At 49.1% G+C, this 71,733-nt stretch overlaps 1 protein-coding gene across 1 annotated transcript; it reads left to right on the top strand.

Annotated features, from left to right (window-relative positions):
- Positions 1 to 15,028: 15,028 nt before the first annotated feature.
- Positions 15,029 to 61,870, top strand: GAB3 (GRB2 associated binding protein 3). The gene is made up of 10 exons (XM_038747702.1): positions 15,029 to 15,097; positions 21,275 to 21,578; positions 40,414 to 40,630; positions 44,012 to 44,517; positions 49,885 to 49,940; positions 51,375 to 51,630; positions 52,534 to 52,615; positions 54,685 to 54,787; positions 56,863 to 56,976; positions 57,989 to 61,870. Exons 1-10 carry the CDS (start codon positions 15,029 to 15,031, stop codon positions 58,103 to 58,105), a joined length of 1,824 nt encoding a protein of 607 aa, XP_038603630.1. The 3' UTR covers positions 58,106 to 61,870.
- Positions 61,871 to 71,733: the final 9,863 nt, after the last annotated feature.

Below are 71,733 nucleotides of genomic sequence, written 5' to 3'. Positions count from 1 at the left end.
AGAACAAAACCAAACATACTAACAAAATAAAATAAATAGAATAGATATGTACAAGTAAGATAAATCATCATCATCATCATCAATCGTATTTATTGAGCGCTTACTATGTGCAGAGCACTGTACTAAGCGCTTGGGAAGTACAAATTGGCAACATATAGAGACAGTCCCTACCCAACAGTGGGCTCATAGTCTAGAAGGGGGAGACAGAGAACAAAACCAAGCATACTAACAAAATAAAATAAATAGAATAGATATGTACAAGTAAGATAAATAAATAAATAAATAAATAGAGTAATAAATCATCATCATCATCATCATCAATCGTATTTATTGAGTGCTTACTATGTGCAGAGCACTGTACTAAGCGCTTTTGAAGTACAAATTGGCAACATATAGAGACAGTCCCTACCCAACAGTGGGCTCACAGTCTAAAAGGGGGAGACAGAGAACAAAACCAAACATACTAACAAAATAAAATAAATAGAATAGATATGTACAAATAAAATAAATAAATAAATAGAGTAATAAATATGTACAAACATATATACATATATGCAGGTGCTGTGGGGAAGGGAAGGAGGTAAGATGGGGGGATGGAGAGAGGGAGAGGAAGGAAGGGGCTCAGTCTGGAAAGGCTTAACAAACGCCGTACTTATTATTACTATTATAAATTGTATGTGTCTGTTTATTGTTCTAACATACTCTCCCAAGCGCTTAGTACGGGGCTCTGAAGACAGTAAGCGCTCACTACTACTCCCCAGCGCTTCGCTGACACTGATGTGAGCTTGTTGTGGGCAGAGAATGTCACTTTTTATTGTTGTATTGTACTTTCCCAAGCGCTTAGTACAGTGCTCTGCACACAGTAAGCACTCAGTGCATATAATTGATTGATTGAATGAATGTTTTAAGTGAATAAAGGGACCAATTCCCCGCCCACAACAAGCTTCTGTTTCAGTCTCAGCAAGGTTAGAGTCCCTAGGTGTGGCAGGGCTGAGTGGGGGGCGGGGAAGGGAGCTGGAGAGAAGAACTGTGGAGTTCAAGACTTCCAGGAAGATCCAGAACAAAAGTCCCCAAATGTCGTAGGACTCAAACTCAGGACCCTCCCTGCGCAAACACGGCAGCGGGGGAGTATCTGCCTCCGGTCAGTTCGGCCAAAACACTCAAATGAGAAGCAGCGGGGTCCAGTAGAAAGAGCACGGACCTGGGTTCTAATCTGCTGTGTGACTTTGGGCAAGTCACGCCAACTGTCAGCTGTGTGACTTTGGGCAAGTCACTTAACTTCTCTTTGCCTCAGTTACCTCATCTGTAAAATGGGGATTAAGACTGTGAGCCCCATGTGGGACAACCTGATCACCTAGTGTCCACCCCAGCGCTTAAGACTTTTAGACTGTGAGCCCACTCTTTTAGACTGTGAGCCCACTGTTGGGTAGGGACTGTCTCTATAGGTTGCCAACTTGTACTTCCCAAGCGCTTAGTACAGTGCTCTGCACACAGTAAGTGCTCAATAAATACAATTGATTGATTAAAACAGTGCTTCACGCATAGTAAGTGCTTAACAAATACCATTATTATTATTATTATTATTATTATTATTATTATTGTTCACTTCTCTGGGGCTCAGTTACCTCATCTGTAAAATGGGGCTTAAGATTGTGCGCTCCATGTGGGACAGGGACTGTGTTCAACTTGATTAGCTCATACCCTAGTGCTTATAACAGTGCATGGCATATAATAAGTGCTTAACAAATACCATTAAAATATTTAATTGACACATTAAAACACATCAGCAGGTTTAAAACCTGCCTACAAGAGAATTTCGACTTCCTCTTTCATAGGCATTTATGGGAAATGCCCTAGAGTTCCTCTTTAAATATTCCCCCCGAAAATAAAACCCCTTTCGATTTTGCGACCCACTGTCCCAGCAGCAAAATCCTTTCTGGGATTTTTTTTTTTAAATGGTGTTTGTTAAACGTACTCTGTGCCAGGCACTGACCTAAGCACTGGGGTAGATACAAGCTAATCAGTTTGGACACAGTCCCTGTCCCATTTAGGGCTCACAGACTTAATCCCCATTTTCAGATGAGGGAACTAAGGCATAGAGAAGTGAAGTGACTTGCCCGAGGTCACACAGCAGACACGTGGAGGAGTCAATATATTAGAACAGTGCTTTGCACATAGTAAGCGCTTAATAAATGCCATTATTATTATTATTATTATTATTATTATTATTATTATTATTATTATAACCCGGTCCTCCTGACTTCCAACACAGCCTGGTACAGGAGCACAAGCCTGGGAGCCAGAAGGACCTGGGTTCTAATTCTGGCTCCACTGCTGTGTGACCTTGGACAAGGCGTTTAATTTCCCTGGGCCTCATCTTTAAAATGGGAATTAAGACTTTGAGCCCCATGTGGAACAGAGACTGTGTCCAACCTGATTTGCTTGTTTCCACCACAATGCTTAGTACAGTGCCTGGCACCTAGTAACTACTCAACAAATGTCATGGTTATTATTATTATTATTATTATTATTATTATTATCATTGTTGTTGTAATTATTATTAATAGTAATAGTATAGTATAGTATAGTATAATAGTATAATATATAGTATAATAGTATAATATAATAGTATAATATAATAGTAAAATATTATATATTATATTATAATATAATATATAATATATAATACTATATATAATAATATATAATATAATGGCATATAATAGTATAATATTATATATTACTATACATTATATAGTATAATATAATAATATATAATAGTAATATAATATAATAGTATAATAGTATAATATATAGTATAATAGTAATTATTAATTAATAATTAATAGTAATTATTATTATTATTATAGTAGAAGTAGCAGTAGCATGGACCTGGGAATCAGAGCATGAAGTTGGCTAGTTCCATCGTGCTGGGGGCTCCCAGCATCCCTCTGCTGCAGGCTAGCAAAACTCCTAAAACTCAACTTTGCATCCCACCGCAGGAGCAATGTGTAAATAGCATTCTGTGCTCGAATCTTTGTAGTTGGTCGTATTTATTGAACTCTCACTGTGTGAAGAGCACTATACTAAGCGCTCATGAGAGTACAATATAACAGACAAAGTCCTTGCCCACAACGAACTCATAGTCTAAAGATGAGACTACAGTCTAGAGATTACAGATATGTACAGAAGTGCTGTGGGGCTGGGAGGGGGGAATGAAGAAAGGGAGCAAGTCAGGGCGACACAGAAGGAAGTGGGAGAAGAAAAACGAAGGGCTCAGTCAGGGAAGGCCTCTTGGAGGAGACGTGCCTTCAGTAAGGCTTTGAAGGGGTAAGAGTCACTGTCTGATTTGAAGCGGGAGGGCGTTCCAGGCCAGAAGCAGGATGTGGGTGAGGGTTTCCCTGCCCACAAGGAGCTTAGAGTTTAGAGGGGGAGACAGACATTAATAGTGACTAGTGAGTGCCTCCAAAGGGCTTGATTCCACGTGATTGCCCAACCAAATCTCCCGTGTCTACAGAGTACTTTCCTTGTGATGGCCTGGCTATTCAGAGCGTATCTAATCATCTGACTTAAAGGGCACAGTAACACTGTGAGTAGTAGGGCAGCTTGTAGCTGGTCCTGTCCCCTCTCGCAATCGTTCAGTCGGTCAGTTGTATCTAACGAGCATTTCCTCCATGCAGAGCATTGCACTAACCACTGGGAAGAATACAGTACTGTCAGTATTTTTATTTATTCATCATCATCATCAATCGTATTTATTGAGCGCTTACTATGTGCAGAACACTGTACTAAGCTCTTGGGAAGTACAAATTGGCAACATATAGAGACAATCCCTACCCAACAGTGGGCTCACAGTCTAAAATTTATTGTATGTGTTAATCCCCTAGTATGTGTCAATCCCTGTTCTAAGCATTGGGGTAGATGCCCGTTTACCAGGTTGGACACAGTAGGCGTGATCTCTGTCTTTCAGGGCTTTAGAATGTCGTGAGGGAGACAGGCAGTAAAATAAATTACAGGTGGGGGAAGTTATGGAGTGTAAATTACGTCAGTGTTACAGGGGTGGGGGGTACCCAAGGGTTCTGAGGGAGGAGAAAAGGCTTATGTGGGTTTAGGGGGAAATCTAGGAGGGGGAAATGACAGATTCATCAGGGAAGGTTTTGAGGATGGGGAGAGCTGTGGTCTGGCTATGTATGAATGGGAAGGCAATTCCAGATAAAAGGGAGGGCATGAACAGAAGGATTATTATGATTATTATAATATCATAATAATGATATTATCTGCTCCTCTGCCGCTAATCTCCTCACCGTACCTCGTTCTCTCCTGTCCCGCCATCGACCCCCGGCCCATATCATCCCCCGGGCCTGGAATGCCCTCCCTCTGCCCATCCGCCAAGCTAGCTCTCTTCCTCCCTTCAAGGCCCTACTGAGAGCTCACCTCCTCCAGGAGGCCTTCCCAGACTGAGCCCCTTCCTTCCTCTCCCCCTCGTCCCCCTCTCCATCCCCCCATCTTACCTCCTTCCCTTCCCCACAGCACCTGTATATATGTATATATGCTTGTACATATTTCTTACTCTATTTATTTATTTATTTATTTAACTTGTACATATCTATTCTATTTATTTTATTTTGTTAGTATGTTTGGCTTTGTTCTCAGTCTCCCCCTTTTAGACTGTGAGCCCACTGTTGGGTAGGGACTGTCTCTATATGTTGCCAACTTGTACTTCCCAAGCACTTAGTACAGTGATCTGCACACAGTAAGCGCTCAATAAATACGATTGATGATGATGATGATGATTATTAATCAGGTCAGACATCGTCCCTGTCCCACATGGGGCTCGCAGTCTCGGTAGGAGGGAAAGCAGATATTTAATCTCCATTTTACAGTTGAGGAAACTGAGGCACAGAGAAGTCAAGCGACTTGCCCAGGGTCACACAGAGCCAGGATTAGAAGTCAGGTCCTCTGACTCCCAGGCCTGTGCTCTCTCCCAGGTCAGGCTATCTTCACAACGTCTCTAGAATCCGCCCTTTGTTCTCCAGAAGCAGCGTGGCTCAGTGGAAAGAGCCCGGGCTTTGGAGTCAGAGTTCATGGGTTCACATCCCGGCCCTGCCAGTTATCAGCTGTGTGACTTTGGGCAAGTCACTTAAATTCTGTGGGCCTCAGTTACCTCATCTGAAAAACGGGGGTTAAGACTGTGAGCCCCACCTGGGATAACCTTGTAACCTCCCCAGCGCTTAGAACAGTGCTTTGCACATAGTGAGCGCTTAATAAATGCCATTATTATTATTATTATCCAGACCGCTACCCCCCTGATCCAAACCACTCGTTTTCCTCCGTGAATACTTCATCAGCTTCTTCACTGACCCGTCCGCTTCGTGTTCCTCCCCTCACCGGTCCTTCTCTCTGCTGCCTGGATCATTTTTCTAAAAAGCCGTTCAGTCCATGTCTCCCCATTCCTCATAAACCTCCAATAGGGGCCCCTCCACTGGAACAGAAACTCCTCACCATTGGCTTTAAGGCAGTCAGTCCCCTTGCCCCCACCCACCTCAACCTCATTAGTCTCCTGCTCCAACCCAGCCCGCACACTTGGCTCCTTTAACGCCATCCTACTCACTGGACCTCCGTCTCCTCCTCCTCTCACTGCTAACCTCTTCCAACGCCCTCCCCTTTGCTATCCAACAGACAACTGCTCTCCTTACCTTCAAAGCCTTACTAAAAAAAAATCTCCAGGAGGCCATTCTAAGCTCTCACTTCCCCCTCACTTCCCCCATTCACCCCACCCTTCTGGGTCGCTTTGATATTCACCCCCACCCCACAGCATTTCCGTCCGTCCATCCGTGTCAAGAAATTCGCACGTTTCCCCATTTGCAAGTTATTTTAATGTCTATCTGTCTCCCCCCTTAGACTGTAAGCTCCATGTGGGCAGGGGTTGGGTCTACCAGCTATAATAATTATACTCTTCCAAGTGTTGAGTATAGCTTCTAGACTGTGAGCCCGCTGTTGGGTAGGGACCATCTCTATATGTTGCCAACTTGTACTTCCCAAGTGCTTAGTACAGTGCTCTGCACACAGTAAGCGCTCAATAAATATGATTGAATGAATGAATGAATAGCGTTCTGCACACAGTAAGTGCTCAATAAATACGATTGAATGAATGAATGAATAGCGTTCTGCACACAGTAAGTGCTCAATAAATACCGTGTAGTGATTGACTCAAATTAGGGCTTTCTGATTCCTGGTCCACAGCCCTTGCCACTCAGGCGAATAATAGGCCAGAAGCTATTATTGTGGGCAGGGAATGTGTGGTAATTCTGTTGTATAATAATAATAATAAAATAATTATAATTATGGTATTTGTTAAGTGCTTATTATGTGCCAAGCACTGTTCTAAGCACTGGGGTAGATTATCAGGTTGGCCATAGTGCCTATCCCACATGGGGCTCACGGTCTCAATCCCCATTTTCCAGATGAGGCAGCTGAGGCCCAGAGAAGTGAGGTGATTGTCCAAGGTCACACAGCACACAAGTGGCAAAGCAGGAATTAGAACCCATGACCTCAGACTCCCAGGCCTGTGCTCTATCCATTATGCCATGCTGCCTGTACTCTCCTAAATGCTTTGTCCAGGGCTCTGCACATAGCAAGCGCTCGATAAGTACCATTGATTGATTGATTGATTAATATCGGGAAGCAGCATGGGCCAGAAACTTTAAGACATTAATTGTGCCCAGTTGCAGCATATTGGAGTTCCCCAGCATGAGGCAGCAGCATGGCTCAGTGGAAAGAGCACGAGCTTTGGAGTCAGAGGCCGTGGGTTCAAATCCTGGCTCCGCCACTTGTCAGCTGTGTGACTTTGGGCAAGTCACTTCACTTCTCTGGGCCTCAGTTCCCTTATCTGTAAAATGGGGATGAAGGCTGTGAGCCCCTCGTGGGACAACCTGATTGCCTTGTATCTACCCCAGCGCTTAGAACAGTGCTTTGCACGTAGTAAGCACTTAATAAATGCCATCATTATTATTATTATTATGAGGCAACAACTCCTACCCAGAGACACACAGCAGCAGTGTTCACTGTGAGCTCTGGGCCTGCGGGCATTCTGAGACAGGCAGCGCTTTCCGCCATGGCACGGCCATCGTCGGCCCCTTCGATGCCCCCTTAAGCGACCCCCTCACCTTTCTTCTGGTTGGGGCGGCACTCTCCCTTTCCCTCTGTGCTTTCGGTTCAGGAGATCTGGGACAGGGATGACCCCGGAGGCATGGGAAGGAATTTGGAAGTCAAATGCAAGTCCGCTTCAGGGGTACAGTCCACTAGAGCTGAGGAAATCGGCAGAGAGTTAAGGCATATTCATTCAATCATATTTATTGAGCTCTTCCTGTGTGCAGAGCACTGTACTAAGTGCCTGGGAAGTACAAGTTGTCAATATATAGAGACGGTCCCTACCCAACAGATTGACTCCAATTTTCCCCATGACCCTCCAGGTGATTTCATTCTGAGATTCAATTTCAGTTTAACTGAATTGATTGACTGAATTATTATTTAACTGAATTATTTATTGAGTGCTTACCGTATGCAGAGTACTGTGCTAAGCACTTGGGAGAGTACAGTACAACAATAAACGGAGACATTCCCCACCCACAAGGAGCGTACAGTCTAGAGGGGGAGACACATTATCATCATCATCATCATCATCAATCGTATTTATTGAGCGCTTACTGTGTGCAGAGCACTGTACTAAGCGCTTGGGAAGTACAAATTGGCAACATATAGAGACAGTCCCTACCCAACAGTGGGCTCACAGTCTAGAAGGGGTAGACAGAGAACAAAACCAAACATACTAACAAAATAAAATAAATAGAATAGATATGTACAAGTAAAATAAATAAAAAATAAAAATAGAGTAATAAATATGTACAGACATAGATACATATATATATATAGGTGCTGTGGGGAAGGGAAGGAGGTAAGATGGGGGACAGTAATAGAAATAAATACATTAGATATGTACATAAGTGCTGTGGGGCTTGGTGGGGGTGGATGAATAGAGGGAGCATGTCAGGGTGATGCAGAAGGGAGTGGAAGAAGAGGAAAGGAAGCAGCGTGGCTAAGTGGAAAGAGCCTGGGCTTGGGAGCCAGAGGTCATGAGTTCTAATCCCAGCTCTGCCACTTGTCAGTGGGCAAGTCACTTAACTTCTCTGTGCCTCAATTACCTCATCTGTAAAATGGGGATTAAGACTGTGAGCCCCATAACCTGATCACCTAGTGTCCACCCCAGCGCTTAGAACAGTGCTTTGCACATAGTAAGCGCTTAACAAATGCCATTATTATTATTATTATTATTATTATTATTATTATTATTATGGGCCTTCAATAAGACTTTGAAGGGGGAGAGAGTCATAGTCTATCAGATTTGATGAGGGAGGGTATTCCAGGCCAGAGTTAAGATGTGGGCAAGAGTTCGGCGGCTGAAAGGTGGAGATTGGATGAGCTTTTGAGAGTCTATATAGATATAGCCTGGGCCTTGGAGTCAGAAGGATCAGGGTTCTAATCCCGGCCCTGCTACTTGTGTGACCTTGGGCAAGCTTCATCTATGCCTCTGCTTCTCTATGCCTCGTCTGTAAAATGGGGGAAAAGAGTGTGAACCCCATGAGGGACAGAGACTGTGTCCAATCTGACAGTCTTGTATCTACCTCAGTCCTTAGTACAGTGCCCGGCACGTAGTAAGCACATAACAAATGGCACAAAAAGAAAAATCTTCCTTAGCTGTAGCAGTCCTTGAAAACCAGATTTCACAGAGTTCCACGGCACCCATCCTCCTTATCTTTCATGCAACAGCAGTACCTTCCTACCAGTGGAGCTGGTGTGGCAAATGGCATACCAGTCAATCAGTCAGTGATTCTGATTGCTTAGTGTGTGTGCAGAGCACTGTACTAAGCACTTGGGAGAGTGTAATACAATACAGTTGCTAGAAGCAATCGATCATATTTATTGAGCGCTTACCATCTGCACAGCACTGTACTAAGTGCTTGGGAGGGCAGTAATAATAATGATGATGATGATGGTACTTGTAAAGCGCTTACTGTGTGTCAAGCACTATTCTAAGCACTGGGGTAGATACAAGCTAATCAGGTTGGACACAATCCCTGTCCCACGTGGGGCTCACAGTACAAAAGATCAGAGTTGTTAGATGCGTTTCTTGCCCACGACAAGCTTCCAGCCTAGGGGAATCATTCCTTCGTAAAGGTGAACTAGTCTGGTTTTGAGTTAGCCTTAGGAAAGAAAACACTTGACCAAATATTTGTGGGTGTGTGTGTAGAGAAGCAGTGTGGCTCAAGGGAAAGAGCATGGGCTTGGGAGCCAGAGGTCATGAGTTCTAATCCCTGCTCTGCCACTTGTCAGCTGTGTGACCTTGGGCAAGCTATTTAACTTCTCTGGGCCTCAGTTCCCTCATCTGTAAAGTGGGGAGGAAGACTGTGAGCCCCACGTGGGACAACCTGATTACCTTGTATCTACCCCAGCGCTTAGAACAGTGCCTGGCACACAGTAAGCGCTTAACAAATACCAACATTATTATTATTATTATTATTGGGTGGGAGGGGGGCCAGGACAAGCTTCTGTCCATGTTAATGTGTGTACACCAAATGTAGAGCTTTTGCAGGCTTCTCTCCCAGTAGTTCTGATTGAGCGGAACACTGCTCCTAGCCACCTTTCCTTCATTCGTTCAATCGTATTTATTGAGCACTTACTGTGTGCAGAGCACTGTACTAAGCACTTGGGAAGTACAAGTTGGCAACATATAGAGACGGTCCCCACCCAACAGCGGGCCCACAGAGCTACTGTAAGTCTGACCTCGGGCCTGGAGAAAAGATGCACTGTGAGCAGCATCAGCTTGTCCCAGGGCCTTGTGCACGGTATAAGGGTGAAATTATGGTAATGCTCCAACCCATTCCGCCTCTTTTGCATATCATTTCATCGTCTCGGCTTTCTGATGACCCAACTCTTGGCCTAGGCAGCTTCCTTTCCGTGTTATCTCGGCACACCTTCTGGCTGCTCACAGGCCTGGCGTGTTCCTGCTGGGGCAACGCGCCAGCCCCAGTTCCCTCTCGTTGCGTTCCCTGATTGTCCGCTTTTCTGGGCCTCCGTCCCAGACCCTCCTCCCGTTCCCCCTCCCTACCCCATCCAGTTTAGTAATACCTCAGAAGGATCTTCACACCTTGCCCCCACGCTGGAAGACGATCTTCATCGTCCCCAGCCAAAAAGGAGCCAGGAATCCCGGGGAACTCATGAGGAAAAAAGCGTAACATCTGCAGAGGCAGGAGTCCAGTTTGGTTGTATTCATGAGGAAAAGGAGAAGCCGCGTGGCCCAGTGGAAAGCGCTCAGGCTCGGGAGTCAGAGAACCTCGATTCTGATTCTGATCCGGCCACCTGTCTGCTCTGCCACCTTGGGGAAGTCACTTAACTTCTCTGTGTCAGTTCCCTCAACTGTAAAATGGGCATAAAATACCTGTTCCCCCTTCTGTCTAGACCTCAAGCCCCATTTGGGACAGGGACTGTGTCCAACCTTGTGTCTACCCCAGCGCTTAGAACAGTGCTTGCCGCATCGTAAGCACTTAACAAATATAATAATAGTAATGCTGATAATGAGAAGAATAATATAGAGAGAAAGGGCCAGACTCTGAGGAACCCAAGTGAGTTGTCGGTGACCTGGTTTGTGTGCAGAGGTCATCGCCTCTTATAGCAGCATCCTCATACCTCGAGGGAATGAAATTGGCAGGAATTCATGTCCCTGGAGGTTCCCAAATGACTGCGTCCGTGGGAAAGCCGGGTGTGAGGATAGGACCTATTAATTCATTCATTCATATTGAACGTTTACTGTGTGCAGAGCACTTTACTAAGTGCCTGGCAGAGTACAATACAACAATAAAAAGACACATTCCCTGCCCACGAACTTACAGTCCAGAGTGTCAGTAGTGCCTACTGAGGGCTACTCTGCGCTAAGCAGGTGTGTGGAAATGGGCCCAGAAATTTTGCTCTCATATTAATAATAATAATGACCATGGTATTTGTTAAGAGCTTACTATGTGCCAGGCACTGTTCTAAGCGCTGCGGTAGATACAAGCTAGTCATGTTGGACACTCATCCCTTTGGAACCAGACTGAAGGCTCCTTGAGGGTGAGGGTAGTGATTATTCTGTAGTCCTCTCCCAAGTGTTCAGCGCAGTGCTCTGCACAGAGTAAACACTAAATAATACTACTACTAATAATATAATAATGGTATTTGTTAAGTGCTTACAATGTGCCAAGCACTATTGTAAGCACTGGGGTTGTTGTTGTGTTGTTGTCTTATGCTGTCGAGTCGCCTTTGATCTGTAGCGATGCCATGGACGCATCTCTCCCAAAACTCCCCACCTCCACCTGCAATCGTTCTGGTAATGTATCCATAGAGTTTTCTTGGTAAAAATCTGGAAGCAGTGTACCCTTGCCTCCCTCCGCTCAGTAAACCTGAATCTCCGCCCTTGACTCTCTCCCATGCCTCTGCTGCCCGGCACAGGGGAGTTTTGACTTGTATTCATTCAGTCTTATTTATTGAGGACTTACTGTGTGCTCAATATTGTATTAAGCGCTTGGAAAGTACAGTTCGGCAACAGAGACAATCCCTATCCAACAACAGGCTCACAGTCTAGAAGGGGGAGACAGACAACAAAACAAGTAGATAGACATCAATGTAGCAGATTGCCTGCCGCTGGTTAGCCACTGGCCAAGCTAGGAATGGAGTGGACAGGCCTGCGTTTGACTCTCCCTCCCGTAGCTGAGACTGGTAGAGGACTGGAAACTCTCCAGGTGAGCACTGGGTTAGGTACAAGTTAATCATCACCATCATCAATCGTATTTATTGAGCGCTTACTATGTGCCGAGCACTGTACTAAGCACTTGGGAAGTACAAATTGGCAACATATAGAGACAGTCCCTACCCAACAGTGGGCTCACAGTCTAAAAGATTGGACAGATTGGACACAGTGCCTGTCCCACATGGGGCTAACGCACTGAATCCCCAGTTTACAGGTGAGGTAACTGAGGCCCAGAGAAGTGAAGTGACTTTCCCAAGGCCACACAGCAGACACATGGGAGAGCCAGGATTAGGACCCAGGACCCCATCTTACCTCCTTCCCTTCCCCACAGCACCTGTATATATGTATATATGGTTGTACATATTTATTACTCTATTTATTTATTTATTTTACTTGTACATTTCTATCCTATTTATTTTATTTTGTTGGTGTGTTTGGTTCTGTTCTCTGTCTCCCCCTTTTAGACTGTGAGCCCACTGTTGGGTAGGGACTGTCTCTATGTGTTGCCAATTTGTACTTCCCAAGCGCTTAGTACAGTGCTCTGCACATAGTAAGCGCTCAATAAATATGATTGATTGATTGATTGATTGATTTCTAACTCTCAGACCCATGCTCTGTCCACTAAGCCACGCTGCTCCGCCACTCAACAAGTACCACGGATTAGTTGGTTGATGCTTCAGCTTTCTGGGGACAAGGTTGTTCCTCAGAAGTTCCAGGGGTCGGGAGCAGATTAGGGGGTGGACACCATGCCAGGGTGGAGCAGACATTGCCATGTCGATCTTGTACTTCCAACTTCTTGTATTGTACTTCTTGTATTGCCAACTTGTACTTCCCAAGCACTTAGTACAGTGCTCTGCACACAGTAAGCGCTCAATAAACTCGATTGATGATGATCGCATGCTCTGTCGGCAAGAACCAATCGGAGGATGTGGCTCATTACTACATCATTAAACAACTCTTTCAACTAGGTGGAGGTAGGTCAAATAGAGGTGTCCAGGGTCAACCGTAATCCAGTCAAACACCTCTTATGCTCCTCTTAGAGAAGCAGCGTGGCTCGGTGGAAAGAGCCCGGGCTTGGGAGTCAGAGGTCATGGGTTCTAATCCCGGCTCTGCCACTTGTCAGCTGTGTGACTTTGGGCAAGTCACTTCACTTCTCTGGGCCTCAGTCCCCTCATCTGTAAAATAGGGATTAAGACTGTGAGCCCCCCATGGGACAAGCTGATGACCTTGTATCCTCCCCCCAGTGCATAGAACAGTGCTTGGCACATAGCAAGCGCTTAACAAATGCCATCATCATTATCATTATTATTATTATTATGCAAACCCCCCCACCCCAGCCTTACTCCCTCAGAATGAGTCCCAGATATTCCTAAACCCTGGAATACCACCGCTCAGGGAAAGGATGTTTTTCAGTCCCTCAGGTGAGCGTCAAGAACCTCCCACAGTTGCCCATCCACGGAAACTCCTCCTTAGAGCCGACGCCACCTCGCCCCCTCCTACTTCACCTCTCTTCCCTCCTGCTACAACCCAGCCCCTCACACTGTGAGACTGAGGGGAAAAGGTGAATAAAGGGAGCAGTTCAGAGCGATGCAGAAAGGAGTGGGTAGGGACTGCCTCTATATGTTGCCAATTTGTACTTCCCAAGCGCTTAGTACAGTGCACAGCACACAGTAAGCGCTCAATAAATACGATTGATTGAGTGGGAGAAGAGGAAATGAGGGCTTAGTCAGGGAAGGCCTCTTGGAGGAGATGGGCCTGTCCTTGTCACGCTCTGCTCTTCAAAGGGGAGCCACTCTGGTAGAGCCTCAGGTGGTGTTGGAAAGGAATAATAATGGTGGTATTTGTTAAGTGCTTACTATGTGCCAAGCACTGTTCTAAGCGCTGGGATAGATGCAAGGTTATCAGGTTGTCCCACATGGGGCTCACAGTCTTAATCCCCATTTTACAGATGAGGGAACTGAGGCCCAGAGAAGTTTAGTGACTTGCCCAAGGTCACACAGCAGACAAGCGGCGGAGTCAGGATTAGAACCCACAACCTCTGACTCCCAAGCCGGCGCTCTTGCCACTGAGCCACGCTGAAGAGGAGAAGCCTGAGGGCCTGGCTAATCTGCAGCCCGGATTATCCAGTCAATCAAACGATCGGTCGGTTGTATTTATTGAGCGCTTACTGTGTGCAAGGTTAAGTGCTTGGGAGAGTACAGTGTGGAACCGAGATGGTGGGCACATTCCTTGCCTTCGACGAGCTTGCGGTCTAGAGGAAGAGGTCCTGAGTGGTTGTGAGCTGGCTGCGTGAGCTTCTCCCCAGGCCGATTAGTATGGACTAGAGTGATGCGGCTTTGGTCTTTTAGACCACAGTCTTTTAGACTGTGAGCCCACTGTTGGGTAGGGACTGTCTCTATGTGTTGCCAATTTGTACTTCCCAAGCGCTTAGTACAGTGCTCTGCACACAGTAAGCGCTCAATAAATACGATTGATTGATTGATTGATTTGGTCCCCAGAGGAGTAGACTGGCATTTGGGATAATTTGCCAAAGAGGGGTGGTTTGGTCTCGCCATAACCCAACCCTTTAGAGGAAGCAGTAGTGGATAGAGCACAGGCCTGGGAATCAGAAGGACCTGGTTCTCATTCTTGCTCTCTCACATCTCTGCTGTGTGACCTTGGGCGAGTCACTTCCTTTCTCTGGGCCTCCGTTACCTCATCTGTAAAATGGGGATAAGAGTGTGCGCCCCATGTGGGATAGGGACTGTGTCCAACCTCATTCACTTGTATCATCCCCAGCTCTTCGAAGAGCGTTTGGCACATATTAAGCACGTAATAAGTACCATTATCATATCATACTGCAATTATTATTAGTAGTAATAATTTTTAGACTTTTAGACTGTGAGCCCACTGTTGGGTAGGGACTGTCTCTATATGTTGCCAACTTGTACTTCCTAAGCGCTTAGTACAGTGCTCTGCACACAGTAAGCGCTCAATAAATACGATTGATTGATTGATTGATTGTTGCACACAATAAGCGCTCAATAAATACGATTGATTGATTGATTGTAGTTTGATTATCATCCAAAAGTGCTGCCCAAGTGGCCAGAGCCCAGGGAGGAGGTTGCCCAGCCTGGTGGAGATCAGGGGTCTAGTGCTGCTGGCAGTCACACAGGAAGATAAACTCCGAAATGCAAGAATTGTCAAGGGATGATCGTTTATGGCCGGAAAGAGCCGTTCGGGTACATCTACGGACTCGCCTCTGTTGTCGTTTTGAAGGTCGGGGCTGGGAGCGGCGAGAAAGAACCACGGCCCCATATTGTTTTGCTTCATTTCAGGTCTTTCTATTTGCTTTTCAGAGTCCGAAAGGAAAGTGTAATCCCGGGAGGGGATGGAGAAGAGAGAGGGGGATTAGGGGAATGTTGGTTTTGGCCTCAGCTGGGCCTCTAGGAAGACTTGCGCACCGGAGAGACCGAGTCCTTGGGTAGACTTAATCCTCGGAGTTTACTTTGCTTTCAGCTCAACGTAGCTACTTTAATTAATCAAACCAGAGTTCACTTCTTCATGAATAATTCAGTGTCATGTCAAGCTGAACTTCTGAGCCCCAGAGGCTTCAGAAACCACCCTTAGATAACAGAAATAAAGATTTTAATGGCACTTGGGATGGAGATGTGAGAGCGGTGGGGGTGATGGGAGGGAGGGAGTGGATTTAACCCTTGAAAGAAAGGTTTCAGACCAAGTTGAATAGAGTTCAGCTGGCTTCTTTGAGTTCTGATCCCTGCACGACTACTTGCCAGCCATGTGACCACAGGCAAGTCATTCAACATTTCTGTGCCTCAGTTTCCTCATCTGTAAAATGGAGATCCACTACCCGTTCTCCCCCCTGCTTAGCCTGGAAGCCCCCCTGCGTGGTAGGGATGGGGTCCAATCTGATTATTTTGTATTGATTCATTCGTTCAGTTGTATTTATTGAGCACTTACTGTGTACAGAGCACTGCACTAAGCTCTTGGGAAAGTGCAATATAACAATAAATAGTGACCTTCCCTGCCCACAACGAGCTCTCAGTCTTGAGGAGGTGGAGGGTTGTATCTACCCTTACCTTAGAACAGCGCTTAGCACGACACATGGCATAAGCACTTCACAAATACCACATTTATCATTATCATTACTGTATTAGTGAAGCACTCACTGTTGCTATTACCGTTGCATTTGTTAAGCGCTTAATATGGATCAATCATTCTATGTTCTATTATGCATTAACCCTCCTGATTTGTGACGCCTTTGTAAACAAAGCCTAGATTTAAGAGTTGGTGGTCTCTGGGTGGTGGAGAGGGGGCTTGGGTGGTGGGGAAGGGATGACTTTCTTGGACAAAGCCCTGCTCATCCCCCAGAAAGGAAAGCCAGGCCTCCCAAGATCAACAGGTCTGCTGCAGTGAAAAGCAAGAGAAAATGAAAAGCAGGTCTGCTGCAGTGAAAAGCATGAGAAAGAAAAGCCACAATCTTAGTATTTTTATGTAGTCGGGTGGTATCTGCCCCACAGAAGGTTGAATGATTGATCGCCTGCTCTTGAAATCATGGCTTCTTCTCTCAGTGGAAAGTGTGACTCTCCGTCCCGTCCTCTGGCTCTCTAGCTTTCTCCTCCTGTATCTTATGTTTGCTTTTGATTTCTGGGAAGGGACCACAGTCAGAGAGAGTGGCAAGGTCTGCAGAGAAGCGCAGAGGAGGAGAGGAAGATGACTCGCAGGAGTCTCCCTGTCTATTGCACTTCCTCCTCTTACCCCTCAGCATACAGTTCACCATGAGGACAGTGACCGATGCGGGCGGCGTTCATTTCAGCTGCTCTCCCTTTTCTCTTCCCAGCCCAATCCAAATTAATTACACCGGCTTTGGATCCTAAAAGGAAAAAAAAAAACCAAACTGAGATTCCGGTATGGAAAGGAGCTGAGGTCTGCGTGAATCAGCAGCGTGGCTTAAAGGATAGAAGACGGGCCTAGGAGTCACAGGAGCTGGGTTCTGTTCTCGGCTCTGCCGCTTTTCTGCTGTGTGACCCTGGACAAGTCGCTTCACTTCTCTGGGCCTCAGTTCTGTTCGCCTTCCCACTTAGACTTCGTGCCCCTGTGGGACAGAGTCTGTGTCCAGCCTGATTGACTTGTATCCACCCCAGCACTTAAACGGTGTTTGACACATGAATAATAATAATCATTATTATGATATTTATTAAGCGCTTACTATGTTCCAGGCACTGTAGTAAGCACTGGGGTGGACACAAGCAAATCGGGTTGGGCATGGTCCCCGCCCCACATGGGTCTCACAGTCTCAATCCCCACTTTACAGATGAGGTAACTGAGGCCCAGAGAAGTGAAGTGGCTTGCCCAAGGTCACCCAGCAGACAAGTGGCAGAGCTGGGATTAGAACCCATGACCTCATCACTCCCAGGCCCATGCTCTATCCATTATGCTTCTCTATTGTAAGCATTTAACAAGTACAGTTTTTTAAAATCTGTAAAATAATACATTCTCCCTCCCTCTTATTCATTCAGCCATATTTACAGAGTGCTTACTGCATGCAGAGCACTGTACTAAGCGCTTGGGAGAGTATAATGCAACAATAAACACACATTCCCTGCCCACAACGAGCTTACAGTCTTAGACTGTATGGGACAGGGACTGTGTTTGATGTGATCATCTTAGTGTATTCCACAGTGCTTGGCATGTAACACTCACTTGCTCAATGTCCACATGAAGGAATGAATCACTAATTGGGGCAGAAAGAGGACACCCATTCCCTGACCTTGAAGGGTTTACAGTCCAGTTGGATGGCCATGGTGAGAAGCAGCTTGGCCTAGTGGATAGAGCACGGGCCTGGGCGTCAGAAGGACCTGAGTTCTAATCCTGGCTCCGCCGCTGTGTGCTGTGTGACCTTGGGCGAGGGATTAGAACCAGGGTCCTCCGGCTCCCAGGCCCGGGCTTTTTCTACTGGGCCACGCTGCTTACTGGGTTCAAACCCTCTACGGCAGCCTCCCTGGGAGAGCTAAACAGAGAAGCGCTTAGTACAGTGCTGTGCACACAGTAAGCGCTCAATAAATACGATTGATGATGATCCTCTCTGTTTCTTGCCCCTTTTCATCCGGGTTGCTTGTTTTCAGTAGTAATTGGTGTCCGGATACAGATCCTTTCTTCTCCCGGTGCCCTAGCAGACCTGAGAAAATCCACTTCAGGAGTTTGGCCCACCCACCTCCGCGGGACAGCTTTGTCGTTCATCTTTAGGGATGGCTTTTATTTTGGATTCCTCCACACGGTAGTTTGATATAAAAAAAAAAAAAGGCTCCAAGATATTTTGGCCCTATTTCTTTGGGCGATAATGAGTATTGGAACATTCTGTATTGCATCCTTTGTTTTGGATTTCCCCTCTCCTCCCCCTTACCCCCCCACCAAAGCTGGTAATGCAAACTTCAAGAATTAATTACACATTCCCCAAGAATGCAGCATTTGTTTAGAAAAGTGACGTGCTTTTTTTTTTTTCATCTTCTATGTTGGGTTATGAAAGTTCAAGGTCTCTCCTTTCACACAAAGCCAGAAACCTCTCACCTGTCCTACTATAGGGGCCGGGCATTTAAGGAAGCTCCCAGGCCCGTGAGTAGTTTGGGTACATGTTGACTCCTTTGGTTTTTGTTGAAGCTAAAGGGTGACTTTAAAGGGGATACCTTGACAAGGGCAACTCCGTATTACTAACTCTCATCATTCCCAGGAAAACATCAACATGATGAAAGCAAAATGTCTTTTCTTCTCTGGCCCTGAAATAAATGTTTTCTAGGGAGAACTACCTGGCTTTTTTTTTTTTTTCAGATGCCATCTACACTACCAAGGGTTTGTAAACTAACAGTGCTTGGCACATAATAAGCGCTTAACAAATACTGTTTAAAAAAAGAAAAAAGCCAGTAGGCCTACAAGTATTTATGGGGTGCCCACAGGGGAAAATCACTCCTGAACTACGTTTCTGAGAAATCTGCCACAAAACAGCCAGAACCCCTGTCCTCCAAGAGTCAAATAGACAAGAATATGTGCCAAATATGTGCCAAGCACTGTTCTAAACATTGGGGTAGATAAAAGTTAATCGGGTTGGACCCAGTCCCTGTTCCATGGGGAGCTCACACTCTGAATCCCCATTTTACAGATGTGGTAACTGAGGCCCAGAGGAGTGAAGTTATTTATAATGATAGTATTTGTTAAAGCGCTTACTATGTGCAAAGCACTGTTCTAAGTGCTGAGGAGGTTACAAGGTGATTAGGTTGTCCCACGGGGGGCTCACAGTTTTTAATCCCCATTTTACAGATGAGGTAACTGAGGCACCGAGAAGTTGTGACTTGCCCAAAGTCACACAGCTGACAGTTGGCGGAGCCGGCATTTGAACCCATGACCTCTGACTCCCAAGCCCATGATCAATCAATCAATCAATCAATCGTATTTATTGAGCGCTTACTGTGTGCAGAGCACTGTCCTAAGCGCTTGGGAAGTACAAGTTGGCAACAGAGACAGTCCCTACCCAACAGTGGGCTCACAGTCTAGAAGGGGGAGACAAGAACAAAACCAAACATATTAACAAAATAATGAGCCACTGAGCCATGCTTCTTCTCCGTATAGCTATCTATCTATCTTTGTATCTATATATGAATGGATAAATATGTAATTATATATATATATGTATAATATATTTATATATAATTATAGCTGTATATTTATAGCTATCCATGCGCTCAAAACTCTCCTTGGTACATAGACATTTAGCAAATACCATAATTATTGTTATCATTAGTATTATTAACTCACCCCACACCAAATACACAACTCTATTCTCAGAGGAAGCTCAGTAAATCATTGACGGGTTCAGTTCTTCCCAACTAATTCTCCTGGGGCTGCCATTTTTTATTTTACTATCTCCTTCTAGCAAGTATGGTGAAATGCAAAAATGGTGGCAGCCCCCTCCAACACCTAGCTCCCACCGGCCAAGCCCCCACCCAACCTTAGAAGTTGGGAAGCACCGGACAAATGGACAAATTAATTTTCCATGGAATGAAGGGAATTGACCTGGGGCAAAATGGGAATTAATCAGTCCATCCATCAGTGGTATTTATTGAGTGCTTACTATGTGCCAAGTACCGCAACTATGCGCTTGGGTTAATTGAGTTGAAATCCTTGCCCACAAGAAGCTTACAGTCTCCCGGGGGAGATAGACATTAAAATAAATTACAGTTAGGGGAAATAGAGATAAGGATAAATATATAAGTGCTCTGGGGCTGGGGTGAGTATCAAAGTACATAAGAGGTGCACGGCCAAGGTATATAGGTGACACAGAGGGGTGGGTGGGTAGGGGAAATTAAGGCCTTAATCAGGGAAGGCCTCTCGGAGGAGATGTGATTTTTGGAGGGCTGAAGGTGAGGAGAGCGATGGCCTGTCTCATCTGAAGCGAGAGAGAGTCCCAGCCTGAGGTCAGCTCTAAAACTCTGCCAAATGGAGTGCTTAAATGTAAAGTTGATTGAGGATTGGGAGTAGCACAGGCTCGGTTGTTACCATCTGCTCATCTGAATAGGAAATTCATTCCTGCTCTGTAAGTTGTTTTCCACTCTTCATCAGCAATAACCCCAAGGGCAAGAAGTCGGTAGCTGAGTTCAGATTCTCATTTTGTCCTTGAAGCGCAGGCGACCCCGGGCTGTTCAGTGTCTCCGAGCACAGCGTCTCCATATATAAAAAAGGCAACTGTCACGTCTCTGACTTACCCATCTGTATAGCCAGAGCTAGGAGAATAGCCCATTAGTCGGTTGGCTTCCAGATCCCCAGGAATCACTGTTTGTCTCGGTTTTCTATTGTCTTCATTGCAAGCTCGACAGATGTGTCAAGCACCATAGTAGCATTTGGGGTCTATATTGCTCTGGTGAGTCGTTTATTAAGAGGTGGGAGAAATCCCCCCAAAACGCCATCATTCCGAGTCGATGTGGAGGCAAGACCATAAAGAGGAGGCAGCGTGGGCTAGTGGATAGAGCACGGGCATGGGAGGCAGAGGGATTGGGTTCTAATCTTGCCTCCGCCACTTGTCTGTCGTGTGACCCTGGACAAGTCACTTCACTTCTCTGGGCCTCTACTCCCTCATCTGTAAAATGGGGACTGAAGCTGTGTGCCCCATGTAGGACGTGGAATGTGTCCAACCTAATTAGCTTGTACCATCCCAGTTCTCAGTACAGTGTCTGACACATAGTAAGCGTTTAACAAATACCATTTAAAAAAAAAAGAGAAGTGCTAAATAATTGCCATAAACTCAAAGATAATGATTTAAGCTTTCGTGTTGGAAGTCTTGGATAATAGAAGCACAGAGAGAAGAGACGACTCAGAGTTCCCCAGGAGATCTGGTGGTGGGCCCGATCGATTTCCCCCCACCTAACTCGTTGCCCCGTCTCCCAACAGGCCTGGCGGAAGCGCTGGTTCGTGCTGCGCCGGGGACGGATGAGCGGGAACCCGGACGTCCTGGAATACTACCGGAACAACCACTCCAAGAAGCCCATCCGGGTCATCGACCTGAATGAATGCCAGGTGCAGAAGCACGCCGGGCCCAGCTTCATCCGGAAGGAATTCCAGAACAACTTTGTGTTCATCGTCAAGACGGCCTACCGCACGTTCTACCTGGTGGCCAAGACGGAGGAGGAGATGCAGACGTGGGTGCGCCACATCAGTCACATCTGTAACTTCGGACACTTGGACGACGGCACGGGTAGGCAGCGGGGGGTCGGGGGAGGCCCGGGGCCTGCTTCCTATTCCAGCCCCCCAGCAGATTCCCACTTACCACCTTGCCCCTTTCGGGGACAGTCTCCCTTAGAGGCCCTGCAAACTCTAGTAACCCTTCAGCTGGGAGTACATGTCTCACTTCACATTTTCAGGATGGGGTGGGCTGTGAACTTATGGGAAGGAAGGGAGAGGGAAGAGGAGAGGTAGAAGGAGTAATAATTATGGTCCTTGTTAATAAGTATGGCACTTTTTAAGTGGTTACTATGTGCCAGCCCTGTTTTAAGCACTGGGCGATACAAGTCAATCAGATTGAACACAGTCCCTGTCCCACGTGGGACTCACGAACTTAATCCCCATTTTACAGATGAAGTAAGTGAGACCCAGAGAAGTGAAATGACTTGCCCGAGGTCACACAGCAGACATGTGGCGGAGCCGGGATTAGAACCCAGGCCCGTGCTCTATCCACTAAGCCAAGTCGCTCCTCGAGTAAGAAGGAGATGCTGCTGACCAGTACCTCTCCCTTTCCTCCGTGGCAGAAGCAATATCTTGCTCAGCTGCCCTGTGCTTCTACCAAGGCCTGATCCCCTCCCAGGCAGCAGCCCACACACATGGGCTTCCGACCGACTGACTCGCTTTCAGCTCCACTGCTTTCTGCCAAGGAGCCTGGTGGTGTTCAGATCACCTTCTCCCATGCCAGGAGCCTCAATGTGCCATGACCCCGGGGAGAATGAGAGTCTCGCAGACCCCAGGGCAGGGCCCACGGCCTCTCGCTGGTGAACACCAAATCGAATGGCCATCTTGGCTACACCTCTCTCCCCCTTCTGGCTACCTTCCCGCCCAAAAAGCTCTGGGGAGAAAGGTGGTGGCGTCACCCCACAGGGGCCAAAACTGTGGGGGCCCTCGCCCCCTGTGAAGTGGCCACCTCATGGTAGAGAATAATAATAATCATGATAATTATGGTATTTGTAAAGTGCTTACTATGTGCCAGGCACTGTTCTAAGCGCTGGTGAAGATGCAAGCCGATCGAGTTGGACACAGTTCCTATCCCACGTGGGGCTCACAGTCTCATCTCCCATTTTACAGAAGAGGTAACTGAAGCACATAGAAGTGATGTGACTTGCCCAAGGCCACACAACAGAGAAGTGGCAGAAATAGGATAGCAGTGTGGCCTGATGGAAAGCAGCGGCCCGGGAGTCTGAGGCCCTCGGTTGTGATCCCAGCTCGATCCCTTGTCTGTTGGGTGACAGTGGCAAGTCATTTCACTGCCTTGTGGCTCTGTTTTCTCCTCTGTAAAACTGGGACTGTGTCCTACCCGATTAACTTGTGTCTACCCCAGAACTTCAAGGTAAGCGATTAACAAGTATCGTAATTATTATCATTATTCTTCGTAATTCTAGTAGTACTAGGTCAGGTACTGTATCTGACCTGATTCCCCATTGCTTAGAACAGTGGTTGACACACAGTAAGCCCTTAACAAATACCACAGTTATTATTATTTATTACATGCCCGCTGTGGGCAGAGTTCTGACCTGAGGGCACGGGGAAAAAAACACAAGTGAGAATCAGACCCGGTCCCTGAACCCTAAGGGACTCTCAACCGAAGAATCGGGTGGGGAATGGTTTGGCGACAGACACACTGAGTAAGGTGATAGGTATAAAACGCCACAAAACACCAAGTTCAGAGTCCAGCTTGTCCACTAAGCGGGACCATATTTATTACTCTATTTATTTATTTATTTATTTATTTTACTTGTACATTTCTATCCTATTTATTTTATTTTGTTGGTATGTTTGGTTTTGTTCTCTGTCTCCCCCTTTTAGACTGTGAGCCCACTGTTGGGTAGGGACTGTCTCTATGTGTTGCCAATTTGTACTTCCCAAGTGCTTAGTACAGTGCTCTGCACATAGTAAGCGCTCAATAAATACGATTGATTGATTGATTGATTGACCAGTGGGGCTTCGGAAGGCAGCGAAAGTCCAGTCCCAACCCGTTTTGGTCACCGAGGCTAATCAGAAGGCCCTCAGTCCTCTCTTCCCTAGGTGGAACAATCCCCTCTCCCCAACCCTTTTTGTCTAAGTCTTGCTTTACTGGGCAGGGGCGGGAACGTTTTTTAGTGCTTTCCCTTTGAGGCAAGTTATTTTAAACATAGGCCTCCTTCTCGCAATCCCTGACCGGGGAAAGAGCAAAACGGGAACCTTTGGTGGGAGATGGAAGTCATGTCAGCCGATAGCACGGTCACCCCTGGGCACTTTGGAGCTTCCGGACTCAGCCCTTTTCCCAACCGACTACTGGGCCCCAGACACCATGCTCTTCCTCCTCCCCATCCCCTGACTCTGGCCAAAACCAACTCCCGGAATTTGGCCGTGTCGGGGGAATTTGGGTAACTCGAGGACCACTGTGCCCTGTCGATCTCCAAGCCGGGTGCTGTGGGGGCTCCACTGGGGGTCGGTCAGACTCCGTTTCCTCATGGTTCCTAAAAGTCGGAGACTCCAAGTGTGTGTGGTCATCGAGCCTGCCCACGTCAAAGGCCCTTCCGTCTCGTCGCCCTCCTGTTCAGCTGTCTGAGCTCCGGGGATGAGGGTGAGCTGGGATGTCAGCGGAGACGAGACGGTGTAGTAGTGCCAGGGAGGAAATAGCCCTTGCCCTCGTCTCACCCTCTGTTGACCAAGTTCCGAGCCTGAGCTCTAAGAACCCGAACCCCGTGCTCGAGAAGGAGGAGGGAGGTGGGGTAGCGGCGAAGGTGTGCAGTCACGGGGCACAAATCCTAGAGTCTGTGGTACATCGAGGCCAAGGTACCGGCAGCCTGGCTTAATGGACAGAGCGAGGTCCTGGGTTCCAGTCCCGGCTCTGCCACTTGCCTGCTGTGTGACCGCAGGCCGGTCATTTCACGTCTCTGGGCCTCAGTTTCCTCATATGTAAAATGGGGATGAAATATCTGCTTCCCCTCTTAGGCAGTGAGTTCCAGGTTGGTCCAGGACTGTACCGGACCTGATGATCTCGTGTCTGCCCTATTACTTAGTTCAGTGCTTGGGACATAATAAGCGCTTAATGCGCACCACAATATGTTATTATTTGTATCGTCACCATGCTTGTTATTAATAATATTAATAAAATGGTAATGTTAGCAGAGAATAGAATAGAGCCCAGGCCTGGCAGTCAGAAGGTCATGGGTTCTAATCCCATCTCTGCCACTTGTCTGCTGTGTGGCCTCGGGCAAGTCACTTCACTTCTGTGCCTCAGTTACCTCATCCGTAAAATGAGGATTAAGACTGTGAGCCCTATGAGGGACAGAGACTGTGTCGAACCCCATTTGCTTGTATCTACCCCAGCACTTAGTACAGTACCTGGCACACAGTAAGCGCTTAACAAATACTATTATTATTATTATTAGCTTGTATCTACCCCAGGGCGCAAGTTAGGGAAGGCCTTTTGGAGGAGTTGTGCCTTCAGTGTGAGTTTGAAGAGGGAGCGAGTCACTGGTCTGTCGGACATGTAGAGGGAGGGCATTTCAGGCCAGAGGCAGGATGTGGGCGAGAGAGACGAGATCGAGGCCCAGTGATAAGGCTGGCAGTAGAGGAGCAAAGTGTGCGGTTTGGGTTGTAATAGGAAAGTAGCGAGATGAGGTGGGAGAGGGCACGGTGACTGACCGCTCTTGCCTCCCAAGCTCCCCTTGTCACGGTGCCGCAAACTCGACCCTCCCACCTCACACTGTGCTCACGTCTTTCCTGCTGCCTGTCATTCATTCATTCAACCGTATGTATTGAGCGCTTACCGTGTGCAGAGCACTGGACTAAGCGCTTGGGAAGTACAAGTCGGTGACATATAGAGACGTCCCTACCCAACGACGGGCTCACAGTCAAGAAGGGGGAGACAGACAACAAAACAAAACATGGGGACAGGTGTCAAGTCATCAGAATAAATAGAATTAAAGCTAAATGCGCATCATTAACAAAATAAATAGAATGGTAAATATGTTCGAGTAAAATAGAGTAATAAATCTGTACAAACATATATACAGGTGCTGTGGGGAAGGGAAGGAGGTAGGGTCTGGGGGGGATGGGGAGGAGGAGAGGAAAAAGGGGGCTCAGTCTGGGAAGGCCTTTTCACCGAGGAAGGCCTCTGTCACTTCCTTATCTTCCACATCTCAGCTCTCCCTATCTTTAAAGCTCTCCCGCTCTCCCTGTCTTTAAAGCTCTCCCACATACCCATGTTCTCCATGTGGCTTTCCCCAGTTAGACTGTCATCAGTCATGTGATCCACCAGCTGCCCAGTACACTTAGGTATATTCTCTTCTACGGTTAATTTCTGTCTGTGCATCCATTGACACCCGTCCATACTTCTGCCCTCCAGAGCATTCACGTTGTTCCTTTCTTTTAGACTGTGAGCCCACTGTTGGGTAGGGACTGTCTCTATGTGATGCCAATTTGTACTTCCCAAGCGCTTAGTACAGTGCTCTGCACATAGTAAGCGCTCAATAAATACGATTGATTGATTGATTGATTCCTTTCTCCTTCGACTGGCTTGTTTCTGCTCGGTTCTCCCTGTAAGATCATCAGCTGAGGAGCAGCGTGGCTTAGTGGAAACAGCACGGAGCTGGGAGTGAGAGGACCTAGGTTCTAATCCCTGCTCCGCCCCTCACCTTCTGTGTGACTCTGGGCAAGTTCCTTAACTTCTCTGGGCCTCGGTTTCTTCATCTAGTAAAATGGGGATTCAGTCCCTGTTCTCCCCGCAAATTAGACTGTGAACCCCACGTGAGACAGGGACTGTTTTCGACCCGATTGACTTGTATCTACCCCGGTGCTCGAAAGTGTATGACACATAGTAAGTGCTTAACAAATACCAAAATTATTGTTAGGCCAGTCTCACCCTGTGAGATCATCAGCTAAGACACACTGTGGCCTAGTGAGAAAACCCCGGGCCGGGAGTCAGAGGACCTGGATTCTAGTCCGCGCCCTTCCGCGGACCTTGGGCAAGGCACTTCTCTGTCCCTCAGTTCCCTCACCTGCAAAATAGGGATTAAATACCTGGTTTCCCTCGTACTTGTGGGAGGGGAGTGGGTATATGTGTGCTTATATGTCCAGTTCTCCCAGAAGCCTTTACCGTCCACCTCACCCCTGTTTGAGTGGAAACGTCCGAGGGCAAGAGATTGTGTCTCTTCTCTGTTAGGTTTCCTGGCTCCAGTGTGAGGACAGGTCTCTGAATCAATCAATCCATCAATCAATCAGTCATATTTATTGAGCGCTTACTGTGTGCAGAGCACTGTACTGAGCGCTTGGGAAGTACAAGTTGGCAACATATAGAGACGGTCCCTACCCAACAGTGGGCTCACAGTCTAGAAGATCCATGGATCTGAAGATCCATCACATTGAATTTCAGGAGCTGTACAGTCAACGCCCTGGCCCAGGAAGTCCTAAATAGTCATATTTTTTGAGCCCTTCCTGTGTGCAGAGAACACAGAGAACTAAGTGGTTGGGAGAGTATAACAAAAAACAGACACATTCCCTGCCCACAACGAGCTTACGGTCTAGAGGGAATCCTGTCTTGCCACTAGCAGCCGATCCTGCCTTCTCTTGGCATCCCTGTTTTCCCTCACCTTGCAGTGTTAGGGAATCCAAGAGCCCAAGGGATCTCAGGAGGTCATTTAGTCCAGCCTCCTGCCTCAGAGAAGCTGGTTATCTCAATTCCACAAGGAATTTTGGTGAGCCATTGTCAATAGCCTTGGGAGATATTGAAAGGGTGTGGATCAACACAGAAGAGAGGTCTAGGGTGGGATTTACAAACAGAAACTGGGAGGGTGTGTTCAGGGTCACCGGTCAAAATCAACGGGGTGCCAAGGTCAAGGCTGGAGAAGGGGGCCCCCCGAGGCCCACCCCTGTGCCGCCCGGAGCTGTGGCCGGTCTGCTTTCCCACAGGTGGCCTTGCATCCACTCCCCTTAATGGGAGGAGAGCCAACTCTCATCTCCTTCCACAGAAGGAGCAAAGATTCTCCGGCCTACCCAAGAGCAGCTCCTAATCGCCTCCCTCTCGCTGCAGCTGCTGGACTCCTTTAATAATAACAATAACCGTGGACAAGTCACTTCACTTCATGGGCCTCAGTTACGTCATCCGTAAAACGGATTGAGATTGTGAGCCCCACGTGGGACAGGGACTGTGTCCCATCCAATTTGCTTATATCCGTCCAAGTGCTTAGTACAGTGCCTGGCAATTGCAAGCACTTAACAAATATGATTATCATTATTATTAGTAATAATAATGATAATCATGTTGGGCACAGTCCCTTCCCTCCATGGGGCTCATGGTGGTGGTGAGGAAAACAGATATTTAATTCCTATTATTATTCACTGAAGCGGAGAGGGTTCATTAGAGGCTTGTAGCCGATCCATTTTCAGTTCATCAGGAATTTCCCTTTTGGCCTAGAGAATGGCCTCGCCTGGTTTCGTTGAGTCCAGTTGGAAACATGCCGGCCTATGGAATAATAATGATAATGATGGTATTTCTTAAGTGCTTACTGTGTGCCAAGCACTGTTCTAAGCTCTGGCAGTTCTCTGGGTATCCCCAGACCAAGAGGAATTGCCTGCTCAAACTGGGGCTGAGTCGAGGCTAGTAGAATAGCAGCATGGCCTAGTGGATAGAGCCCGGGCTGGGGAGCCAGAAGGACCTGAGTTCTAATCCCAGTTCCACCACTTGTCTGCCGTGTGACCTTCTCTGTGCCTCGGTTACCACATCTGTAACATGGGCATTATGACTCTGAGCCCTATGTGAGATAGGGATTCACTCGTATCTACCTCAGCGTTTAAAACAGTTCTTGACATGTGGTAAGCGCTTAACAGATCCCCTCATTTTCATCAGTAGTAGTAGTAGTGGCAGTGTAGTGGATGTTTTGGCAGGGCTTGTGCCCACTGCTGCCCTGGTACTGTGAAGCAGGGAGGCATTGGGGGCTAGGGGAGGACAGTTGGGAGAGGGCGGCGAGAAGAGCCGAGTCTCGCTTTAGAAACGGGTCATGCATTATTGATTCTTCCCAGATGCTGCCACCTGACTCTAATGGTCTCTGATTCTATTACCAGCTTCCCAGCAGAGTCCCCAGACAGGTAACCCTTGACCCCCTCAGAGGGAACTCCAGATGTCAACCCAGCCCAGAGGCATTGCGGGCCTGGGGCGGCTACAGCCTCAAACTCTCACCGTCATCCGGTCGAATCCTCGGCCCGTGGTGGAGAGAGCCGGGCCCCGGTCCTCTCCGCGAGCCCCTTGCCCAGAGCAGCCGGGAAGGGCGGGAGCCCCGGACCGGGGCGGTTCGCTCCGCTGCCTTCCCATCTGTCCGATGGGGAGAATATTCCCAGGGGAGGATCGATTGAAGCCGCCCGCGAGCACTCCGAGCTCCGAGTGGAAGGCAGCAGTAGAATCGGCCGAGGCACGATGAATAATGCAGGAAGAGGATCAGAGTTCCCTTGTGCGGGCAGCGGGCAGCAGGCTGCAGGCTTGAGAAAGGAGATCTGACCTGGGGCCAGACTGGGAGTGCGGGGCACGGGGGAAGGAGAGCAGAATCGCAAAGACCAGGGCCTCTCATGGAGTCAGGCCTCCAATTCTTCTGCTCCACGGCAGTGGGACCCGAGGTGCTGGTATCCAGAGCCAAATCTGCCTCTGACAATCAGAAGGATCTGGGTTCTAATCCTGGCTTTGCCACATAATAATAATAACAATTATAATAGTACTTGTTAAGCGCTTACTATGTGCCAAGCAGTGTTCTGAGCGCTGGGGTAGATAAAAGGTAATCCGATTGGACACAGTCCCTGTCATAGGCCTCACATTCTGCTGATAAACAGACTACAGAGAAGGCTCCTTTCTGCCCTGAGACTTGTGGCCCTTTCTAGGCAGAATGAAAGGCAGGTAACTTCATGCCAACAATTTCATTCATTTAGTCGTATTTATTAAGCGCTTACTATGTGCAGGGCACCATACGAAGCACTTACAAAGCTAGCACTCACCCTGTGAAACCAAGTCAGGTCTTAGAGAAGCCACGTGGCCTATCTTTTTTTGTTTGTTTTAAAAAAAGGTCTTCTGAAGTCTCCAGAATTAGTGCATTGAAAACTTCTGGACCTTTGGTGTGCCCTTTTTTTTAATGGTGTTTGTTAAGCACTTACTATGTACTGAACTTACTGCTGGAGTAGATACAAGCAAATCAGGTTGGACACAGTCCCTATCCCACATAGGGCTCACAGTCTTAATCCCCATTTTACAGACGAGGTAACTGAGGCACAGAGAAGTGAGATGACTTGCCCAAGGTCTCACAGCAGACAAGAGAAGCAGTGTGGCTCAGCGGAAAGAGCACGGGCTTTGGAGTCAGAGGGTGTGGGTTCAAATTCTGGCTCCACCACGTCAGCTGTGTGACTTCGGGCAAGTCACTTATCTTCTCTGTGCCTCAGTTACCTCATCTGTAAAATGGTGATTAAGACTGTGAACCCCACATGGACAACCTGATCACCTTGTATCCCCCCCCCCGCCCCCGCAGTGCTTTGAACAGTGCTTTCACATAGTACATGCTTAATAAATGCCATTATTATTATTATTATTATTATTATTATTATTATTATTATTGTGTCGGAGTCAAGATTAGAACCCAGATCCTTCCAAATCTCAGGTCCAGGCTCTATCCACTAGGTCACGCAGCTTCTCTATGTGTGCTTCTGCTTCTGCTTTGCTGTCATTGTTGTTCTGGAGAGGGTCTTCCCAGGGTCCACCCCTTCCTCTCCAGCCAAATACCTGGGCCTGGCACATGTCATATCCCAAGTTGACTACTACCACCAGCCTTCTCTCTGACTCAAGCGCTTTGTCAAGCGCTTAGTACAGTGCTAAGCGCTTAGTACAGTGCTCTGCACACAGTAAGCGCTCAATAAATACGATTGATGATGACTCTACATCTCTCCTCCCCAGGCCCTACTTCTGGCTGCTGCCTGGATCGTTTTTCTAAAAGGCTGTTCCACACACACGTCCTTACTCCTTAAAGAGTCGCCCATTCCTCTCCTGACCGGTGGCTATTAGGCCCCTTACCCGGCTCCCTTGCTCTTAATAATAATAATAATGGTATTTGTTAAGCACTTACTATGTGCCAGGCACTGTACTAAGCGCTGAAGTGGATGCAAGCCAGTTGGGTTGGGCACAGTCCCCGTCCCACATGGGGCTCACATTCATAATCCCCATTTTACAGATGAGGTAGCTGAGGCCCAGAGAAGTGAAGTGACTTGCCCAAGGCCATGCAGCAGACAAGTGGAGGAGCTGGGATTAGAAGTTGTCTGTCTCCCCCTTCTAGACTGTGAGCCCGTTCTTGGGTAGGGACCGTCTCTATATGTTGCCGACTTGTACTCCCCAAGCGCTTAGTACAGTGCTCTGCACACAGTAAGCACTCAATAAATATGATTGAATGAATGAATGAATGAACCCATGACCTTCTGACTCCCAGGCATATGCTCTATCCATTATGCCATACTGCTTCTTAACAATAATAATAATAATAATAATGGCATTTATTAAGTGCTTATAAGTGCTGGGGAGGTTGCAAGGCAATCAGGTTGTCCCACAGGGGGCTCACAGTCTTCATCCCCCTTTTCCAGATGAGGTAACTGAGGCCCAGAGAAGTGAAGTGACTTGCCCAAAGTCACCCAGCTGACAATTGGCGGAGCCGGGATTTGAACCCATGACCTCCGACTCCAAAGCCCGGGCTCTTTCCACTGAGCCACCCGACTTTTTCACCCACCTTCTGCTTCCCAGGCCCATGCTGTATCCACTCTGCTATGCTCTTAATCCCACTTTCTCCCAGTACACTCCAGGTAGCACCCTTCCCTCCTCCCTGGCCGGCTTCCTCAGTTGGCCCCATCCTTGCGTCCCCTTCCACCGTGTCCCTCACGTCATCACCCTGCCGGGACCTCCCTCCCACTTCATCTCCGAAAAAACCACACTTCCAGCCCTTCTGAAATCACCTCTTCTCCAGGAGACCTTCCCCAGTTCATTTGGAATCTCCCCAGGTTTTTTTTACGGCATTTGTTAAGGCTTTATTATGTGCTAGGCACTGCACCAAGTATCGGGGTAGATACAACCTAATTAGGTTGGATACAGTCCATGTGCCACATGGGACTAACGGTCTTTTTCTAGACTGTGAGCCCACTGTTGGGTAAGGACCATCTCTATGTTGCCAACTTGTACTTCCCAAGCGCTTAGTACAGTGCTCTGCACACAGTAAGCGCTCAATAAATGTGATTCCTCATTTTGCAGATGAGGTAACTGAAGCATAGAGGAAGGGAAGTGACTGGCCCAAGGTCACACAGCAGATAAGGAGCAGAGTCTGCATTAGAACCCAGGTCCTTCTGACTCCCAGCTCCATCCACTAGGCCATGCTGCATCATATCCTTCCAGCTGGTATTTCAGCATCTTAAAACCTCCCTCCCAATCTTCCATGGCACTTATGTACATACCGTGTATACTCTATTGCTTCCTCTTCTCTGTAATTTATTTATCTTAATGTCTGCTTCCCCTTTCCCCCCGCTATACTACATGATAAGCTCCTTGAAGGCAGGGATCATGCCAGAGAAGCAGCGTGGCTCAGTGGAAGAAGCATGGGCTTTGGAGTCAGAGGTCATGGGTTCAAATCCCGGCTCTGCCAGTTGTCAGCTGTGTGACTTTGGGCAAGTCACTTCACTTCTCTTTGCTTCAGTTCCCTCATCTGTAAAATGGGGATGAAGACTGTGAGCCCACCGTGGGACAACCTGATCACTTTGTAACCTCCCCACCGCTTAGAACGGTGCTTTGCACATAGTAAGCACTTAATTAATGCCATTACTATTAGTAGTGGTAGAATGTCTGCTAATTCTCCCACATGCTTAATACAGTGCTCTCCAGAGAGTAAGAACTCAACAGATACTATGGATTGCTTGATTGAGGAAAGAATTTTTTTTAACGGTGGTGTTAGTTATGAGCTTATTATGTGCCAAGCACCGAACTCTACACTAGAGCAGATAGAAGACAATCAGATCAGACCCGGTCCCTGCATCGACATTGGACTCTCAGCCTACGTAGGAGGGTGAGTAGATATTGAATGCCCGTTTTAGAGAAGAGGAAACCGAGGCCCAGATTCGTTACTTGACTATTCGCACCAGCTCACACAGCAGGCAAGGGTCCAGGTCCCGTGCCTCCCCCTTCTTAGGGAACTGGTTGTTATTAATTGGCAAAAATGACTTGTTGGAAGACTCGAGTCAAGGCAATGTGAGCGCTTGTGTGTCAGAGTCAGACTGTCCCCAGAAGGCCTCGGGGCAGGTGCCCCGGGACCCGTTGGGTGGGTCCGCCGTCCCCGGCCCAATAGGAGAGGCAGAACTGCTTCCGCTCCTCCCGGCCTGTGACCGCGGCCATGGAGATGGCACGTGATGTGCCGTGGCACCAAGCCCTGCCGACGTTACACGTTTCCTGCGAGAGGCAGTGGCCAGAGAGAGAGAGAGAGAGTGTGTGTGTACATATACCGCTCTGTGGCAAGGAGCAAAACAGGTGCCTGAAATACATCCCCATCCATGTCCCCCAATACAGCTCCGAACTAACGATAATAACAATCCTAATTATGTACTGGTTAAGCACCTACTATGTACCGAGCACTGGAGTAGATAGCAGTGAATCAGGTTGGACACAGTCCCTGTGCCACACGGGGCTCACGCTCTTATTCCCCATTTTACAGATGAGGGAACTGAGGCCCAGAAAAGAGAACTGACTTGCCCTAGGTCAGGCCGCAGACAGCCACCTGTCCCCAGACCGTCCCTCTCTGGCCCACGTCGGGCCAAGTCTGGCCTCGCAGGCCTGCGAGGTCCAGGAGGATCCCCAGGAGGGTCGGAGTGTGGAGTCGATGTCCTTAGGGAGCCCAGGTCACCCTGGGACCCCCGTCCGGACTCTCTGGGATCTTGTGAGAAGCGGCGTGGCCCAGTGGAAAGAGCCCGGGCTTGGGAGCCAGAGGTGATGGGTTCTAATCGCGGCTCCACCGCTTGGCAGCCGTGTGACTTTAGGCAAGTCACTTCACTTCTGTGTGCCTCAGTTCCCTCATCTGTAAAATGGGGATGAAGACTGTGAGCCCCCCGTGGGACAACCTGATCACCTTGTATCCTCCCCCAGTGCTTAGGAAAGTGCTTCGCACATAGCAAGGACTTAACAAATGCCATCATTATCATTATTATTATTATTTGTGAGGCTCCGGGCCGACGTATGCGCATCTGGGGCCTGGGAGAGACTGCCAGAGAACCGGGCCACGCTTGCACAAGAACATGCGACGCCTCCGCTTCTGCCGCCATCTCTTATCAAGGGCAGGGAGGTATTAGTCACTGAATTCCAACCCCATAGGGCACCCTCCCAAACACTGCCTTTGAAGGGACTCAGCTCTTAAATCTCTGAATGCATCCTGGGGCTGGTTGAATTTCTTGATGAGTTTTGCGGTTTTTGTTTTTTCCCTCGCATCATCTAATGGACTGGCTTTCTATTTTATTTTTGATCATGGCTGGAGGGTGACACTCTAAAGTGTCCTAGGAAGCAGTGTCACAGCCCCCTCCTCCTCCTGATGCTTGTCTGGACGCTGCTGAGGCTGGTGCCATCTAGTGGCTCTCTCCCAAACAGGACTGATAATGCGGTCATAAGGAATCCCTTCTATTTATTATTATTATTATTAATTATTATTATTATTATTATTATTTAATATAAGATTAAGATTTGGGCCCCCAAATCTATCCTGCATATCTGTCACAGTTGATGGGTTATTAATATAACAGTTATTAATATAATATTATTAATTAATTAATATAGTGACATTTATTAAGCCCTTACTATGCGCAGAGCACTGTCCCAAGCGCGCTGGGGAGGTTACAAGGTGATCAGGTTGCCCCACGGGGGGCTCCCAGTCTTCACCCCCATTTTACAGATGAGGGAACTGAGGCCCAGAGAATAATAGTAATAATAATAATAATAATGATGGCATTTGTTAAGCGCTTACTACGTGCAAAGCACTGTTCTAAGCGCTGGGGAGGATACCAAGTGATTAAGTTGTCCCACGTGGGGCTCACAGTCAATCCCCATTTTACAGATCAATCAATCAATCAATCGTATTTATTGAGCGCTTACTATGTGCAGAGCACTGTACTAAGCGCTTGGGAAGTCCAAGTTGGCTGTACACTGCACTGTACTGTACAGATGAGGTAACTGAGGCCCAGATAAGTGAAGTGACTTGCCCAAAGTCACCCAGCAGACGTGTGGTGGAGCCGGGGTTTGAACCCATGACCTCTGACTCCGAAGCCCATGCTCTTTCCACTGAGCCACGTTATTTGTGCATACCTATTCTATTTATTTTATTTTGTTAGTATGTTTGGTTTTGTTCTCTGTCTCCCCCTTTTATCATCGTCATCACTATCAATCGTATTTATTGAGCGCTGACTGTGTGCAGAGCACTGTACTAAGCGCTTGGGAAGTCTAAGTTGGCAACACATAGAAACAGTCCCTACCCAACAGTGGGCTCACAGTCTAAAAGGTGGGCTCACAGTCTACACAAAATAAAATAAATAGAATAGATATGTTCAAGTAAAATAGAGTAATGAATATGTACAAACATATATACAGGTGCTCAATAAATAGGAGCTCAATAAATATTTTAGACTGTGATCCCACTGTTGGGTAGGGACTGTCTCTATATGTTGCCAACTTGGACTTCCCAAGCGCTTAGTACAGTGCTCTGCACACAGTAAGCGCTCAATAAATACGATTGATTGATTGATTTTGGTGTATTTCGAGCCAGGCCGCACTCTTTTCAGCCTAAAGATTCAAGGCCGTATTCAAAATGAGATTTGTTTTATTTTTCCCAAAACACATTCCCGACATCCTACCTCCGAATTTGTGTTTTTGCAACCGGCTATTGTTTGGTGGAAGCTCCGGCAGGATTTGGATAGGATTTCTGCTCCGGCAGAAGCAGCCTGGCCCAGTGGAAAGAGCCTGGGCTTGGGAGCCAGAGGTCATGGGTTCTAACCCCGGCTTTGCCAATTAGCTGTGTGACTTTGGGCAAGTCACTTCACTTCTCTGACCCTCAGTGACCTCATCTGTAAAATGGGGATTAAGACTGTGAGCCCCCAACCTGATCTCCTTGTATCCCCGCCAGCACTTAGAACAGTGCTTTGCACATAGTAAGCGCTTAACAAATGTCATTATAATTATTATTATTATTTGGGTAGGTGCAGCGTGGTCTAGCGGGAAGGGCCCCGGGCCCAAACCTAGTTTCTAATCCTGGCTCCTCCACTTGTCTGCTGTGTGACCTTGGGCAAGGCACTTCACTTCTCTGTGCCTCAGTCACTTCACCTGTAAAATGGGGATCAGGACTGTGAGCCCCACATGGGACGTGGACTGCGTACAACCTGACTAGCTCGTATCTACCCCAACACTTAGAAGAGTGCCTGGAACAAAGTCAGTACTTAACAAATACGGCTAAACAAAATGCGGCGGGGTGGGGAGCGGGCGGGTACTGGTTTGGCCCCTGCGGGATGTGCAGCCCACCGAAGGAATCCTGCGGCCACACATTGCCAAATTGACCATGGTTTATTTAAGTGATTTGTCTGTGGTCACAAAGCGGGTCAAAGGCGAAGCTGGAACGGCAATCAGCTTTCCTCCTGTTTCTGATTTACCATTTAATCTCTCAGGCCGGACCGTATTCTTCCAGACTACCACTTTGCGGCACCTTCACTTGTCCTGGGAAGATATTCCAAAATAGTCCTGGCGATAGCGTGTACGGTGATCACTTTAGGGAACAATTAATCTCTAAAAGGACTGTGGGATAATTGCACAGACAGGAAGATAAAGAAGAAATCAGTCAATTGATGGTCTTTACTGAGCACTTTCAGTGTGCAGAGCAAAGGACTAAGGGCATTTTTATGGGTGTCGTGAGGAATACAAACCCATCAACCGTGACAGATATGCAGTATAGATTTGGGGGCCCAAAGATGGCAGATGTCATACCCTACTGGAAAGCAATAAATCAAACAGATTCTGCAGCTCAAATCTAACCACAGAAGGCGCAGGCTGGAAGTCTGGCCAGGTTTCACATCTCTGTTTGAGACAAGATTCTGTCTCCTGGGGCTGGCTCGCTCTGTCTGTCGCTCTGTCCAGTTTCTTTCTATATCTCACACTCTGATGTGGGATGCTTCCCTAAACCCCAGGAAGGCTGCGGATGTATTTGAAAAGATAACATTTGTCATCTGCAACTTGCCCCTAGGTCCTCGTCATTTACTTTTACTATAACATTGAACTCCGTGCCCACCTTATTCACTGACCCCTGTTCGGTGACAGGAAGATAGGTGGAAGATCTCAGGTTCCTAAACCTTCAACGATGATGGGAGCTTGTGGATTAGCTTGGTTCTTGAGGTCACTTCCTCCCTCTGCCAGCCCAGTTCCCGGGAATGCTCCGCTCAGTTCCCCGGGTGGACCACTCCCACACACACCACAGGTCCACAACTAAGATTTGAGGAAATCCTGAATAAAAGCGGAATAAAAAGTACCACTTTCTGGACACCCCTCCCAAATCGGAGAAGCAGCGTGGCTTCGTGGATCTCCATCCCCCCCGTCTTACCTCCTTCCCTTCCCCACAGCACCTGCATATATGTATAATGTTTGTACATATTTATTACTCTATTTATTTATTTATTTTACTTGTACATATCTATTCTATTTATTTTATTTTGTTAATATGTTTGGTTTTGTTCTCAGTCTCCCCCTTCTAGACTGTGAGCCCACTGTTGGGTAGGGACTGTCTCTATATGTTGCCAACTTGTACTTCCCAAGTGCTTAGTACAGTGCTCTGCACACAGTAAGCGCTCAACAAATACGATTGATTGATTGATTGATTGGGAGTCGGAAAGACCTGGATTCTAATTCCAGCTCCTCCACATGTCTGCTGTGTGACCTCGGGCAAGTCGCTTCACTTCTCTAGGCGTCAGTTACCTCATCTATAAAGTGGGGATTAAGAGTATGAACCCTCTGTGGGGCGGAGATGGTGTCCAAACTAACGTGAGTGGACCCCAGCGCTTAGAACAGTGCTTTGCACATAGTAATCACTTAACAAGTACCATCATTTTTATTATTATCATCAGTATTGTGGAGGGCCTGGACCTCTCAGCTTCTCCTGAGATGGGGTGGGTGTGTCAAAAACACCAGCTCGGAGGGCAGAGGGCTTGGGGAACTTAGTCAAATAGAAGAAAGAGACACCCCCACATTCTCCTCAGCACATTTAGGGGGAACTGGAAAAGTTCCTAGTGTCATCTTCAGGGTTCCCTATTCTTCCCTGAGTGTTGGCAGGGTTCTCACCCAGAAATAACTTCTAGGAGGTGTCTGTAAGCACCTCGTGGGCAGAGAATGTGTCTGTTTATTGTTTTGTGTACCCTCCCTAGTGCTAGTACAGTGCTATGCACACAGTAAGTGCTCGATAAATATGATTGACTGACTGATAGCCTCCAGTCCACCTTTCTACCCTGCTGGCCCTGTCTGAGCTTCCAGCCTGGGAGTATGGAGCAGGACGGGGAAATTGGATTTCACTCCTCTCCCCACCAAACTGAAAGTGCTCAGCTGAGCTTTGCTGTTGAGGCTGACTGACACTGGAGATGAGGTGGCTCCTCGCTTCCAGCCCCCTGGAGCCTTTCCCCACTCCTTCAGTTGCTAAGTGGTAGCAGCCCGCCACACATTGGGCCCAAAATCCTGAGTTTGGAGCGTCGAGTCAGACAGGCTCCAAGCCAGAGTCGATCTGGCTTGGGCAAGGATCAGATGGCTGCTTGGCACCCCTGCAGCTCTGCCAGATGAGAAGTGAATCTTCAATCAATGACATTGATCCCACACCTACCTCTCGCATTGGAATCAGTTCCTCACCGCGGGGTATCGGTCTCCTGGTTCTCGCGAGGGAGCTGAGCTGTAGTGCAAGCTCCTTCGCTAGACTGGAAGCTCCTTGAGGGCAGGGAACATGTCTTCCAACTCTCAGGTTGCCAAGCCTTCAGCGATGATGGGGGCTTGTGGATTAGCTGGGTTCTTGAGGTCACCCCCTCCCTCTGCCAGCTCAGTTCCCGGGAATGCTCCACTCAGTTCCTTGAATGGACCACACACACACCAAAGGTCCTCATCTAAGATGTGGGGGAACCCTGAATGAAAGTGGAATAAAAAGTATCACTTTCTGGCCACCCCTCCCAAATCGGAGAAGCAGCGTGGCCTAGTGGGTAGAGCATGGGCTTGAGAATCAGAAGGTCACGGGCTGTAATCCCGGCCCAGCCATGTATCTGCTTTGTGACCTCGGGCAAGTCACTTCCCCTTAGGAACTCTGCACACGATTGAATGAATGAATGAATGCACACAATAAGTGCTCAATAAATGCCATTGAGTGATTGATTGATAACTGCAGTGCCCCCTGCAGGTGGGAAGTGAGGTAATTTATTCTTTTATTCATTATATTTAATTTTATTTTTAATGGTACTTCTTAACCACCTACTATACACCAGGCACGGTACTAGGCGCTGGGTAGAATCGAGCTAATCACGTTGGACACAGTCCCCATCCCACGTGGCGCTCAAGGTCTTAATCCCCGTTTTACAGATGAGGTCATTGAGAGAAGTGAAGTGACTTGTCCATGGTCACATAGCAGACAGTAATAATAATAATAGTATTTGTTAAGCGCTTACTATGTGCCAAGCACTGTTCTTAGCACTGGTGGGAGGGGATACAAGGTAATCAGGTTGTCCCACGTGGGCCTCACAGTCTTGATACCCATTTTAAAGATGAGGTAACTCAGGCACAGAGAAGTTTAGTGGCTTGCCCAAAGTCACACAGCTGACAAGTGGGGGAGCCGGGATTAGAACCCATGACCTCTGACTCCCAAGCCCGTGCTATTTCCACTGAGCCATGGAGCCCGAATTAGAACCCAGGTCCTTCTGACTCCTGGGCTCAGGCTCTGCCCACTAGGCCACGTGGCTTAATTCTCCTAGCCCAGCTTTTGTGGGGCCCAGGAATGGGTCTGAATCAGTTTCTTTCTGCAGCGTTTAGCATAGGGTTTGCGTAATGTAGGTGCTCACCAAATACAGTAAAGAATAAGAGTGGAAGAAATCGGGCGACGACAGCTAGGGAGTGATTCTCTGGACACAGGGAATCGGGAGTTAGGTATTGCTCGGTTAGTTCTCCCTGAGACCTGGGCTCTGGCCAAATGTACCTTTCCATCAGACCTCAGGAACCACCAGCTCCCTTCCACCCAGGCCCCAAAAGAGGAAGGGAAAAACGGACTTTTTGCTGGGGATTTCCACGGCGAGAGGAACAGGCCTGAATTTCCAGGAGGTTAGGGAACCAAATTTGTGTGCATTCGGGGTTTCCTGGCCAAGCAGAATGGAGAGCTGTTTTGATCGTCTTTTATAAATCATAGCATCTTCCTTCACAAGAATCTCATGTTTGTGAAACCGGTTCAGTCGAATGTCATACCCGGGGTGGTGGAGATGTCCTCGGAGAGTGTTTGTGTGAAGATTGTTTGGCCGCAGAGTTTCAGGCCGTAAAGTCTTTCACTAAGTAAACACTTCAGGATGCGGAGCATTGCTTTCGTTACTTTCTTGGCTCTCTTCCCCAGACACTGTTTATCGGCGGTGGAAACAGTCATTTCTGTCAGCGTAAACACCTGGTGCGATTGGCAACTTGAATTTTGACTTCCTGGACCCTGTTTGAGACGTTTGAGAGTGGCGGGAGGTGGTGGGGGGAACCCGGACACTTTTCCAAAGATCTTACAGCAGGCTGTTTTGTCCCCCCACAATAGATTCTGTGGAGAGCCTCTCACACACCAACTCTTCTCTTCAGCCATCTCCTGCCATTTCCCTGCATGCCTCCCGGGATACCGACCCCTCCTTCTCAGGAGACAATTCCACGGCGGACGCCTTAGCCGCCGAGGAAACCACGAGTGAGTCCGAGTCCCTGCTCCTGCCTGATTATCTCTTCTTGTCCAACTGCGAGACCGGGAAACTGAACCCCAACAGGTAAGAATGTCGCCGCTGCTTCCCGCTTCACCTTGGGTGTTGGGCTCTAGGCTCGTTCTTCTCTGAGGGTCTCAGGCTTGCTTGGATCACCCTGGGCCCGTCTTGGCTGTGGTGGGGGACAGTTTTTGGTATTTTTTAAGGGTATTTGTTAAGCACTTACTGCGGGTCGTATTAAGCGCTGGGATAGATACCAGGTAATCAGAGTGGACACAGTCCCTGTTCCACATGGGGCTCCCCAGTTTGCAGATGAGGTGACTGAGGCCTGGAGAAGTGAAGTGATTTTCCAAGGTCACCCAGCAGACAAGCGGTGGAGCCGGAATTAGAACCCAGGTCTTTCTGAATCCCAGGCCCAGGCTCTATCCACTAGGCTGCGAGGCTTCCCAAGCAGTCACAGTGACCCCATCGCTCTGGACCTCTGCCCTCGAGCTCAGACGGAATCTGACGTTCCTTGTGGGCAACTGAGACCTCTTGTCTCCAGTTCTAGAGATGGAAGTGGGGCCACTGGCCTGGTGGTGCTAAAGACACCGTCCTGGAATAATAATAATAGTAATTGTTATTATTACTAGGTGCCAGGCATTGTGCTAACTGCTGGAGTAGATTCATTCAATCGTATTTGTTGAGCGCTTACTGTGTGCAGAGCACTGTACTAAGTGCTTGGGAAGTACAGATCGACACAAGGTAGATACAAGGGAATTGGGTTGGACACAGTCCCTGCCCCACATAAATTCCCTATTTTATAGATGAGGGAACGGAGGCTCTGAAGAGTAAACTGACTTGCACAAGGTCACACAGCAGACAAGTTTCAGAGCCGTGATTAGAACCCAGGTCCTTCTCACTCTCAGGCCCGTGCGCTATCTACTAAGCACACCACTTCCCACCCCGTCTCCGAGTGCGATCGGATCCCTGGGTTTAATCGAGGTTTCCTCTTCAGCTGCGCCTGAATCCGAAAAGCCCAACAGTTAAAGCGGGTTATTGCGTTCTGACTCGGGCTGCAGAAAGCGTTCTTTGCAGAGAGGGCATTTTCCAGGTGATGTCATCGCTGATCTGGACCACGAGCCCCATTTGGGTATTTGCAGTGGAAGAGGCAGACGTGCTTCCTCTTTGTCTGAACTCACTGGCCTTCTCTGCCATCTGCCTGCTCAAACGGGCACGATTTGACCCGCGGGCACCATACTCCGAGCCGGCCCTCCCCGGCCCAAACTAGACTCAAACCCGCTCGGGGTCCCCACTCCTTCTTGGCCTTCCGTTCCCGGATCAGTGCTAGGAGAAATCGCTGTCATAGCTGCTTGGAAACACCTATGAGAAGCAGCGTGGCTTAGTGGATGGAGCATGGGTCCGGGAGTCCTTCATCTGCTGTATGCCTTTGGGCAAGTCACTTCTCTTCTCTGGGCCTCAGTTACCTCATCTGTAAAGTGGGGATTAGGAGTGTGAGCCCCATATGGGACAGGGACTGCATCCAGCCTGATTAACTCATATCTGCCCCAGCACTTGGAACAGTTAGTGCTTAACAAATACCATTATTAATATTATTTTTATTATTATTATCTCGGCCCTGTTCGGCATTTATTGTAATCCCCCAAGAGAAGCAGCGTTGCTCAGTGGAAAGAGCCCGGGCTTTGGAGTCAGAGGCCATAGGTTCAAATCCCAGCTCCAGCAATTATCAGCTGTGTGACTTTGGGCAAGCCACTTAACTTCTCTGTGCCTCAGTTACCTCATCTGTAAAATGGGGATTAAAACTGTGAGCCCCACGTGGGACAACCTGATCACCTTATTTCCTCCCAGTGCTTAGAACAGTGCTTTGCACATAGTAAGTGCTTAACAAATACCATTATTATTATTATTATTATTATTATTATTATTATTATGGGCGTGGAAGGTGTCTACAAACTCGGTTACATCAGACTCTCCCAGGCAATTAGTTTAGTGCTCTGTACACAGTAAGTGATCAATAAATACCATGGATGGATTGAAACTCAGTCCAGAGGGAGAGGAGCTGGCCCTGGGGCTGTAAGCAAAGAACTGAAAACTACTTGAGGACAAGTGGGGCTGCTGTTAGCCATCGGGCTAAAGGGGAATCTGCCCCAGGACTAGCCCCCTTCCCTCCCCCTCTCCTTCCTGTCACCTACCACCATCACTGCCAGAACCAGTGCTCTTAGGGAAAATAGCCCTGGCTGTACTGGGAAAGGAGCACGCTGCACGCTTGTGGAGGCAGCAAAACTGGACAGGAGCATTGAGCCAACTGTGGCCTCAGGATAATCCTTTGGGCTCTCCCTGCCCCAAGCTCACTCCATGGTACCTTGCACACTTTAAGAGCTGGTGGAGGGCAGGAAATGTGTCCAACTCTGTTGGATTGTACTCTTCCAAGCTCTTAGTGCCATGCTCTGCAACACAGTAAGTGCTCAATACATACCACTGATGATGATGATGATGGTGGTGGTGGTGGTGGTAACTATGGAGGTGAGGGTGATGGTGAGAGGGGACCCCATTTACTCTCATTCCCAGCCCCAAGAAGTGCAGGGACTCTGTCTATTCCCCTGGGTATTCTCCCAGTCAGTCAATCAAGCACATTCATTGAGCACTTACTGTGTGCAGAGAATTGTACTAAGCACTAGGGAGAGTTCCATATAACAGAGTTGGCTAAATACATTGCTCTGCATGCAGTAAGCGCTTAATAAATACAATTACTACTACTACACCTAAGGAAACTGGGGCCAGCCAGCTCCAAGGAAGGGCAAGTGCATTCCTGTAGAAATCGCTAAGTTCCCTGTCTAAGACTACCGGGGGCACACTTTGTCTACTGGTCACTTACGGGAGTAAAAGCAGAGTCGGTGAATGTGGCTTCCCTCTTCATCCTCTGTGTAATTAGCAGGAAGGCGGAGAGGAATCAAGAGACAACAACAAGCTAAAAAACAAATGGATAAGCATAGACAGAGTACATCTGTCCACCGAACCGTTCATTTTAAAGCAGCATAGCCTAAGTGGGAAGAGCACGAGCCTGGGACTCAAGAGACCTGGGTTCGACAATGTTGGTAGACAACAAGCTATTTTTATTATCAGTATTGCATTTGTTAATTGCTTATTTCATGCCAGCCGCTGTAGTAAGCACGGGAGTAGATAGAAGCTGATCAGGTTGGACACACTCCCTGCCCCACGTGGGGCTCACAGTCTCAATCCCCACTTTACAGATGAGGTCACTGAGGCCCAGAGGAATGAAGTGACTCCCGCAAGGTCCCACAGCAGACGAGTGGCGGAGTTGGGTTCAGATCCCAAATCCTTCCAACTCCCAGGCCCGCGCTCCGTCCTTTAGGCCAAGCCGCTGGGATCCGGGCGTTTCCGACTCCCGCCCCGTCGCCCACACGGGTGTGTCTCTTGTCGTTCTAGAATGGAATTCCCTTCCCTCGGGGCCCCCATCCGGTGCGACAGCTGGTCCAACTCCGACCGATCCTTGGAGCAGACTTCCTCAGACGACGTTTTCGTCGACCCCCTGCCGTGCCAGCCGGCCCTAACCCTGCCGCCCCCGCCGGGCAGCGGCAACGGCCTCCCGGACGCGGCCCCCCCCGGGGCTCACCCGGCCCCGGCCCGGACTCTAGACGCCAGCGGACCGCCCGGCGACTTCTCGCCCTCCTCCCCGTCGCTGGTCCCGCCTCTGACCCCCACCTTTCAGGGGGAGAAGAGCCAGGCCAAGTTGCCCTACGGAGTGACAGAGCTGGACGTCATGTGCAACACCCCGCCGCCGCGACCCCCCAAGCCCAGCCACTTCTCTGAACGGCGCCAGGAAGAGCAGCTCCTGCAGAATGGGCACGGGGCGGGCAGCAGGGGTCTCAAGGGCACCGTGGTACCCAGAAGAATCTCCCTGTCCAGTTTAGATGCCATGAAGAACTGGAGAGGTAAGTCGCCCTCCTCCTTCTGACTCACTCTCCCCACCCTCTCCAGGTTGGGGGCCTCATGACCATCTCTGGCCTTTAGGGCGCTTCTGAAGTCACTCAGTCAGTCCATCAGATGGGTTTACTGAGCATTTACTATGTGCAGAGCACTGTATCGAGCACTTGCGAGAGTACAGAGAAGCAGCATGGTGTAGTGCTTAGTACGGTGCCCGGCACATAGTATAAGTGCTGAACAAATACATAATTATTAGTGGATAGAGCATGGGCCTGAGAGAAGGTATTGGGTTCTAAACCTGTCTCCCCACTTGTCTGCTCTGTGACTGGGCAAGTCACTCCACTTCTCTGGGCCTCAGTTACCTCATCCGTAAAATGGTAATTGAGACAGTGAGCCCCACATGGGATGGGGACTGTGTCCAACCCAGTTGGAAGAGTACAGTATAACTGAGTTAGTAGACATGTTCCCTGCTCACAATGAGCTTACAGTCTAGAGAGGGAGACTGTATTTAATATAAATACATCACGGCTATACACATAAGCACCGTGGGACTGACGGGGAGGTGAATCCCAGTGCAAGGGAGAGGCAGAAGGGAGTGGAGAAAGAGGAAATGAGGGCCTTCAAGGAAGAAGGGAAAGATACAGAATAAGGAGAAGACATAGTGGAGCCATCCACAGAAAGGGGTTCAGGAAAATAGTACAGTGCTCTGCACACAGTAAGCGCTCAGTAAATACAGTTGAATGAACGAATGAAAACAGGAAGCCTGCAGTGTCCACTCTTTCAAATGCCCTCAGATGCATGTGGTATTAGGGCAGTACCTTCAAGGTCCCTCCAGCAGTCCGTCAGTGGTACTTATTGAGTGTTTACTGCATGCAGAGCAGTGTACCAAGGCCACCCCCTGCCGGGACGGGGGTCAGCGAGGTTGGAAGGCTCCCCATCTACTGACAATTCAAAGTCAGAGCCTGCAGCCGCCACCCCCAGCTCATTCTCTGCAAGGCCAGTGGTTCTTGGCACAACCCAGCCGCAGCTGCAAACATTATTCCGTAGTGGTTGTTTCTGGTTCTTTTGTTGTTGTTTTTTTATATAGTGTTCGGTAAGCGCTTACTCTGTGCCAGGCACGGTTCTAAACACCGGGGTAGATACAAGCTGATCCGGTAAGACACAGTCCCTGTTCCACATGGGGCTAACAGTCTTAATCCCCATTTTACAGATGCAGGAACTGAGGCCCAGAGATGAATGGCCCAAGGTCACCCAGCTGACAAGCAGGGGAGCTGGGATTAGAACCCAGGTCCTTCTGACTGCCAGGCCTGGCGCCATCCCCTAGGCCACTCTGCTTCCAAATTTGTAATCGTCAGTTGCAGCTGCCTGTGGCCCCTAATGGGAGGACAGGGAATGTTGGGGGAAAGTGGAGACCCCTTCAGAGAGGCAGCGTGGCTCAGTGGAAAGAGCCCGGGCTTTGGAGTCAGAGGTTATGCGTTCAAATCCCGACTCCGCCACTTAGCAGTGTGACTTTGGGCAAGTCATTTAACGTCTCTATGCCTCAGTTAGCTCATCTGTAAAATGGGGATTAAGACTGTGAGCCCCACGTGGGACACCCCAATCACCTTGTATCTGCACCAGTGCTTAGAACAGTGCTTTGCACATAGTGAGCGCTTACTCAATGCCATTATTATTCTTCTTCCTCACCCCTCACATGGGCTTCATGGCATTTTAGGAGCATTAATCTTTTCCCCGCCCCAATGGGAGTAGAAGTGTTGGAGTAATAATAATAATAATAACGGCATTTGTTAAGCGCTAACTATGTGCAAAGCACTGTTCTAAGCGCTGGGGTGGATACAAGGCGATCAGATTGTCCCATCCGGGGCTCACAGTCTTCATCCCCATTTTCCAGATGAGGTAACTGAGGAACAGAGAAGTGAAGTGACTTGCCCAAAGTCACACAGCTGACAAGCGGCGGAGCAGGGATTCGAACCCATGACCTCTGACTCCCAAGCCCGGGCTCTAGGGCGATGGGTTGCACTCCTTTGTCTGCCTGGCAGGAGGCAGCAACAAGTTATTAACCTCGGCCATAGCAGACAGCAGCTGCCACTGGGCTCCACTTTGTCCCTTGGGGTCACCACACCTCGCCCCAGGGGGCTTGAAAGCCCTAGGGTGCGGAAAACAGGGGGTGACCACTCCGGGGCCCTTGGTTTTGGGGTGTCATCTAACCCCGTAACCAGACAAGACATCCCTCCCCATCCCCTTGAAAGTTACTGCCTGAGCCTGCTGTTGGGTAGGGGCTGTCTCTATATGTTGCAAACTTGTACTTCCCAAGCGCTTAGTACAGTGCTGTGCACACAGTAAGCGCTCAATAAATACGATTGAATGAATGAATGAATGGTAGACAGGGGTCTGAGGAGACTGGACTCAGTTGGGTTGGCCATTTCTGTGGAAACCCGTACGATGGCCCAAGTCCCCAATTCCAGTGATCTGGGTTCATGCATTCATTCATTCAATCGTATTTATTGAGCGCTTACTGTACTAAGCGCTTGGGAACTACAAGTCGGCAACATATAGAGACGGTCCCTACCCAACAACGGGCTCACAGTCTTTGATTGTCCTCCCCAGGATGGTTGCTCCAGGTTTGAGGAGAGAGAGAGACAGAGAGAGACAGAGGGAGGGAGGGAGAGAGGGAGGGAGAGCATAATCCAGTAAAACACAGTCCCTGTTCCAAACGGGGCTCCCAGTCTTAATCCCCATTTTACAGATGCGGGAACTGAGGCCCAGAGAAGTGACGTGAAAATATCCGACAGAGGAGTTTTTATATATTACATATATATATTAGAATATATTGGAGGGTGGGAGTTTCAGTCAAGTCCAGCCTTCTGGTTCCTGGCATCTCTAGGCAATCTCCTGCAGCTCTGTGTTCAGAAGGACCTGGGTTCTAATTCCGCTTCTGCCAGAATCTCGGGGAGAAATCAGGAAAGACAAGGGAAAAAGGGGAAAGAGGGAGGAAAGGAGGCACGGTGGAAAGCAAGCGAAAGAATCGCACTCATTGACCCATCCATCTGTGGGTTTTTTTCATGGCATTTGTTTTGTGCTTACTCTGTACCAGGCACTCTACTCAGCACTGGAGTAGATACCAGCTAAATCAGGTTGGGCATAGTCCCTATCCCACAAAGGACTCATGGTCTTAATCCCCATTTCACAGATGAAGTAACTGAGACCCAGAGAGGTGAAGTGAATTGCCCGAGGTTACCCAGTAGACAGGAAGCAGAGACGGGATTAGAACCTGGGTCCCTCTGACTCCCAGTCCCGGGCTCTATCCATTAGGCCTCACTGCTTGAAAACTTAGCCAAGCATCTTACTCTCATTCATTCATTCATTCACTCAGTTGTATTTATTAAGTGCTTACTGTGTGCAGAGCACTGTACTAAGTGCTTGGAAAGTACAATTGGACAACAGATAGAGACAATCCCTACCCAACAACGGGCTCACAATCTAGAAGGGGGAGAGAGACAACAAAACAAGTACACAAGCAGTTTGTCTCCAGTTTGTCTGGATGGGCTTGCGATCCCATAAGGCCGCGGGGGCAATGGGCATGGCTACATTTAGGATCATAGCCCAGATGGCCAGTGGCCTCCTCAACCCTCAAAACCGAGAGCCTGCCGCGGCCAAGTTTCGGTTCGTTCATAGGAGCTGCCTGGACAATCCCAGTCGGAACATGTAAGCCCGGTGTGCGCAGGGATTGTCTCTCCTTATTGTACTTTCCAAGTACAATTGAAATTGTACTTTCCAAGCACTTAGCACAGGCTGTGCACACAGTAAACGCTCAATAAATACGATTGATTGAATGAATGAATGAGCATGTGGTTTGGAGAAGCCCCCAACTGGGACCCAACTGGAGAGCCATCTGGTCTGTCCTTTGAAATAGAAGGAAAGCTGCTCTCTCCCCTGGAACTACCGAACCAGTCTCCCACCCCCAGCAGCACCTGCACCCTCTGTCATCTGCAACTGCTCCATCTCTCAGCTTGGCCAAGTTGCTGGTCCTCCCTTCCTCCATTTATTTGAAATTCTCAACCCACTCACCCACCCTGCCCGGCCCATTTCCCTGCAACTGCTCCATCTCTCAGCTATCTCTCAGCTTGGCCAAGATGCTGGTCCGCCCTTCCTCCATTTATCTGAAAGTCTCAACCCACTCACCCACCCTGCCCGGCCCATTTCCCAAGGACTGCCTCGGGTGAGAAATACCTCACTGCCTCAAGAAACCGACAACTTAGCCCCCGTTTCCCCAGCATCGCCTCGGGTGAGAAATAACCTCCCAGTTTCAGGAAGCGGCTTGGCCCCAAGACAGCATACAGGCGCCCTAAGTCCCCCACCACCCATTTTGGCCTGTGATTAATTCAGCGGATCAGGTAGCTCTTTTAGTGCGGTTCATCGGGTTCCCAGATTTCAGGCCAACCTTTAAGGAGCAGGTGCGATGTGCACGTTTTGGAAAGCCGTCCTGTCGTGAGGTAATTGACGCCTCGGTCCACTGCTGCTCTTTTGCTTCCTAAGCGGGGCCACGTAGGCGGCTTGTGGGGAAACCACTCGTTTCCGTGCTTGGCTTTTCAGCCAACTTGGATCCCACCTACCTCCACACGGGACCTCCTGGCCTTTTTCACTCCCCCGTCCTCCATCAGGCTCCACTGTGGAATTGGCTCTGCCTCTACTTCCTTTTGAAAAAGGTTCAAAAGGTTTTTCATAGGAACGCAGTGAGCTTTCCTGGTGGTGGTGATGTTGAGAGAGAGAGAGAGAGAGAGAGAGAGAGAGAGAGAGAGAGAGCACAGTGGGGGAGGAAGGAAAGTATACAACAGAGGAGTTTTTATATATTACATATATTATATGTATTAGAATATATTGGAGGGTGGGAGTTTCAGTCAAGTCAAGCCTTCCAGTTTCTGGCATCTCTAGGCAGTCTTCTGCAGCTCCGTGGTCAGAAGGACCTAGGTTCTAATTCCGGCTCTGCCACTGGTCTGCTGTGTGACCTTAGGCAAGTCACTTAACTTCTCTGTGCCTCAGTTCCCTCATCTGTGAAATGGGGATTAAGACTGTGACCCCCTATGGGACAGGGACTGTGTCCAACCTGATTGTATCTACCGCAGTGCTTAGAACGGTGCTTGACACATAGTAAGTGCTTAACAAATATCATTATTAGTAGCAATAATAATAATAATAAACCCGCCCATTCCCATGAGTTGAACTCAGAGTCAGGGTTGTTCCCCCACATTCTGGTGACTTGAACTCCGCACCAGGGTCATATCTGGCTCACAGTAACACACTGACTTGTATCTTGTAGTCGAAGAGGTTTGTAGAGGCCTGTTTGACCTCCCTAACCAACACTGGTTCTTTTACAGCTGATCTGGAAGGCAGTTGCTTAAGAAGTCGAGACAAGAGGCTAAGTTTAAACCTGGTAAGTGGATTTCTTAGATCGTGGAATCCAGATAAGTCCAAGTGGCTCTCCTAAAATGAGTTCCTCATTTTTGCCAGGGCGTCTTTGTGAGGCCTGTCGGGGCTTCCCGCTCCCTCCCCTTCCCTCAGCCATCCCTCCCTCCCTCTGCCACGTGGTGCCAGACTCTCCCTCAGCCTGGACCCTGTCACTGCTCCTCTCCCCCCTGCAGAGCACAACTGCAATATGGCAAGTGGGTGGAAGGAGGTAGGCAAGGGGGCACCTTTGTCCCCATTGCGGGAGATGTCTGGGTGCTTCCTTTTCCCTTTAGGAGGAACGGGTGTATAGTGGAGCGCATGTGGGCACCCCCGGCAGGTACGCAGCTCCCACCCTGTGCCATACACACATACCCCCTTCCACTCTCGGCCTCCAATCTGGGCAACAACAGCGTCTTTGGGGGAAGGGAGAGAGAGCGGGACCGTGTATAGCAGATGACGGGACCCAGGCACCATTTGCAGTAGCACCTCCTCCCACTGGCACTGCCAGGCCGTAGCCCAGCGGGGCAGCATGGAACTGTGCCCCGCAGAGCAGGATGGGAATCCTACGTTCAGGGCACTACAGGTGCAGAAATGGCATGAAATCCCCAAGGGCTCCTTGGGAAGAGCTCCACATCCTCGCCAGCACCCAGAACTTGGGCCTCAATCCAGGCTGCCACCCTTGTAAGACCCTCCAGGCTCAGAGACCCTCCCCCTTGGTTCCCAGATGCCCACCCAAGCCGCATCTTGGTCATCCCCTCCGCAGTGAGTCCTCTTCACTGCCGACGCGCTCCCGGCGGCTGGGGGGAGAGGCAGACTGTGGCTCGGTCAAACCCAATCGCCTCGACCACAGGCATGGGACGTCCCCCGTCAGCTGCTGGGAGGAGCCCCCGACCCACCAGCCATCGGGCTGCCTCCGGCGTTTGTAGCCTGTCCCACGGTCACGCCTGGGTTCCTGACTCCCAGTTAGGGGGGTGCTCCTCACGCCTGGCTGTCCGCCCCCTGCCCCCGACTCCGATCCCAGCTGCACTCGGGGAAGGACACCGACCTCAGCTCTGTGATGGGGCCACGCTGGCCGGTCACGTCAAACTGGCCTTTGGGGTGCCAGTGCCAATCGGGTTTGCAGATGGTCTCCTGGTCCCCTGCTTTTTCCAGCCAGTTCCAGTGTTCTGTGGTGGGTGCTTAGAACAGTGGTTGGCATATAGTAAACGCTTAACAGAATACCATAATTATCAGTTAACCTCTCAGCCTAACGCGCTGCTCGAGCGCTTCGTTGCTCTTGAGCTCGGGTGCTCTTTTCTGGCAAAATGTGTGTGCAGACAGGCACGCCCATATCTGGGTTTGTCCCCTAACCATGAACTCCTTTTCTCCCGCAACCACGAGCCGGCGGGTATTCCGAGCGCCTTCTTTATTCCCCTCACAGCCGTGCAGATTCACCCCGCTGTACTCGTCCACGTCGGACAGCTCGGAAGACAGTTATGTCCCCATGCACCCCAGTGCCTCGTCCCCCGTGCCGGGCCTGGACTGCAACCCCGACGGCTACATCCCCATGAGCCCCGGATCCTCCGTTTTCACCTTCCCCGTGGTCAGCATCGAGAAGCTCTCCAGTCCCCTGCCCAGCCTCCCCAAGGACATGGAGCCCCCCCCGGTCAACCGAGACCTCAAGCCTCGCCGGAAGTGTAAGCGCAGGGGAGAGGGTGGTGCCCAGCTGGCGTTTCCAAATGGGCAAGCCGGGGCAGGGAGCCCGGGAGTTGTTGTGGCTTAAACACGCACATCGGGGCAACTTGGCCCACAAGCGTCCGGGCTGGCCTGTGGTAGGAGATGAGTGAGGCGAGATGGGGTGGGACCCCAATTGAACGCTTTTGGCTGTGTGGGCGGGGAACGTGGCTGCCAACTCTGTTATATTGTATAGTATATTGTATTGTATAGTATATAGAGAAGCGGAGTGGCTCAGTGGAAAGAGAATGGGCTTTGGAGTCAGAGGTCATGGGTTCAAACCCCGGCTCCGACAAGTGTCAGCTGTGTGACTTTGGGCAAGTCGCTTAACTTCTCTGGGCCTCAGTTACCTCATCTGTAAAATGAGGATTAAGACTGTGAGCCCCCCGTGGGACAACCTGTTAACCGTGTAATCTCCCCAGCGCTTAGAACAGTGCTTTGCACATAGTAAGTGCTTAATAAATGCCATTATTATTATTATTACTCTCCCAAGAACTTAGTGTAGCGCTCTGTACCCACTAGGCATTCAATAAATATGATAGATTAAGAGGGGGATCTCCAGTAAACTCAAGCCTCCCCTACTTTGTTTTCTCCAACTCCACGGAGCCATCCCATGGACCCCGATTTTTCCAAGAAGGTGGTTACCCAGAATCTTGACTGATTCTCCCCCTCTTCGGCCCAGTTCACTGGCACCATCCGGAGAGGGGAAGAATTATGAAGCTCACCTCTTTGCTCGCCAGCCCAGTTCTAGATTTTGTGAGGTGGAAACTGAGATGAAGTGTTTTGCGTTATCTGTGGCAACCAGGGGCCCACCACCCCTGGGAAACCGAGAGTGCCCGATTTCAGTTTCCATCGTCTCCTCCTAGCACGCCCACCCCCGCTGGACCTGAGGAACCTGTCTACCATCCGGGAACACGCCGCCTTGGCTAGGACCTGGACCGTGCCTTAGTAAGTCACTGATGGATGCTGATGTCTTTCAACAACTGCGCCGGGGAGACTGACACGAATAGCATCTCCGCTTCCACAAACGACATTCTGTTGGTAGATTCCTCAGGCGAAAGTTCCACTCACATTCCATGGGATTTCTTTCAGGAGTCACGACCCCTTTCCTTCACTCGTTGCGCATACACAAATGTACACATACACGCACTCACACACAGAGACTCCCATCTAAAGATGGACTTTTCCATGAGGTCAGCTCTCACGGCTCAAAGCCTGCCCTTCCGAGGACAGGGGGTGACCCCAGAAAGACAAGAGAGCCGGCTCGCGGAGTTCTTCCTCAGTCAGGGGACCCAGCCGCGTGGGGTTCGGTTCATCCCGAAGCCAGCGGAGGGGACGAATGCCAAGCCCTGAGTGCTTTGGGCAGTGGTTGCCAGAGGGCTGTGGCTCAAAGCAGACCTGAGGATCCAGGGCAGACCTTCCAGGGGAGTGGTTGTTTCAGGATTGTCAGGAATCCCTCCTTCACCCCACAACCTTCATTGAGACCCAAATGGTAAAGGACAGGCAGATGCAATGGCTACCTGCTCCCTCCACTGCCGTTCCCAACTGAATCACCTCCATAGCATTAATCCCTTCTCCACCACGCTCTCCAGGTAAGAATCTGAGTCTCTCCTCTTGCCTCAGAGATAGCGTGGTAGGGACAGTTAACTTCATAAGCACACCCACAACCTCACCTGGCTCCCAAGGAGGCCACAAGTTTGGAAAGATGAGCACCTGTGACCCCTCCTGACCTGATCGTGAGACCCTTCTGGCAGTGCATCTCCCGTAGGGCTCCCTGTGGGATGGATGGATTGATTGAGTCACTGATGGACAGGGCTCCCAGGCTGCAGACTCCCAAGACCAAAACCAAGGCAGGGGCAGGGTGGGGGGCGGGGGGAGGTGAAAAGTAGCAGTAGCAGCAGTGAGAAGAAGGTGGTGGGAGGATCCTGTTGAAAATGCCAAGGCTTTCTTCCTGGAGAACCTGCCTTCTGAACCCAACCACTTCCCTGGAATGACTTGCCTAACAACTTGAGCGGTGTCAATAGTAATTATAGTAATGGTATCTGTTAAGCGCTTACTCTTTGCCAGGCACTGTATTAAGTGCTGGGTGGATACAAGCAAATTGGGTTGGACACAGTCCCTGTCCCACATGGGACTCACAGTCTCTATCCCCATTTTACAGATGAGGTCACTCAGGCCCAGAGAAGTAAAATGACTTGCCCAAGGTGACAGAGGAGACAAGTGGCAGAGTCGGGATTAGTACCCAGGACCTTCTGACTCCTGGGCCTGTGCTGTATGCACTACACCATGCTGCAACCCAGGCTAAATAGTGTGGATGGCTTGTTTGCAGATTCGAAGTACAGTAAAGAGAGAGCCACTAATTCTTTCATTCTTTTTCATTATTCTGAGCCCCACTTCCCTTCTCCTCACTTATACTCTTAGATTGTGAACCCCCCTTCAAGCAGGGACCTTATCTAATACCTCCTGTGTACTCTCTCCCAGTGCTTAGTACAGTGCTGTGCACACAGCAAATTCTGTAATGAATACTGTCATCACTAGCACTACTCAACTCTTGGAGGACTGGAGAGTGCGGCCACAGGGCAAAGGTCCCGGGCCCCGGGTCAGTTTGCTGGGGTTGCAGGAGGGAAAGGTGGATCGGGAGGGCTGCGGGGGAAGCCGATGACTTCACCTCAGCCTCAGAAACCAGATGGCCGCTCCATCCATCCCAACAGCTGCGGGACGTCTGTCTCGTCGGAGACATCCGACGCAGCTCGGGGCTTTAGGTTGCGGCCAAAAAATACCCGGTCCCAGCTTCGAGGTGGACCCCCAGAAAAGAAACCAGCCTGAGGAGAGGGTTGGGTGGCTGGCTTCTTTGCAAAGGACCCGGCACGGTCTGTGGGCCGGGATCGGTGGTCCCCGGGGAGCCTCTGATTAAGACCCTCCCCCGCCCGCCCCCATATGTGCCCTGTCAGACTTTGGCCGGTTTTCAGGGCATCTGTAAAACGCTTCCTTGACCGCCTCTGTATCTCCCTTCTCAGCAATCGAACGAGCTTCATATCTCCGGAGAGAGACGGTATTAATTCAGCGAGATTATTTGCCAGTTCGGTTTCCGGAGAAGAGGAAGAGAGTTACATTCAAATGGTAATCCCGAATTTCACACAATCCGCATTCACGGCATTCTGCTCTTCCACGTGGGCAGAATATTCACAAGCTGTTTCCTAAGAGACATGTCCTTCGCGTTCATCCTCTGCCCTTCGCGGGGAGGGGTTTGGGGGAAGAGAATCAAACGGCTCGAAGCTGAAGACACAAGGCCTGATTGACCCCCCCAAATAAATAAATAAGTGAATGAAGCTATTTTCCTCCCTCATAGCCTTCAGCTGCTCATACACAAATGCTGTTGGGCTATTCTAAGAGAGCCCGGGGTCTGGGCGGAGATTTACAGGAAGGCTTGTTAAAGGAAATTACAGTAAAGCTTTTCACCTTCTCACTAGGGTCCTCTGTTCAGTGTCTAGTAGGAAGTGAAATGCCAACAGTGCTGAGAGTAGTTCCGTAAAAGACACACAAAGTGCATTGATCGAAGATGCCACCCCTGTTTCAGAGAGCCCCGTGGGGCTCCTGGCTCAGCCAGCCCACGTGGGAAAACCGCCTCCCCCGCCACCCCGGTTCCTTCCTTTCCTGGGAGTTTGGTCGGCACCCCAGCGGCCGGGGAGGGGGCGGCTGGGACGTGCCAGGCGCTCCGGCTCCGGTCAAGAGCACCAGGTGGAATGGTGATGTGGGAATTTCGGGTAGGGCCTGCCTTAGCGCCACAGAGAGGATGAACAACGTGGGCATAGGGGATTTTCAAGGAAATACATCAAGGCGTGGGTGAAAAGTCATTTTATCCAGGAAGATTTTGGACCTTGGCACCGACCAGAGGGAACTTGGATTAGAGCAGGATCTGATAAGGGTGTTATTTCACAGTGTGTTCAAGTGCACTGGTCAGCTTCCTCTCCCTACCCCGCCCTCTCCAGAGCCCATGTTTCCAAACACTCCTCCTCAGTTTGGAGCTCATGTCTCCTGAGGCGAGACAGAGTCTCCTGACTCCTCGTGGGCATGGAATGCGTCTTCTGTTGTTGTGATGTAGTCTCCCAAGTGCTTAGTACAGTGCCCTGCACGCAGTAAATGCTCAGTAAGTAATTGATCTTCTGAGAAGGCCACCTGGCTCCCCCCACAGAACATCCGCTGTTAGGCCTCCCGTTAGTCCGTTGTCCATTGTCGACACAGGGATGGGAGCCAATGTTATTTAGGTCGAAGGAATGACTCCTCTTTTCCAGACGGTCAGTTGACTGTGGCTGTGAGGAAGTTTCTGAGCAGTGAAGGGGGTTTTACTCCGTCTTAAATTACACGGCCAAACTGTGTCCCTCTCATTCTGGGTCAACATTAGTGAGTGCTCGAGAGAAGAACAGAATTAATTTTTATTTTATTTTATTTTATTTTTTTAAAAATGTCAAACTTATGGGGAAGAATAATAACCTTGTATCTTGAGGATGCCCAGAAGAGGACCCCATCATTCTTTGTGCATCTGTTTGTCAATCAGATGCAGATTATATGCAGATACCCTAGGGGCCCTCCTTACTGTTTAATCCTAAAAAACAATAATGATTATTATTATTCTAATAATATCCTAAGCACTGGGGAAGATACAAGATCATAAGGTCAAGCTCAGTCCCTGTCTCACAAAGAATCACATTAAGTAGGAAGGAAAACCAGCTATTGAATCCCCATCTTATAGATGAAGTAACTGATTCACAGAGAAGTTAAGTGACTTGCCCAAGGCCAAGATGCAGTTATTGGCCAGTTCCCGACAGAGACCTTTGTTAGAGCAAGCATCTGTTCTCCCTGTCCCCTGGGAGCAGAAAGAAAAAAATAGATTTGGTTCCTAGGAAGGAGAGAATGGTTGAGAGACCCTCTGTTAGCAAATAAAAGTTACCAAAGGACTGTGGGAATTAACACGCCTTGTGATTGCCCGATCGGGGGAATCTTCGGTACACGGATCGTTTGGGCATCTTTCATCTCTTCTCCGTGAGGAATGACGGCCAGAGCCCTCCGGCCGTAGTTACGGTTTAGGACCACCTGAGAGTCAGTCCTCCCCAAGGGATTCTCCTTCTCGCCCTGAGGAATCTGTTGTGGGTGGGGGATTGTTAACTTGAGTCCCCTGATCGTGCGTTTCCCAACAGGAGCACAGGCAAGCGACCTCCCCTTGCAACGGTGCTTTCCCGTGGCCGAAGAAGTTCAACTTGGACTACTTAGCACTGGATTTTAATTCAGCTTCTCCGTCCCCTGTACAAAAGGTACACCTCTCCTCCTGTCTGTTTTCCTGACAACTCTTAAGGCCTGTAGAGGCTCCCATTCTGGTCCTGAGGGAGATATTTTCACATGGAACACTTCTCCACTCTCCACCACAAGGCTTCCCTGTCCACTGGGGACCCGGCTTGTACCCTACATTGGGGTACCATTCATTCATTCGTTCAGCTGTATTTATTAAGTGCTTACTGTGCGCAGAGCACTGTACTAAGCGCTTGGGAAAGTACAGTACAACAATAAGCAGTGACAATCCATGCTGACAACAAGCTCACAGTCTAGAAGGGTCATGATGTCGGTGGTCTTCGGGGGCACATATCTTGCCCCAGTACGTGCCGCATTCCTTTTACGCCAAAGGTCGCTGGAGCAAAGGAAATTTTCACAGTTTTTGGAAAGTTTTTTTTTTTTAAATAATATGTAAGTGCTTACTCTGTGTCCAAGCGCTGGGGTAGATGCAAGTTAATTCAGTTGGACACGATCCCTGTCTCACATGAGCCTCACAATCTAAGTAATAATAATAGTGGTATTTGTTAATACCATTTGTTCTAAGTGGTGGGGTATATACAAGATAATCAAGTTGTCCCACAAGAGACTCACAGTCTTAATCCCCATTTTCCAGATGAGGTAACTGAGGCACAGAGAAGTTACGTGATTTGCCCAAAGTCACACAGCTGATAAGTGGTGGAGCTGGGATTAGAACCCACGTCCTCTGACTCCCAAGCCTGTGCTCTTTCCACTAAGCCAAGCTGGAGGGAGAACAAGAGAACTGAAGCGCAGAGAAGTGAAGTGACTTCGCCAAGGTCTCCCAGCAAGCAAGTGGTGTAGCCAGAATTAGAACCCAGGTCCTCTGACTCCCAAGCCCGTGCTCTTTCCACTGGGCCACACTGTTTCCCCCGTCACCCATGACAGGGTGGGGCTGTTAGAAGAGGTCAGGGGAGGGACTTGGAGCCAGAAAGAGTTTTCCACCACTCTAATGCCAACCTGTTCATTCCTCCCTTGTAGAAGCCTTTTCTTTCGGAGGAGCAGAGAGTGGACTACGTCCAAGTAGACGAACAGAAAACCCAAGCCCTCCAGAACACTAAGCAGGAATGGACCGATGAGAGGCAATCGAAAGTCTGAGGGAGAGGGAGTCCGGGCTCACTGGGGATGGTTGGGGTGGAGTTGGTTTTTCGTTTTTTTTTTTGTTTTGCACTAGTACCGCACTGTTAATGAGGCAGCTGGATGCGACGGTCATTTCAGAGCCAGGACAAACGGACAGTCTCGGCGGCCTCGATAAGCATTTTTTGACTGCTCGATGCGAGAAGTCTGATGGATGAACGACTACTGACTGGGGAATTTACACATCATTCTCCGCCCCCTCAAGGGGACAGCCTGTGGCCCATTTGCACGAGGGGTCCCAAGCCACGCTTCCCCCCCCTTTCCGACGAGTGCCACCTACCATGAGTGCCACACCTCCTAGGGTCGAGGGTATCCTGCAGCCCACTGGGCTCGGTAGGCATAGAAACGCTCCCTCCGGGAATGCTGTGGAAGGCTCTGGAAGGCAGCAGCTATTGGGATTCATCTACTGGGATAATGGAAAGGTTTCCCAGAAACACTCCCTCTGGGACGGTTGTGGAAAGATCTGCAAGGTGGCACCCGTTTTGGATCCATCTGCTGGGATAACAGCAAGATTTTTTAGAAACGGTCCCTCCGGGAAGGCTGTGGAAGGATCCGGAAGGTGGCAGCTACTGGGATAACAGAAAGGTTTCCTAGAAACACTCCCTCTGAGAAGGTTGTGGACGGACCTGGAAGACGGTATCCGTTTTGGATCCATCTGCTGGGATAACGGCAAGATTTCTTAGAAACGGTCCCTCCAGAAAGGCTGTGGAAGGATCTGGAAGGTGGCAATTATTGGGATCCTTCCTCCAGGAAAACAGAAAGGTTTCCTAGAAACACTCCCTCCGAGAAGGCTGTGAGAGGATCTGGAAGGTGGCACCTATTGGGATTCATCCTCCGGGATAATGGAAAGATTTCCCAGAGCAGGGAAAGGAGGAGAGCCCAGAAGCCCCCAGAACAAAGGCCAAATTTGGGTAAACCATTTCCCCCCGGGGATCTGGGGTGAAAGAGATCAGGATTGATGTTTTGGGCGAGACAAGGAATGCCAACATCTAGTGAGGGCACCTCATTTTCCACGTGGTTACAGAACACCTTTCCGTTGCCTCCCTTTCGCCATCGCTCCGACCTTCTCCTGCCCCGAGCCCCCAAATGCTTCTGCCGTAGCCAACACCACCGTTCCAAAGGCGGGTCCCTCTGGAGCGAAATTCACAGCACAGAGAGGTAGTTCCCTGCCCGCCTCAGAAAACCACCCACCAACAAGCCTTTGTTGTCTAGAGAAACAACAAAAAAACAACAAAAGGAAACCCCCAAATGCCCCAGGTAGGGTTTGGCATGTCTCTGCCTGGCTGGCAGTGGGTCAAAAATGCTTTCCATGGAACTGCAGAAGGAAGAATGGGCTTGGAATTTCCGGCGACAGTTGCCTAGCGGATCAGTTTAGCAGCCGCCCATCGTGAAATGAGGGGCAAACGGCAAGTTGCTCTCCGGGAGAGTCACCCACGGGGCTTCAGAGGGAGGCAGCCATATCGGAAACACCACATGGCTGCTGGCAAACAGCAGGCGAAAACACTTCAGCAGGGTGAAAAATCGTTTTATTTACCTTGGCATTGGCATTGGGGAATTTGGATCAGAGCAGGATCTGATAAGGTTGTTATTTCACGATGTGTTCAAGCGTGCTGGTCCGCTCCCTCTCCCTCACCCCGGCCCCGCTCCAGAGTCTGTGTTTCCAAGCACTCCTCCTCAGTTCGCACTTGGTGTCTTCTGAAGAGCGAGTCTCCTGACTTTTCCAGGAAGACCACCTGCCCTCTGCCGCAGAATATCTCCTGTTAGGCTTTCCTCCCGGCTGTCAGTCAGTGGACTCTTGAAATGGAGATGGGAGTGAGTGGTATTTAGGTGGAAGAAGTGCCTCCCCCTTTTCTGGGGTTGGAGGTCCTCCTGCCTTTTCCCCCATCCTCCCTTTCCCCCTCCCTCTTTGTGGCCCTACATCTTAATCCTCGGTCCCCGTTCCCCAAGCTGACCGAGACCGCATTCATTCCTACCTCAAGGTGTTGAGCTCCCTGGCCGTTCCTGCTGATTTAGCCAGCGCAGCTTGAGGCGGAATTTGTTTTCTCCACTGGGAGTGGCGCAGAGGTGCAGGGTTCCCGGTCCTCTGGGCATAAATGGTGTAAGTCCCGCGATGCGGATGTGGAGTTTGGATGGGCCCCCTCATGCCCACACCGACACGCTCACGTCACACCAACAGTGGCCCTTGCCCGACTCGGGTCAGAAATGGAGTGGGTCTTCAAGTCTTGCCCCGACTCAACCCTCCCTTTGTGCTTTGCAGGGCTCACGCTATCCCCGGGCACATTCTGATCCATGTACTTTCACAGGCATGTCTGTGCTACCTCCGCCTGCTCTCAGAATGAGGCAACTTCTTCTCCCTCCTGGGCCTGTTTTTCATTTAACACAGTACAGTGCACATAATACTCTGCACGTAGTAAACAATCAATATGATTGAATGAATTTAACTGCGTGTGGAAATGACAAGCCTCCTCCGAGTCCTGGGTTTCCCGAGTACCCCAACCTGGAGACTGGGTGCTGGATGGATTTTTAAGGGAAACCTGTCCTAGGTGCCCCGTTACCCACCGGCACACCCAGACAAGCATTCCTGTTCTCTCATAAGGCGGGACAGGGCACCCAGTAGGCACAGATGCTCCTTGCTGATAAAGTCACCAAGCACCCTCTGAGGTCGAGAAGCCCGCGACGCTCAGATCACCGCCCAGCTCTAACTCGGGCCGTTCCTTGGGGTTAGAAATTCCTCATTTCCACATGCCCGAGCTGGGATCCCACTCCCCGGCATGGCAGACTGTAAAATGATCTCTGCCACCCACCGCCTAGTCCGTATTTATTCCCTTTGGAACTAACGCAAAACCCCGTTAAGGAGTTCCCATGTGCGGGACCCTTACCCCAGGAGGCCCAGTGAATCCCTGGGGTCCCATGGAGAGGTCCGTAATTCTCTCTGCCGAGGACACGCTTGGTTGCTGGCACCTTGGAAAACGTCACGAGCGTTCCGTGGTGTTTCTGTTCGGGTTTCCCAAACAGACTTTGCCGTGCCAAGGGCTTTAGTTCCATGTCGGATCCAAAGCCGTTTTTGCCGTAGGCTGGCTGGGGTGGATCCTTTTGTTTTTGGCTGATGGGAGCTGCCCTCCCGCCTCCCGCGGGCCAACCTGAACCCCACATCGAGGAGCCGGAACGACCAGGGCCGCGGCTGCGATCGCCTCCCGCTGTCACTTCTCTGAGAAAGGAAACTGGGGTGCTGCTTCATCCGAGCTAGGGGATGATTCCAGGTCACAGGGATGATGATGGTGGTGGTATTTGGTAAGCGCCTACTAAGTGGTGGGGTAGATACAAGATAATCAGGTAGGACACAGTCCTCGCCTAGATGGGGCTCACGGTCCCTAATCTGCTATTTTTCATTGCGGCGTTTTCCCTCCCCTGAATTTATGGGTTTCCCCTTGGCACATGTGTGGAGAGAACCCATTCCAAATTAGCACCACCTAGTGCCTTTCCACCGGGTGGCATTTATTAGGACTGTCAAGTTGAAAATCCAGCAAAGCAGAGGGGGAGGTTTAACTTTAAAAATGGCTCCTTCGCCCATAACCAAGGCCCGTGGGAAATTCCTGGTCCAAGGCGGGCTTCGAGGCCACCCTTCAGCTACTGTGTGAACAGAGAAAGAGCGTGACCTATGGATAGAGCACGGGCCTGGGAGCCAAAAGGACCTCGGTTCTAATCCTGGCTCGGCCACTTATCTGCTGGGTGACCTTGGGCAAGTCACTTCACTTCTCTGGGCCTCAGTGACCTCAGGGGATTAAGACTGTGAGCCCCGTATGGGACATGAACTATGTCCACTGTGATTAGCTTGGAGCTACTCCAACGCTTAGTGCAGCACATAGAAAGGGCTTAACAAATGCCACTAAAGTATAAAATGCAACCTGTTGCTTCTTCCTCTTGCAACAATGCAATGACTGAGCAATTACATTTCATGGATATCTTCTCTACATGACCTGCAGTGGCATTTGATGTATTGTAGTCAATCATCCGATCAGCACAGTGTCAACCGCAACCCACAGCGCACGACCGAGAAGTTGGCTCTGCCTGTTTCCGACGGATACAGACACTTCCTCTTTCCCGGTCAGGCGGCCCCCTGTTCCCCAATTGGAATACGTCTGGATCCCCACCCGTTTGAAACCATTCAGCAGTTTATTTATTAACAGACCACCAAACGCTGTGATAGCGCTTAGTACAGTGCTCTGCACACAGTAAGTGCTCAATAAATCCGAGTGAATGAGTGAATACAGGAATAAAGCCCAATTTTCCCAGTTCTGCAGAAATGCTCAGGTTTTTTACAAAGCCACCAAAATAAGGAGAGACTCTGACATTTCGAATCGAGAATATTTTTTCAGAAATGTTGAATTTTGTGTATCTTTCCGTGACTGTTTTGTGCCAATGAAGCATTAACTTTTTGTATGTATGTTTGGAAGGCATTAAAGCATCCATCTCTGTATGAAGGAAGAGTTGAACGCTGACGTAATAATTCTGTCGTCTTATTTCAACGTGGTGTTCATTGTATACGTTTGCACATTGAACTCTGTACCCTTTTTTCTAATAAATGGGGATAAGACTTTGCTCTGATCTTCTTGCTACAAGTGATCTAATCGGAAAATTGCTTGCGTTGGCTACCTCCAGGCTGGGTGTTCACTCGTGGTTTCCTCCAGCGGCAGGTTAAGTGATCCTCTAAAATTAGACATCTTTTGGGCATGGAGTCACTGGTTCACACCGCTTTGCTGATATGCACAGGACAACTCTAGCTCAGTGTGGGCGGGGAATGTGTCTGTTTCTTGTTGTATTGCACTATCCCAAGCATTTAGTACAGTGCTCCCCACACAGTTGCTGCTCAATGAATACGATTGAATGAGTTCGTAATGGACATTGAAAAAGCGTCATTGTAATAAGGATGTTTGGGTATTTTGGGCCAACCACTGTACTAAGTGTCAGGGGAAGCTACAGGGCAGACACCGCCCCTGTCCCGCATAGGGCTTACAATCTAAATAGGAGGGAGAATGGCCATTTCATCTCCATTTTATAGTTGAAAAAACTGAGGCACAGAGAAGTGACTTGCCTAAGGTCATGCAGTGGCCAACTGGTGGATCCTGGATTAGAACTCAGGTCCTCTGACTTTCAAGCCTGTGCTCTTTCCGCTAGGCCACACCACTTTGACGGACTCTATTCTGTCTTAAAAGCCTCAACTAGGTCTGACTTCTTAGATAGCCAACGGGGATTTTCTATTTGCAACTTAGATAGACTCGAGAGGGCTGCTGGGACTGCTTATGTATTTATTTATTTGACACCCCCCCTCACAAGCCCCTGGTAGAAGCATCTCATTAATCCAAAGACAAGGTAATCACTGGATTTACCAAATGTCCATTGTTAATTTGGAATTGAAGTGATGTAAAAACATTTCTAGTAAAAAGTAATCGCTGTGCATGTTAAGGACGAGGTAAACATCAGGAATGGTTCCAAAATTAAATCAAATGCACAGCTTTGCTACTGTTTAAAAATACGGTACACCCACACCTGGAATTTTGGCCAATTCATTTTAAGCGCTTACTATGTGCCAAGAACTGTACCGAGCGCTGAGGTAGATACAAGAAAATTGGGTTGGACACAATTTTCACAGCCTTAATCCCCATTTTTACAGATGAAGTGACTGAGGCCCAGAGAAGTGAAGGTCACATAGCAGACAAGTGGCAGAGCCCGGATTAGAACCCAGGTATCTCTGACTCTCAAGTCTGTACACTTTCCACTAGGCCACGCTGCTTCTCACAGTTCCTCCCATTGCTACTGTCTAAACGAAATATGGAGTCCAATGAACCAGTCTCCTGGCCCAGAATTGACATATTTTGAATTCCTGATGCTCTGTTCTCTAACTCCAACTCTGATAGTATTATTCCAGGAAACCAGCAGGAAGTCTCTTCTCCCTAGTCGACGTACCTACTCTGAGTTACCGAGATGAAATGACCAAATATTCCACTAAAGCTATTTCTGGATACTAGAAAGGGTGTCTTAGGATAGAATTGTAAAATAGCATGATAATGGCTTTTAGACAGTGAATTTCAGTTCTATTCTTTGTTAAGGTGGTACCTGGAGACTTCCTGGAGCTCACAGCGAAAGAAGGCATCAGAGACCCTAACCGGATCACTGCTGGACCGGAATGGAGGTAATGGGGAAAGTCGGTGGCTTCCTCTCAAGAGCGAGGTCTGTCGTGATAAATTCTTGCATAGAATTTCCCCCAAAGGTGACCAGAGAGCTCTGAAAGGCCTCTGACAAGTCAAACCTAGAGTTTCTCTATCCGGATCCCCTGGGTAATTGTCCTGTGGGGTATGAATCAATCAATCAATCAATTGTATTTATTGAGCGCTTACTGTGTGCAGAACACTGTACTAAGTGCTTGGGAAGTACAAGTTGGCAACACATAGAGACGGTCCCTACCCAACAGTGGGCTCACAGTCTAGAAAGGGGTGACAGAGAACAAAACCAAACATATTAACAAAATAAAATAAATAGAATAGATATGTGCAAGTAAAATAAATAAATAGAGTAATAAATACGTACAAACATATGCACATCTATACAGGTGCTTTGGGGAATCAATCAATCAATCAATCCCGAGCGTTTTGTGCGGGGCTCTCCACAAAGCAAGTGAGCGCTCAGTACATAGCAGAGATCAATCGATAACCATCGATAGATAAGCATTATGGCATAGGGACAGGGCAGGGGCCTGGGAGTCACGAGGTTTGCTGCCATTTGTCTGCTGCCTGGGGTTAGGGCAGGGGCCTGGGAGTCACAAGGTTTGCTGCTGTTTGTCTGCTGCATGGGGTTAGGGCAGGGGCCTGGGAGTCACAAGGTTTGCTGCCATTTGTCTGCTGCATGGGGACAGGGCAGGGTCCTGGGAGTCACAAGGTTCGCTGCCATTTGTCTGCTGCATAGGGACAGAGCACGGGCCTGGGAGTCACAAGCTTCGCTGCCATTTGTCTGCTGCGTGACCTTGGGCGAGTCACTTAACTCCTCTGTGCCTCAGTTCCCTTATCTGCAAAATGGGGATAGCGACTGTGAGCCCCACGTGGGCTAGGGAGAGGGTCCAGCCCAATTTGCCAGTTTTCACCCCAGCTCTTAGAATGGTGCCTGGCACGTGGTAAGTGCCTAGCAAACAAATAATAATAATAATCAATCAATCAGTCGTGTTTACTGAGCACTTCCTGTGTGCAGAGCACTGTACTAAGCGCTTGGGAAGTACAAGTTGGCAACATATAGAGACAGTCCCTACCCAACAGTGGGCTAACAGTCTAGAAGATAATAATGATAGCATTTATTAAGCACTTACTGTGTGCAGAGCACTGTACTAAGCGCTTGGGAAGTACAAGTTGGCAATACATAGAGACGGTCCCTACCCAACAGTGGGCTCACAGTCTAGAAAGGGGTGACAGAGAACAAAACCAAACATATTAACAAAATATAATGAATAGATATGTGCAAGTAAAATAAATAGAGTAATAAATACATGCAAACATATGTACATCTATACAGGTGCTGTGGGGAATCAATCAATCCTTCAATCAACCGTATTTATTGAGCACTTACTGTGTGCAGAGCACCGTACTAAGCGCTTGGGAAGTACAAGTTGGCAACATATAGAGACAGTCCCTACCCAACAGTGGGCTCACAGTCTAAAAGGGGGAGACAGAGAACAAAACCAAACGTATTAACAAAATAAAATAAATAGAATAGATATGTACAAGTAAAATAAATAAATAGAGTAATAAATATGTGCAAACATATATACATCTATACAGGGGCTGTGGGGAAGGGAAGGAGGTAAGACGGGGAGATGGGGAGGGGGGGCATTCCAGGCCAGGGGGTGTATGGCGGATGTGTAGTGGGCCAAAAGCGAGTAAAATTGAGGAGCTGGATGTTCCCCAATACTGCAGGTGCGAGATCCAATTTTTCTTCATAAAACCGAGTAACTAAGCAGAAGCTATCATGAGGCCAAAATGAAAGCATTCGGCTGAAGCGGTAGCAAGCCGAGACTAGACGGCTCCATCTTCACGCCTCCTAAAGATGATTTCTTCCTTTGTCATCGACAGGCATTGACTGAAAATGTTCGTCTGTTGGGTGTGATGAAACCCATCCAATAATCTGTTTTTAACGCCCAACTCCTCCTCTAAACTCCTCGTGGGCAGGGGTCCCGTCGACCAACTCTGTTGTAGTGTACCCTCCCGAGCGTTTTGTGCGGGTCTTCTCCACAAAGCCAGTGAGCGCTCAGTACGTACCAGAGATCAATCGATAACCATCGATAGATAAGCAGTGTGGCATAGGGACAGGGTACGGGCCTGGGAGTCACGAGGTTTGCTGCCATTTGTCTGCTGTATGGGGTTAGGGCAGGGGCCTGGGAGTCACAAGGTTTGCTACCGTTTGTCTGCTGCATGGGGACAGGGCACGGGCCGGGGAGTCACAAGCTTCGCTGCCATTTGTCCGCTGCATGACCTTGGGCGAGTCATTTAACTCCTCTGTGCCTCAGTTCCCTCATCTGCAAAATGGTGATGGAGACTGTGAGCCCCACGTGGGGTAGGGAGAGGGTCCAACCCAATTTGCCGGTTTCCACCCCAGCTCGTAGAATGGTGCCTGGCACGTGGTAAGTGCCTAGCAAACAAATAATAATAATAATCAATCAGTTAGTCGTATTTATTGAGCGCTTACTGTGTGCAGAGCACTGTACTAAGCACTTGGGAAGTACAAGTTGGCAACATATAGAGACAGTCCCTACCCAACAGTGGGCTCACAGTCTAGAAGATAATAATGATAGCATTTATTAAGCACTTACTGTGTGCAGAGCACTGCACATAGATATGTGCAAGTAAAATAAATTGAGTAATAAATACGTACAAACATATGTACATCTATACAGGTGCTGTGGGGAATTAATCAATCAATCAATCCCGAGCGTTTTGTGCGGGGCTCTCCACAAAGCAAGCGAGCGCTCAGTACATAGCAGAGATCAATTGATAACCATCGATAGATAAGCAGTAGGGCATAGGGACAGGGTACGGGCCTGGGAGTCACAAGGTTTGCTGCCATTTGTCTGCTGCATAGGGACAGGGCACGGGCCTGGGAGTCACAAGCTTCGCTGCCATTTGTCCGCTGCGTGACCTTGGGCGAGTCACTTAACTCCTCTGTGCCTCAGTTCCCTCATCTGCAAAATGGGGATGGAGACTGTGAGCCCCACGTGGGATAGCATGAGGCCAAAATGAGGCCAAAATGAAAGGGTTCGGGTGAAGTGGTAGCAAGCCGAGACTAGATGGCTCCATCTTCACGCCTCCTAAAGATGATTTCTTCCTTTGCCATCGGTAGGCATTGACTTGGGGTGTGATGAAACCAATAATCTGTTTTGAACGCCCAACTCCTCCTCTATACTCCTCGTGGGCAGGGGTTCCATCGACCAGTTCTGTTGGAGTATACCCTCCCGAGCATTTTGTGCCGGGCTCTCCACAAAGCAAGCTAGCGGTCAGTACATACCAGAGATCAATCGATAACCATCGACAGATAAGCAGTATGGCATGGGGATAGGGTACGGGCCTGGGAGTCACAAGGTTTGCTGCCGTTTGTCTGCTGCATGGGGTTAGGGCAGGGGCCTGGGAGTCACAAGGTTTGCTGCCATTTGTCTGCTGCATAGGGTTAGGGCAGGGGCCTGGGAGTCACAAGGTTTGTTGCCATTTGTCTGCTGCATAGGGACAGGGCAGGGGCCTGGGAGTCACAAGGTTTGCTGCCATTTGTCTGCTGCATGGGGACAGGGCATGGGCCTGGGGGTCACAAGCATCGCTGCCATTTGTCCGCTGCATGACCCTGGGCGAGTCACTTAACTCCTCTGTGCCTCAGTTCCCTCATCTGCAAAATGGGGATGGAGACAGTGAGCCCCATGTGGGCTAGGGAGAGGGTCAGCCCAATTTGCCAGTTTCCACCCCAGCTCGTAGAATGGTGCCTGGCGCGTGGTAAGTGCCTAGCAAACAAATAATAATAATGATCAATCAATCAGTCGTATTTATTGAGCGCTTACTGTGTGCAGAGCACTGTACTAAGCGCTTGGGAAGTACAAGTTGGCAACATATAGAAACAGTCCCTACCCAACAGTTGGCTCACAGTCTAGAAGATGATAATGATAGAATTTATTAAGCACTTACTGTGTGCAGAGCACTGTACTAAGCGCTTGGGAATCTATACAGGCATCTATACAGGGGCTGTGGGGAATCAACCCATCCAATAATCTGTTTTTAACGCCCAACTCCTCCTCAGCTTCTCGTGGGCAGAGGTCCCATCGACCAGCTCTGTCGGAGTGTACCCTCCCATGCGTTTTGTTCGGGGCTCTCCACAAAGCAAGCGAGCGCTCAGTACATAGCAGAGATCAATCGATAACCATCGATAGATAAGCAGTATGGCATAGGGAAAGGGCAGGGGCCTGGGAGTCACAAGGTTTGCTGCCATTTGTCTGCTGCCTGGGGTTAGGGCAGGGGCCTGGGAGTCACAAGGTTTGCTGCCGTTTGTCTGCTGCATAGGGTTAGGGCAGGGGCCTGGGAGTCACAAGGTTTGCTGCCATTTGTCTGCTGCATAGGGACAGGGCACGGGCCTGGGAGTCACAAGGTTCGCTGCCATTTGTCCGCTGCATGACCTTGGGCAAGTCACTTAACTCCTCTGTGCCTCAGTTCCCTCATCTGCAAAATGGGGATGCAGACTGTGAGCCCCACGTGGGGTAGGGAGAGGGTCCAGTCCAATTTGCCGGTTTCCACCCCAGCTCTTAGAATGGTGCCTGGCACGTGGTAAATGCCTAGCAAACAAATAATAATGATGATCAATCAAGCAGTCATATTTATTGAGCGCTTACTGTGTGCAGAGCACTGTACTAAGCGCTTGGGAAGTACAAGTTGGCAACATATAGAGGCAGTCCCTACCCAACAGTTGGCTCACAGTCTAGAAGATAATAATGATAGCATTTATTTAGCACTTACTGTGTGCAGAGCACTGTACTAAGCGCTTGGGAAGCACAAGTTGGCTACATATAGAGACAGTCCCTACCCAACAGTGGGCTTACATTCTAGAACGGGGTGACAGAGAACAAAACACAACATGTTAACAAAATAAAATAAATAGAATAGATATGTACAAGTAAAATAAATAGAGTAATAAATACGTACAAACATATATACATCTATACAGGTGCTGTGGGGAAGGAAAGGAGGTAAGGCGGGGGGGATGGAGGGGGAGGATGGGGAGAGGAAGGAGGGGGCTCAGTCTGGGAAGGCCTCCTGGAGGAGGTGAGCTCTCAGTAGGGCCTTGAAGGGAGGAAGAGAGCTAGCTTGGCAGATGTCGGGGTGGGGGGTGGGGGGCATTCCAGGCCAGGAGGTGTATGGCAGATGTGTAGCGGGCCAAAAGCGAGTAAAATTGAGGAGCTGGATGTTCACCAATACTGCAGGTGTGAGATCCAATTTTTCTTCATAAAACCAAGTAACTAAGCAGAAGCCGTCATGAGGCCAAAATGGAAGTGTTCTGCTGAAGCGGTAGTAAGCCGAGACTAGCTGGCCCCATCTTCACGCCTCCTAAAGATGATTTCTTCCTTTGCCATCGGCAGGCATTGACTTCAAAGGTTCGTCTGTGGGGTGTGATGAAACCCATCCAATAATCTGTTTTTAACACCCAACTCCTCCTCTATACTCCTCGTGGGCAGGGGTCCCATCGACCAGCTCTGTTGGAGTGTTACCCTCCCGAGCGTTTTGTGTGGGGCTCTCCGCAAAGCCAGGGAGTGCTCAGTACGTACCAGAGATCAATCGATAACCATCGATAGATAAGCAGTGTGGCATAAGGACAGGGCAGGGGCCTGGGCGTCACAAGATTTGCTGCCATTTGTCTGCTGCATAGGGACAGCGCACGGGCCTGGGAGTCACAAGGTTCGCTACCATTTGTCCGCTGCATGACCTTGGGCGAGTCACTTAACTCCTCTGTGCCTCAGTTCCCTCACCTGCAAAATGGGGATGGAGACTGTGAGCCCCATGTGGGCTAGGGAGAGGGTCCAGCCCAATTTGCCAGTTTCCACCCCAGCTCTTAGAATGGTGCCTGGCACGTGGTAAGTGCCTAGCAAACAAATAATAATAATAATCAATCAATCAGTCGTGTTTATTGAGCGCTTACTGTGTGCAGAGCACTGTACTAAGTGCTTGGGAAGTACAAGTTGGCAACATATAGAGACAGTCCCTACCCAACAGTGGGCTCACAGTCTAGAAGATAATAATGATAGCATTTATTAAGCACTTACTCTGTGCAGAGCACTGTACTCAGCGCTTGGGGAGTACAAGTTGGCAACATATAGAGACGGTCCCTACCCAACAGTGGGCTCACAGTCTAGAAAGGGGTGACAGAGAACAAAACCAAACATATTAACAAAATAAAATAAATAGAATAGATATGTGCAAGTAAAATGAATAGCGTAATAAATACGTACAAACATATGTACATCTATACAGGTGCTGTGGGGAATCAATCAATCAATCAATCCCGAGCGTTTTGTGCGGGGCTCTCCACAAAGCAAGCGAGCGCTCAGTACATAGCAGAGATCAATCGATAACCATCGATAGATAAGCATTATGGCATAGGGACAGTGCAGGGGCCTGGGAGTCACGAGGTTTGCTGCCATTTGTCTGCTGCATAGGGACAGGGCAGGGGCCTGGGAGTCACAAGGTTTGCTGCCATTTGTCTGCCGCATGGGGTTAGGGCAGGGGCCTGGGAGTCACAAGGTTCGCTGCCATTTGTCTGCTGCATGGGGACAGGGCACGGGCCTGGGAGTCACAAGGTTCGCTGGCATTTGTCCACTGCATGACCTTGGGCGAGTCACTTAACTCCTCTGTGCCTCAGTTCCCTCATCTGCAAAATGGGGTTGGAGACTGTGAGCCCCACGTGGGCTAGGGAGAGGGTCCAGCACAATTTGCCGGTTTCCACCCCAGCTCTTAGAATGGTGCCTGGCACGTGGTAAGTGCCTAGCAAACAAATAATAATAATAATCAATCAATCAGTAGTGTTTATTGAGCGCTTACTGTGTGCAGAGCACTGTACTAAGTGCTTGGGAAGTACAAGTTGGCACCATATAGAGACAGTCCCTACCCAACAGTGGGCTCACAGTCTAGAATATAATAATAATAGCATTTATTAAGCACTTACTGTTTGCAGAGCACTGTACTAAGCGCTTGGGAAGTACAAGTTGGCAACACATAGAGACGGTCCCTACCCAACAGTGGGCTCACAGTCTAGAAACGGGTGACAGAGAACAAAACCAAACATATTAACAAAATAAATAAATAGAATAGGTATGTGCAAGTAAAATAAATAAATAGAGTAATAAATACGTACAAACATATGTACATCTATACAGGTGCTGTGGGGAATCAATCAATCAATCAATCCCGAGCGTTTTGTGCGGGGCTCTCCACAAAGCAAGCGGGCGCTCAGTACATAGCAGAGATCAATCGATAACCATTGATAGATAAGCATTATGGCATAGGGACAGGGCAGGGGCCTGGGAG

The sequence above is a fragment of the Tachyglossus aculeatus genome, chromosome 6 (genome assembly GCF_015852505.1).
Source record: "Tachyglossus aculeatus isolate mTacAcu1 chromosome 6, mTacAcu1.pri, whole genome shotgun sequence".
Lineage (NCBI taxonomy): Eukaryota > Metazoa > Chordata > Mammalia > Monotremata > Tachyglossidae > Tachyglossus > Tachyglossus aculeatus.
This window is presented reverse-complemented; position numbering and strand designations above follow the sequence as displayed.

Coding starts and splice junctions, on each gene's coding strand:
- GAB3 (XM_038747702.1), top strand. CDS start 15,029: ATGATCGTTTATGGCCGGAAAGAGCCGTTCGGGTACATCTACGGACTC. Junction 51,631..52,533: donor CCTCAAGCCTCGCCGGAAGT/GTAAGCGCAGGG, acceptor GTCTCCTCCTAG/CACGCCCACCCCCGCTGGAC. Junction 52,616..54,684: donor AGGACCTGGACCGTGCCTTA/GTAAGTCACTGA, acceptor CTCCCTTCTCAG/CAATCGAACGAGCTTCATAT.